This window comes from Cololabis saira, chromosome 24, assembly GCF_033807715.1.
Source record: "Cololabis saira isolate AMF1-May2022 chromosome 24, fColSai1.1, whole genome shotgun sequence".
Lineage (NCBI taxonomy): Eukaryota > Metazoa > Chordata > Actinopteri > Beloniformes > Belonidae > Cololabis > Cololabis saira.
Genome location: NC_084610.1, coordinates 5,839,310 through 5,911,398, shown reverse-complemented (window position 1 = coordinate 5,911,398; position 72,089 = coordinate 5,839,310). Strand labels below are relative to the sequence as shown.

The 72,089-nt window shown below is 42.0% G+C and overlaps 3 protein-coding genes and 1 non-coding gene across 5 annotated transcripts; 1 reads left to right on the top strand and 3 right to left on the bottom strand.

The window, feature by feature from the left end:
- Positions 1 to 22,498: 22,498 nt before the first annotated feature.
- LOC133424851 (cyclin-Y-like protein 1) lies at positions 22,499 to 29,548 on the bottom strand. Its single transcript, XM_061715386.1, has 10 exons — positions 28,767 to 29,548; positions 28,604 to 28,678; positions 28,492 to 28,526; positions 28,306 to 28,409; positions 28,101 to 28,136; positions 26,606 to 26,657; positions 26,411 to 26,530; positions 26,137 to 26,303; positions 25,898 to 26,060; positions 22,499 to 23,184 (listed from the first exon to the last, which is right to left on the bottom strand). The coding sequence occupies exons 1-10, from the start codon at positions 28,924 to 28,926 to the stop codon at positions 23,068 to 23,070; spliced, it is 1,029 nt and encodes a 342-aa protein (XP_061571370.1). The 5' UTR covers positions 28,927 to 29,548; the 3' UTR covers positions 22,499 to 23,067.
- Positions 29,549 to 30,527: 979 nt separating this feature from the next.
- On the bottom strand, positions 30,528 to 30,601 carry trnai-aau (transfer RNA isoleucine (anticodon AAU)). The gene has a single exon. It is a non-coding gene; the product is annotated as a tRNA-Ile (tRNA).
- Positions 30,602 to 35,317: 4,716 nt separating this feature from the next.
- On the top strand, positions 35,318 to 38,642 carry mettl21a (methyltransferase 21A, HSPA lysine). Its single transcript, XM_061715412.1, has 3 exons — positions 35,318 to 35,536; positions 35,617 to 35,728; positions 38,208 to 38,642. Exons 1-3 carry the CDS (start codon positions 35,390 to 35,392, stop codon positions 38,603 to 38,605), a joined length of 657 nt encoding a protein of 218 aa, XP_061571396.1. The 5' UTR covers positions 35,318 to 35,389; the 3' UTR covers positions 38,606 to 38,642.
- Positions 38,643 to 38,649: 7 nt separating this feature from the next.
- Positions 38,650 to 48,074, bottom strand: LOC133424859 (cyclic AMP-responsive element-binding protein 1). 2 transcript variants are annotated; one of them, XM_061715410.1, is made up of 8 exons: positions 47,922 to 48,074; positions 43,106 to 43,199; positions 42,836 to 43,006; positions 42,591 to 42,691; positions 42,307 to 42,446; positions 41,949 to 42,131; positions 40,681 to 40,834; positions 38,650 to 40,591 (listed from the first exon to the last, which is right to left on the bottom strand). In XM_061715410.1, exons 2-8 carry the CDS (start codon positions 43,190 to 43,192, stop codon positions 40,447 to 40,449), a joined length of 981 nt encoding a protein of 326 aa, XP_061571394.1. In that variant the 5' UTR covers positions 43,193 to 43,199; positions 47,922 to 48,074; the 3' UTR covers positions 38,650 to 40,446. The 2 variants fall into 2 exon arrangements, with proteins under 2 accessions (XP_061571394.1, XP_061571395.1); XM_061715411.1 differs by having other exon boundaries at positions 42,836 to 42,982.
- Positions 48,075 to 72,089: the final 24,015 nt, after the last annotated feature.

The following is a 72,089-nucleotide window of genomic DNA, read 5'->3' as shown; positions in this document are numbered from 1 at the left end:
ACTACGATACGTAAAAATTGAAGTTGTATCGCAACATGGTACACAGGCTGGCGGCCATTATCCTGTTTTCTTGAATTCAGCATTGTTCTGATCATAAGGAGCTCTTATATCCTTTTGCAAATCTTGAAAAAGACTAAGAAAAAAAGCTGCATCATTATCAGAGATGTGGTCTAGGCGTTTATCTGCTACAGTCTGGACGGCTGAGTTTGAGTTTTTGCAGTGATCCATTTTACTTATCCTGTGAAGGACAAAATCATATTGATAAGTTTAGAAAACTGTTTTTTTTTTTTTGTGTTTTGATGTATTTGATGTAAGCCCAGTGGATATTTAAAGCTTACAGAAGGCTGTATTTAACTGCTGCTATGTCATTCCTGCAGTATTTCTGCAGGTGTTTTGGTCACTGCTATTATTTGTAATATATTATATTATTTGTAATCAGCACAAATTATCTGTCCCCATATGATAAAATCCACCATCCCCCCTGATTTTTTTTTTTACAACTCGAGTACTGTAAATGCCGGAGCGCTTTTCTTTAGTCCTCAGGACCCACCAGCGTCCATGTTTTAGATTTCTCACGTCCTCAAACACACCTGGCCTGAGTCAGCAGAGCTGATGGTGATCCAATCAGGTGTGTTTGAGAAGAGAAATATCGAACGGGACCCAGTGGATTTGATCTGGACAAAGCTGCAGAAACAAGCTACCTCAATACAAATAAAATTATTTTATCCTTTAAGGAAAAGGTTTCCAAAAATCTTGAGCAAGACATGCAAAGAACAAAACATGACCCAGATCCACAGTTTTCTTTGTTCCTGAGTCAGCGCGGCTGAGGCTGCCAACGTGTAAAGCCCCACTGCACCAGACATGACCGTCACAACATGTCCCATAAAGCACCGCCAGGCCAGCTGATGACCTTTGAGTTGCCTCACATGACATGTGCCGGGGCCGTAACGAGCCGTGAGAGCCAGAGGTTCCTCAGATAAGTCCCAGCGTATCTGGGTTTTACAAAGTAGGAGCAAAATGAAACAGTATGACATCCTCATAGACGCTTTCATGGAATGTGACAAAATTATTGTCCATGAAAGAACATTGTCCAAAAAAAAAGAGGTCTTACAGGTTTGTAGCGATATCATGCATGCCCACGGGGGGTGGGGGGGTTGTGTATTACATGGCTGGGCAGGTTCGTATGTGAGCTGAAAGACAAACAAGGAAAAGTGGAGGTGCAGCAGCATCCACTTCACATTCGTTCCAGATCGTTCCAACCTCAAACCTCGTCAGTCAACAACCAGTTTTAATTACACTACACTATTTTGCTTGTTTTTATTTTAATTTATTTTATATTATTGTGTTAGTTTCCCTTTAAAACTGTTTTTTTCTCTTTGATCAACTAAATCCAACCAAACCATTTCAAGAAATCAACATGAGAAAATGCTCACCCCTCATTGCAATATAGATATTATTACCAATTCTAATTCTAATAATTATTCTTGGCAGTATCATGATATATTGTTTCATAGGGCCCGATTTACTAAGATCCTAAATAAAGAGTACTAAATTGCGTGTGCACTGAAAAAGTTTGCGCGTGCTGTTGTTGTGTGTTTTGCGGGTGATCAACTAAGATTGTGTGCGCAATTGATAACAGGTGCAAACAGCAGTATTTAAATGAGGTGTTGCGCGTCTTACGGTTTGCGGCGCAAACTTTGCGCCATGGAGAGTCTGGATGGAAAGCAGGATATAGTCGCAAGCGCAAAATGAAATTTGACGAGTTGGAGTTAGAGATATTAGTGGAAGAGGAAAATTGTTGTGCCGTATTCAGCACCCCTGCCGTGAAAAGCACCCCCTCGTATATTCAATGATAAGTAGACCAAGAAAAAAAACAACACACTGACACTTCAATATATTTATATATACACACTCACACAAACACATACTTAGGAGTTTATATTATATATATTTACAAATATTATGGAAGACAACACAGTAAGCAGGCTATTAATTAATGACATCAATAACCATTTACCCGATTTTTGTTATCTGTGACTGTGATTGTGGGAAAGTATGACTATTGTGGAATCCATGAATGCATTTAAACATGAATCATTAACACAAAACTGGACTCTAAACAGAACGTGACACGGAATGAGAATATCATTTTTGTCAGACGAGGGGGTGCTTTTCACGGCAGGGGTGCTGAATACGGCACAACACCGGGGTATGACTGCAGAACAAGTATAGGCGCACAATGAGAAACACTTTTTTCTCCATGAAAACACGTGATTTATTTATTATCACAAATAAAAACATTAATGTGCCTCCTGTGGCAACCTTTTGCTGAATAATACTCGATTTAACATTCAAATAAAATATTTCTCCTTTTGCATGTGGAGATTAGCACCTTCCTTTCGAACGTATTAAATACAGACGCAATCACAATCCACGCAAAAACTTTCAGGCTTGGTAAATCTCATTGCGCATGGTAAATGGACCAATTTGCATTTTCCCCTCCCAGTATTTAGCGATTTCTGGCGGGTACGCCCCATATTGATTATTCATCAGGGCAAAAGTACTAACTGAATTGCCTGTGCAATTTTGCTCATTTGAGAGACGCAGTCGTCTTTGCACACTGTTAGTAGATCAGCTGGCACTTTGGTTTGCGGGTGCTGTCAAGTTTGCACACGTTTTTACACACGCAAACCTTTAGTAAATCAGGCCCATAGTGTATTATTATATTAAGTTATGAGATCTCATGGGATGTTAAACTATAGTATTATTATATTGTTATATATTATTGTATGGTGATATAATTTTTTTATATGTTATAATATTATAAAAATTATTATGTTATATTAGGATATTATCATATTATTATATGCTTATTATAGTATTACATATATTTATATTATATCATGCTATATTACATCACTCTATATGATAATTATTATTTGTTTATTTATTTATTTTCAAATTAATATTCTTAATCTATTTATCTACTTTCACTATATGATTTACACACACACACACACACACACACACACACACACACACACACACACACACCTAGATACATATCATTGTAACTTGATGTCGTCTTTTGTCGCTGTTTGTACTGTATGTAAATAAAATAAAAAAAATAAAACATAAAATAAAAAAATAAAAAAAACATGAGAAAATGCTAAAGTGTGAGTTTTGAGGACTAAATGTGAAGCCGTCAGCTCAGACTGTACTCGTCATCTCGTCCACGTCCTTGCACCGCAGACATGTCAGTCTGGACTCCCGGCTGCAGGTCGCGCCGCACATGATAACGAATAATACATAATAATGACGGCGCCTTGTGTTTTTTTTCCCCGAAACGCTTCATCTCCTAATCCAGGAGAAAGCTCTGCTGAGGGGAAGGTGACCCCGTATGGCCCCTGATCAATGATCCAGTCCATTAAACACAGGTGCTTTGGTCTGGAAATCCCCGCGACTCTGGATCATTGTTCAGAGAATATTTTCTGCATGAAGATAAATTCAGTACTGTACTTGATCATAATTCTTAGATGCACAGGAACGGTCGTAAAGGAAAGATGAAGATAAACATTCTTCTTCGGTGCCTGCCTGGGAAAAAGAAAGAAAAAAAAGAGAGGAAACACTCCAGGTGACAGGTTCATCTTTAGTGGGAGCAAATTATGTGTAGGGACAGGGAAGCGCTTGGATGTGCTTAGGGTGGAGGTCTATGAGCGGTGACACTTCTGGGGCTCGCTGCCAAGTGAAACTCAGTTATCTAGAAGCATCTACACCCCTCCCCCAACAGACAGACACTCCTAACCTTTTCTCCGCCCCGAGGGATGAAGAAAGGTGAGAGGAAGGAGGTGAAGAGGGAACTATTAACTTATATTAATAGAAATATCGGCACTTCCTAGGGACATGCGTGTGGACATTTTTTATTTAACAAAAACAAACTAAAAGTTAGGAAACAGCTGAGGGGTTATAGCTGCTTTGCAGTTTCTCAACTGACCACTAGGGGCTCAGTCTCCCGCCCAGGCTGCTCGCTAGAGTTATAATCTACCTTTGAAATGTTTTGTCTTCCATCCACGTCCTGCTTTCATTTCATCCGTATTTTCACACATGACCTCGATTTAAAAAACAACCAATGTCAAAAGATCGACTAAAAATAATGGACAAACACGTGGTAAAAGCCCAGTGGGCCTTGAAACCCCATTTTCTCTCACTTGACATTGTGTCTAACACGAGCAGCTACAGCTTTCTGGACTGACAACAACGTTAAAACGGCAGTTCATACAAGTCCATTTCCAGTTAATATGGCCAGTAAAACGCTATCAATAGAACAAGCAGACTTCCTTAACGTGTGCTGGGTGTGCTCAGGTGTCTCACCTGGACGGCAGCTCGGCCCACAGAGGGTTTGTCGTTTGTGATCTGACATTAGACATTAGAGGCTGACATATTCACTTTATCGTGATATGCTGCCCTTAATATTACCTGTTAAATCTAGAACTATTAAATATACAAAGCCTACACTGCAAAAACTCAAAATCTTACCAGGAATATTTGTCTTGTTTCTAGTTAAAATGTCTCATTTTTAGTAAAAAAAATCTCATTACACTTAAAACAAGAGTCATTACCAGAAAAATAACTTATTTGACAATTTTCACCTGTTTCAAGTAAATTTTCAATTGAAATAAGTAGAAAAATCTGCCAGTGGGACAAGATTTATCTTCTCATTACAAGCAAAAAAGTCTGCAGATTTTTCTACTTATTTTAAGTGATAATCTACTTGAAACAGGTGAAAATTGTTGTTTTTTCCAGTGATGAGTCTTGTTTCAAGTGTAATGAGATTTTTTTTTACTAAAAATGAGACATTTTAACCAGATTTTGAGTTTTTGCAGTGTAAACCTTCTAACCTCCAAATTAGCCACATTATCTATTATTTTTTATACATATATACATTCGTTACAAAGGAAAGTGTTTTGATAATAATCCCTCGTAACACAAAAAGGCTAAATATTCAACAAAGACTGAACTTGAAAACTGATCTTGAATCTGTAACCTAAAAATTTTTTAATTTTAATTTTGATGTTTATATTTAGGTTTATTCAACTCAAAAAAATTTTGGGTTTTTTTTACGTTTATCCTCATACATTTTGGAGGAAATTTCATCAACCTTTTTCTCTTTCAGCATAACTTTTTATTTTTGATGAAAGAAAAAGCTTAATTCCTTAAACCTACAGATTATAACAACTTAAATCAACTTTGAAATCACATGAAATTTTAATCAAAAATTTGGGTCGTGACATCAGCTGTGACGACTACGATACGTAAAAATTGAAGTTGTATCGCAACATGTTACATTATTTATGGACATTATCCTCTGTTTTCTTGAATTCAGCATTGTTCTGATCATAAAGAGCTCTTATATCCTTTTGCAAATCTTGAAAAAACAAACAAAAAAGCCTGCATCATTATCAGAGACGTGTAGGCGTTTATCTCCTACAGTCTGGACGGCTGATGTGAGTTAGCAGCTGCAGGTAGAAGGTGATCAGTGATGTAAACGCCCCCGATAAGCTGCAATCAGGTCTGGGCCAGACAACGGTGGCATAAAGCAACTCAACAGCACCGTTATCGTCACAATCAGCTGCCGGCCTGCCGGGACCAAATTAAAATCGACCCCCCAACTCTCCACTCCGTGCCTTTAAATGATCCTCACTATGCAGCGTTCCCGTTCTGTGGAGCTGGCAGACTTGTTTGAAATGAAAGAAATAGACTTAGAAATAGACTGTAAGTATAACCAGTACTGGAGTTGAGGGGGGATGAGGGGGGGTGGCATCCCCCCCTGAAATAAAAACGGTCCAAATCATCCCCCCTGTAAAACTGCCAAGTGTCATTTCATCAATGAATGTGGTTTTACTGCTATTTCAACATTTAGAGTCATCACCAGAAAAATAACACCAGAAAAATAACTTATTTGACAATTTTCACCTGTTTCAAGTACATTTTTACTTGAAATAAGTAGGAAAATCTGCCAATGGGACAAGATTTATCTTCTTATTATAAGCAAAAAAATCTTGTTCCATTGGCAGATTTTTCTACTTATTTCAAGTGACAATTTACTTGAAAATTGTTGTTTTTTCCAGTGATGAGTCTTGTTTTAAGTGTAATGAGGTTTTTTTTACTAAAATGAGACATTTTAACTAGAAATAAGACAAATATTCATGTCAGGATTTTGAGTTTTTGGAGTGATCCATTTTACTTATCCTGTGAAAGACAGAGTCATATTGATAAGTTCAGAAAACAGTTTTTTATTGTTGTGTTTTGATGTATTTGATGTAAGCCCAGTGGATATTTAAAGCTTACACAAGGCTGCATTTAAATGCTGCTATGTCATTCCTGCAGTATTTCTGCAGGTGTTTTGGTCCGCGCTATTATTTGTAATATATTATATTATTTGTAATCAGCACAAATTATCTGTCCCCATATGATAAAATCCACCATCCCCCCTGATTCTTTTTTACAACTCGAGTACTGAGTATAACCATCCCCAGCAGGACATTTGCTCAGCATCTCCACTGCTGCATGGATGGAGTGCTAAACCTCCTACGCTCCAAACCCTTGAAAAAGCTGCAGTGTGCCTGGAAAATCTAACTTATTGTCCCTCTCCTGCTCATCACCTCATGTGTGCCTGCAAAACTGCAGCAGGATGCTGTATTGTGACTACTCTCATTTAGAGCAAGCTTGAAAAAAGCCTGAGGGAAGCTATCCAACCCCCATTATGTCCAAACACCCAGCTCGTAGCTCACGCCCCGCTGCTGACTTGGCTGTCTTCCAGAGTGCTTTTAGCCCTGCTAATGTAGCTACCTATGTAGGTTAAAGACCCCCTCGTGGTCAACAACCACACCGGTGCCAGGGGAGGCATCTCAAGGTGAACACCGTGTTCACATCATAGACTCCCCCTTCAGAGGCGGCGGCAACAATAAATAGGACATCAACAACAGTGTCGGAGAGACACTTTTCAGCTGTCGCTGATTTATTCTGAGTCAAACAGGACGAAGGAAACATTTAGACTTCAAAAGCTTCACAATTATGAATCAGAATAAGATCTTTTGCTACCCTTTGCAACGAAATGAAAGGGACATTCTGCACGGGGAAAAAGGTGGACCCCTCTACGTTTAATCCCCTCGTCCTGTCTGCTGCGCTTAGGAATTTTCAGACCCTCTTAATTCCCTAAATGAGCAAAGAAATCGATAGGAAGTCTGCGGGCTTTTACTCAGTCTAATTATACACATTTATCACCGATCACAGCCTCGGTTTTGAATCCTGACTGCAGAGGTTCGGTTGTACTGCCAGGCCAAGTGACAGATCAGCTCAATCCAGTTCATCCGTTAAAGAAGAAAAAAAAGAGAAAGAGGAGACTCAGCAGAGTGATATCAGGATATGGGCCAATTTGCAGTGCAGAGGATAAAGATTAGAGAAAATAACCATAAAGCCAGAGGGAAAGAGCATTTGGTAGAGGACGATTGTCTTCTGGCTAATCGCAGAGCGTGTTATTCAGGATTGTGAGGCTGCTCGTCGCACCGTGGACGGGTCTCTACACAACTCTCTATTTCACAATATACATTTTATTCCATATTTGTTTTTTTCTGGATGACACGCAAACTCTCTTTACACAACCTTTACAAAATAAAGCATATTTGTTATATAGCATCTTAATACAAACACAGGACGTATGTCAGATATGCTTATTAGGGTAGAAAGCGAAACAAAACTTCAAACGTCAAATCCACAAATCACCACCATCACCTTGTTTGCAAACACAGTAAACAGAAATGCAGCAAAATCTCAGCTCCTCCTTTGTTCTTCTTCTTTTATTTCACTAGTAATTTGTGCATTGCTGCCACCAAGTGGTGCAGACTGTAGACTAGTGTTGAGTTTGCCAGGTCAGTGGATCCTACCAGGACGGGCACTGTAAAGGAGACGCAGCTGTTCAACGATCAGCCCTGTTACAGTCCAAGCCTCCTAGGTTTTATCCCAGACCTCGTCAAATGAAACCCTCCGAAAAGTCACAACTTTACAACAAGTGCACGGTAGCCCATCTACAGTTTGCTAAAGCTCACTTGAACGAGCCAAAAATCTCCACGGAAATTATTTTTTTAAACAGACCAAATCTGACTGACTAAAGTGGAACTTTTTTGATTCAAATATGAGAGATATGTTGTAGAAAGATATTATTCTTTCCAGCATGACAAACCTTCAGAACCCCCTTCAGTGAAGCAAGGTATTGGTACAATCATTATCAGGGACAGGTTTGTCGCATTTGGGCCAAAAATAAATGCAAGAGTCCCAATCAAGTGTTAAATTCCTTCAGCAACTTTAACACAGGAAAGATTGACCTTATGAGGTGAACACGTTAACATTTTCTACAGCAGATTGGGAACTGTTTCTGTCGCGTGCTGCCCACACCCACGCAGGAGGTGATATGAACTTTGGCAAGCATTAAAAGTTATTCCAGAGTTTTATCCTTGACGATTTGAGTGAGCTGTGTCAATCAATGGGATTTTTTTAATTTATTTTTTAGCAATTTTGTTGAATGTTGCGATATTTTAGTATTTTGGTTAAATGAGGAACACTGTAGCACATGTGAAATGTGGCAGTCCTACGGTGAACTCAGAGGATATACCACTCCTGCAATTTTAAACAGCTAAGCTATTTAATCCCCATAAGTAATAAATGATAGGTAATATTTCCTCCTTTGACCACACAAGAAGGAGGAACCATGCAGTTGATCTTTGGTGCAGTTGATCTAAATCCAGCAGCATCAGGCGGACTGGGGTGTAACTTATCTTTGACACGTGTTCACTGTTGGGATTATTGGTAAACACTTACTCAACGTCACTGTGAGTAACGCCGACATGTTGCTGGTGACTGAGCGGACAGATGAACTGACTGATGGCTGAGATACTGCTGAGATACTGCAGGAGGATGAACACAGATTTAAAAATGATTTCATATATATATATATATATATATATATATATATATATGCACCTTGAGACAGGACGTTATCGGGGGGTCCCAGAAGAAGAGCGGATTTGTCCTTACTGTGACATTAATGAGTTCCATTTTGTATTTTATTGCCCTCTGTATCATGAGTTGCGTCAGAAATTATTTGATAGGTGTAAGAACTTGGATTTGATGTGGGTAAGTGATGCTGAGAGGCTGAAATGGATTTTTGATTATAAAGTATTTGCACTTGCTGACTATTTAGAGAAACGTGGGATAAACGAAGAAAAGTAACATATATGTGAAAATATCCATTCTGGTTTTTGTTGGGGAGAAAGAAATATTAAGTAGTTTTATTTATTTATTTTTTATTTATTTAGTTTTTCCGGTGTACATTGTGCAGCTCCCAATTAAGTGCGTATGATATTGTACATTGATGATTTTCTGTTTCTGGTGTCTTATAATCCTGTAAGGGATGGGTCTTCGGACATGACACAAGAATAAAAATCATTCATTCATTCATTCATTCATTCATTCATTCATTCATTCATTCATATATACACACACACACACACACACACACACACACACACACACACACACACACACACACACACATATATATATATATATATATATATATATATATATATATATATATATATATACACAAATATACATATATTAAATCAATTTTAAATATATGTTGAGTTCAAAGCTTCTGATATGCTAACTAACATCATCTGAATGGATTGGCCTGTTGACGTATTCTCCGGCACTCCTTCAAACACAAGAGCCTCATCATTGCATATCATCAGAGGAAAATCGTGACATCAGGAAAAGTATAATGGACTATCACAAGTCTGGTTTATCTTTGGGTACGATTTCCAGATCCCAGAAGGTCCCATGATTATCCAAATGTAAACTCCATAGAATCACGTATCATAACAATCAGGAAGGAGAGATATTCTGTGCCCCATAGATGAATATAATTTGGTGCAAAATTTGGAAATAAATCCCTCAACAATGACAATAAAAATCCCTGTAAAGATTCTGGTTAAAACCAAGAAGCAAGCATCCGTATCCACAGTAAAATACTTGTACACCAGGATGAGTTAACAAGGCCATGCAGCGAGAGAAAGCTACTGCTCCAAAACCACTTTAAGAAGCTGGATTAGTTAGCAGCAGTTTGAGGTAAAATATTTATAAAAAAAAAATATTTATTCATAATGATATTTGTTATGTTTGGAGATACATATACAAGGCTTGTAGGCCTCAGAACAGCAACTACTTTAAGTTTGGGGGTGGCACCATGATGAGGAATAACTTCTGAACAGACTGAAGCAACATCTCATGAAATCACCTAAGAAGTTAAGAAGAGTGGATCAAAATTCCAGTGAGATCTCGTGAGAAGCTTGGGTTAGGGTTAGGTCTTCTGCAAACATATTCAGTAATCCTGTTTCTTTTGAGAACAACTGTATTTTGCCTGCAAAAGATAGTTTTGGTTTGGTTTAAAATGAATAAGACAGCCTACAATATCCATGCCATACCTAAACAGAAACATATTCGTGGTTCACAGCCACATTATAAACTCCTTGACCTGCATCAAATGTCTTCTATGTCAACACTGGTATGTAAAATGCACAGAAAGAAAACACGCTATTCCCTTTGAATAGCATTTGGTCATAGGGGGAAGGGAAAAAAGATGAAGAAACCTCGAACAGAAACAAAAGAAATAACAGACTGAGAAAGAGAACAAACGATTAAAAACACTGGGCACGTAAGTAACCACAGATGTAACCCTGAACCCAGAAGTGACTGCAAATTGGAGGGAAGAAACAAACAGAAAAGAAAAACATGAATTTAACGTCATGTAGTAACGGCAAAGAAATGCAAGAACACTGCGAGAGAAGAGAGTGGAGGCGAGGTGAATGATGATCTGAGGGCGTCCAGTCTATTAAATCTATTATTGTTATATTATATATATTATCGCAGACATTTGCATTACATTTAGTCATTTACAGATGTGTTTATCCAAAGGGACATTTTTACCAAGGTAGCACTGGCCACCTGCCATAGAGTCGTAGCGAGGCTGCGGCCCTGACTGGGAATGTGTTGGATCAATGTTTGCGGAAACCAACTGGAAACCAGCAAATATTCAACTGGCGGCCCGCGGGCCACTTGCGGCCCGCCAGGAGCTTTTATGTGGCCCCTGGTCATATTTTAAAAAGGGGGGGGGAAGTAGTGTTGTCCTGATCGATCGACTGCCCGATCCGTGGCGGCCGGCGTCACTTGCGGCCGGAATTGACGAAGTAAGCAAAACTAACATGGTTTACATATCGTATTTTGTTAATTAATAAAAGTTTAAGATGCTTGGTAGCCTTTTCAGTTGGTTAATGATTCATTGGACAGTGTTTGTACATGTTAATCTCTGTTTGAGATGATTTTTACTACTTCGGAGTGTTGCACGGTGATAATGTTTGTCACATTATTTGTTATTAACCTCCGTTTATAGAGGACCTGTTTACATCATTAGGCTTCTAGGATTGGCCTGAAATTTTTTTCATTTGAAACTCTAAATGAGGACTTTGCATTTCAGATGGAACTTCTAAGCCTCCTATAATTTAATGTGATTGTTTTGTATTGCTGATATAATGCACACATGTGTCATAAATAAAGGAGCTTATGGTTAATATTTTGGTTGCTTATTTATAACATCAAACTGGCTACTATGGACTGAAATGCTTGTGCGCAATGCTTAATATAATATTCAAATAAGGAAATCTTGGTGGAAAGCGGTGCTTTGTCATTATGGCTTGTTTTATTAAAAGTAGGTCAATATCAACTTCATTAAGTTTGCACAATGCATGGTTTCAAAATGAACTTGCATTCAAAATAATATTTCTTTATCTGAATATTATATTTAACATTCACAATGACTAAATCTGGAGACTTAATATTAATTAAAGCTGCAAGCAGCGATGAACGGGCCCTCGCACTCACGGCCACCGCCCCCTTTAAGCATATCAGAAATGACACCAGCCACGACTTCCTATGTCAAACCATTCAAAAGCTATAGCAGAAAAAAGGGACAACCAATCAGAAGAAGGGGCGGGGCTAATTCAGGCCAATGAAGGTCAAGGACTCCATACAGAGTCCCCTGACACCACCCACGACTCTCTATGTCAAACCATTCAAAAGTTATAGCAGAAAAAAGGGACAACCAATCAGAAGAAGGGGCGGGGCTAATTAAGGCCAACGAAGCCTAAGGACTCATTAGAGATTCCCATGACACCACCCACGACTTCCTATGTCAAACCATTCAAAAGTTACAGCAAAAAAAAACTATTCTAGGGGGTGCTGTTGAGCTGTTAGGCCACGCCCATTAATGCAAACCATGAAATATCAAATTTATCGCCAAGTCTGTCTTGCATGCAAAATTTGGTGACTTTTGGAGAACTATGAAATATGGACCAATCAGATTTCAAAATGGCCGACTTCCTGTTCGGTTTCGGCCATGGCTCCAAGAGACTTTTCTTTAAGTTGTGCCATGATACAGGTGTGTAGCGATTTTCGTGCATGTACGTCAAACCGTATTGTGGGGCTTGAGGCACAAAGTTTTCCGGGGGGCGCTGTTGAGCCATTTTGCCACGCCCATTAATGCAAACCATGAAATATCAAATTTATCGCCAGGCCTGGCTTGCATGCAAAATTTGGTGACTTTTGGGGAACTATCAAATATGGACCAATCAGATGAAGGGTGGCGCGCTTTTTGGCGTCTAGCGTCGCCACGGTAACACTTTTGAAAGAGAAAAGTAATGCGCGTAGTCGCAGGATGGAGACGCACATTTTGATGTATATAACACATCTGGGTTCACGATACGGTTCGGGCCGTATTAATTCTCGAAGGAATGGCATATATTGCTCCAAAATGACGCGATTAATTAAGAATGTTCGAAATGGCCGACTTCCTGTTCGGTTTCGGCCATGGCGCCAAGAGACTTTTCTTTAAGTAAAGACATGATAAATAAGTGTACCGATTTTCGTTCATGTACGTCAAAGCGTATTATGGGGCTTGAGGCGCAACGTTTTTTCTGTCTGAACCAACCAGATGAAGGGTGGGCGCGCTTTTTGGCGTCTAGCGTCGCCACGGTAACGCTTTTGAAAGAGAAAAGTAATGCGTGGTGTCGCAGGATGGAGACGCACATTTTGATGTATAACACACTTGGGTGCACGTTACGGTTCGGGCCGTATTAACTGCCGAAGGAATGGCATAAATTGCGCCAAAGTGACACGATTAATTCAAAATGGCTGACTTCCTGTTCGGTTTCGGCCATGTCGCCAAGAGACTTTTCTTTAAGTTGTGTACTGATACAGGTGTGTAGCGATTTTCGTGCATGTACGTCAAACCGTATTGTGGGGCTTGAGGCACAAAGTTTTCCGGGGGGCGCTGTTGAGCCATTTTGCCACGCCCATTAATGTAAACCATTAAATATCAAATTTTTCGCCAGGCCTGACTTGCATGCAAAATTTGGTGACTTTTTGGGCACGTTTAGGGGGGCAAAAAGGCCCTCCTTTCGTCAGAAGAAAGAAAGAAAGAAAAAAGAAAAATTCCTACAGATACAATAGGGCCTTCGCACTGAAGGTGCTCGGGCCCTAATTAATACATAATTCATATGTAAACTAGACAGATATATTCTCCTGTTCATTCCTGTGCACAAATGTATTATATATATACATAAATCTTTGTCTTTGAGTGCAAAATACATTTTGAAAACCCCCAATTTTTCCGCCTGCGTGTTTTGTGCGTGCACGCAGTGTGTGGCCCTCTCCATATAGTCTTTTTGCAGATGTGGCCCCCGGCCTAATCTAGTTGAAGACCCCTGCCCTAAAACCTCAAAGAGAGTCGCTGACACGCCTATGATCATGAGTAGGGATGGGTCCAGCATGTCTTGTAATACCATTTTGTCCAATTAGAGGTGCACTTCATCATGTCTTACACATAGACTGTAAAGAGCAATGGACGAAGCGTTCAGTCACATGACTCACTGCTTTTTGAAGAGCAGTTTTGAAGGCTTTTTTTTTTTTTGACTCGATGGCAAAAGTCAAACATCACCGCTGCGTTTAACGGAAGCTGGGTTAGTACGAACTAAGCACGGTAGCGTGACGTTTACGGATGAGGAACTGAAAACAGCTAGGCATTGGCTGAGCCAAATGTCAATCAAGCATTTTAGAAATAAACGTATTGCCTCATATAAACTCTCCTGGTGTGGTACAAAAAATGTCGCCCCCCTCAGAGTTGTCATGGATGTGAAATCAAACGAACAAGGCTGAAAGGGTGTACATTTTTTTCTCTCACGTTGGACATTTTAACATGGGAGTCCACGGAAATTCCTTCACTTTTGCAGCCAGTCGAGGAACTGCAACGAATCTCCGTCCCATACGGGCCTCAACCCGGAGGTTGGGCTTGGTCTTCCACCAGAAACTACACCGCCTCCCTGTGTTCAGAGGTGGTATTGCTACATATGGTGGCTTTAAACAGTTGGTTTCACATCTCGTTAGTCTGGACTAGTAACACAGTCACCTAATTAGACAAAGGCAATAAAATTACTTGGACTGGGTCGTGCTATTTTCTAAATACAAGCTTTGAGTTTGAGTTTGAGTTTGTTTATTTCGATCAGCAAAAAAATAAAAAGTCCTTCCAACAAAACAAAAAAGCTTTCATGATACTATTGTTACAGAACAAACCAACACCAGTTTCAGTAGTGATGGCATGTAAAATTTAGAAAAAAAATCAACATGACATCAACATATTGGGCTGGAGAGGCAGAACTTCTCTCCTCCAGCGCTAAAGGCACGAGAGACAGTGAGCAATGGGTCTCCCCTGAGGGGATTATGGGAAATGAAGCATTCTAATGGCCTGGTATGTCCAATGGGATTCAACCTCAGGCAGCGTTAGAAAGTGTCACAACACTGGAGGGACCCGAGACAGTGATGGACGCAAACACACACAGACAGTCCGAGGCACAACGATGCAAACATGAGAGGACAGTGTGGTCACAGTTTCTGGTGAAACGCCAAAGAAATGAGACAAGAGCATATAGGAAAGTCACATTTTACAGGAATATTTATGGTAGACCAAAATTGATGCTCAGAGTTGATGTATTTACAAGAGTTGGTAGACGAGGTGAGGGCCGTGCGTTGGCTACTGGACGAGCTACAGTGGACGAGCTACAGTGGACTTGTTCTGCATGGGCAGGACGAGCCGTTTATATCATGCAGCAGAGCAAAGTGACAGTCAGCTGACGAGATTCCCGATGATGACTTCCGGTGACAGCTCTCTGCCTGGCGCCGGTGCGCCGTTGCCACGGGAGATGTTTATGTAAGCCGTGCCTAATCCCGTTAACGGCTACTTTCGGCTGCTGCGCAGCACAAGTGTTCAGCAATGCTGCAACTGGAGAAAATAAAAGTTGCCCAAGATTGTTTTTCTGAAGGAAATTAAGAGGAAAAAAATGGGAACAGATGATTTCAAATAAGAGACACATGAAATAAAAGCAGCATGAGAGTAAATTACTTGGCATGAAATATCCAAGTCATTGATTTGTTTATAAGAAAAGTAATCATTTGTGGTTTAAGAGTAAAAGATGCAGCCTTCACTGCGTTTCCTCTTGAGTGCAGCTTTGCCACTAAAAATGGATTTAGCTCATCATCGTCCATAAACCTGCAGCGCACTGCATTAGAATATAAAACCACAACCTTTACATCTTCTTTTAGCCTGACCTTCCATTTCAGCAACGTTTCGTGCACGACTTCCACTGTTTTTCTGTGAGAAAGTAGTAGCGAGGGAGAAGCGGAAGCCCAATTATCCCGATTAAAAAGCAGAGAGTCTGAACGAGTCAAACAAAAGAGGATTATGCAGACATGAAAGAGGGACGACTGGGAGACGAACAAAGCCACGGAGAAACGGAGGAGCTCATGTACAGAAAGACTTGGGCGAGTGATGCCATGAAGTGAATGTGCATCCTATGGGCCTGCTGCAGACACATATTGGACATGGCTTCCTCTTTGTCTCCTAAACAACAATAGAAGCAGCTGTTTCCTAGATGTCCAACATCCACAGTGGAGAGTTGATGGAGCAGACACAAGCAGACCCCGAGCACACGCAGCCGCTCTACAAGGCTGAATATTATGAAGTGGAAAGTGAACTCATCCCGGTTGGAAAGTTTTGTTACTAGAAACTGAAACCAGCTAGAAACTGAATAAACAAAGTCGGGACTGTTTCTGGGGGAGTTTTCCGTCGCACGCACTCATCTAGCTGCACCTCGTCTCTGCTCTGCACGAGCAACACCCGAGCAGCAATCTGGACCGTTAACGGCAGTTTTGTTGTACTCAGCACGTCATCATCGCTTTGGTGCTTCTGCTGATCGCAGCACGCAGAGGAACATTAAAACTGATCACCAGGGGGGTTTGGCCCTCCGCTGCATCCCAAACCTGCTCGTCCCTCACACCTCCAGGCCGGTAGGACTGGATCTGATGCCGGAGCGCACCTCCTTTATTTTAAACGCAAAGGTATCAGTAATATTTGTTTCCTGTATTACTGTGCTTGGATTCATTTGCAAACAAAGCGTCCTACATCTGGTTTTCTCATTTTAAGAGCAGAAGTTTCCAATGTTGCAGTTCATCAACTGGCCACTAGGACAAACTCCCAAATCTCACAAATGAAAAGTCCACGTCTCCTAATGATACATACATTTGTTGATTCATATAATTTTACCTGTAGTGGTACGAACAAAATTTACCTTACTGTCATCGTGGATGTGAAGTCTAGCCATGGAGACCAAGAGTGCTTGATTTCTTTTGATAAGGCTGTAAATGTGTTTCAGATGCAAAATTGTATATTTTAACATAGTTTGTCAACAGAGACCGACTTGGTTTTGGCACCAGCCCCCAGTGGTCAGTCCATGAACTGCATGTTTTTCTTCTTCCCAGATGGATTAAACCCAGAAGTTGAACTGTTGGTGACTGGGGCCGACTCCCCCCAGTTAGCAGCGACGGGAGCGAGTAGTGAAAACTTCTCTTCCAGAGTGACCTTAGTGCCAGCAGAGATTGTTAATAGTAAATAGTTAACCACCGCCATTTGCCTCCGAGTTGATTTCGGGGTCCGCACCTGCGTATATGAACCCGACCTTAGGCCCCGTTTCCACGTAACAAAAACGGTGGTGTTTTCATGCGTTTTGGCCGTTCGTTTACACGAAAACAAAGCTCAAAGTCACCAAAAACCATCATTTCTGAAAACTCCAGCCGAAGTGGAGATATGCAAAAACTCTTGTCTTCACGTTTGCTTGTAAACGGAGGGAAACTGACATTTAAGCTTCAGAACGTCACATTATGCCACAGAAACGTCACCACCCTGCAAAAACTCAAAATCTTAACAAGAATATTTGTCTTATTTCTAGTTAAAATGTTTCATTTTTAGTCAAAAAAATCTCATTACACTTAAGTGTAATGAGATTTTTTTGACTAAAAATGAGAAATTTTAACTAGAAATAAGACAAATATTCCTGGTAAGATTTTCAGTTTTTGCAGTGCAGCGTCATGTGTGCGACCTGTGTTTACAATTTGTTTGGCCACGTCAATATTTTCTTGTATTTTACCTGCTTTATATTCTAAAGTCACACTTAAAAGTAACTCCACTTCTCTGTCACTCCAAACGAAAGACTCTCGTTCATCTTGGAAGTAACTGGAAGTTACTCGTGTCATTTGTTGATGTTTTTTTCCAGGATTCTGATTGGCTAGCATGACTTTATCTTCTCGTTACACTGCCCCCTGTAGGTCTGGCTGCTCATAGCACCTTAACAGCTATTTATGCGGGTTCATGTAAATTATGGTATTTTTCAAAACGTAGAGGGGGAAATATCCGCTTTTGTAAATACCCGGCTCTGTGTAAACGTGGCCTTAGAGGCTTACGCCCCTTCACGAGCACATGGACCGGCCTCTCCTCACACAAGGTGGTCTCAATCAAGACCTGCTGTCGTGAACTCCTTTACCTTCCCGGGGAAGTGCCCTTGGATAAAAGCGTCTGCTAAATGGGATGTAACAGATTACTTGTTTCACCTACTTGCCCAATTTGAGTTCCAGTAAACACAGAAATGCTCACAGCCCCCCCAAAAATAACTTTAAAAACACTGGGGGACGTCACAGAGGGCTTATCCATTTCCACAAATACGGTCTATGATTTGCAGTCGAAATGTCTAAAACCAGAACAATATCATACAATTTAGTGTTATTATTCTATCCATGCTAAGAAGGACAGTGCCTGATTGGATTATCTCTTTTCCATGCCATGCAAAGCAAAAGAGCAAAGCCAACAGTTCTCAGTTGCAGCGCAAATGAAAACATGTACACAGATAAGCAGTTGTGTGTTGATGTGAGCGGCTGTAAAACGGACGGTTGGCTCCCAGCAGCCAGCACAGCACGGCCGCTCAGCCGTGTAGAACACGTCGATGCTTCAGACCCGTGTAACGTCACAAACTGCACACACAACGATTCAGAGAGGAACCGTGCGGCCTCCTCACCTTCCCTCCTCCTGCCATTAACAGTGTGGAGAGCAGTTAGCACTTCTCTGGACCCAGCTGACTGTTGGCATCTGCCTACGCTCTGCTGTAGCAGGGACAGATTAGTCGTCCTGGTATTTGTTTCTCTCAGATGCCAGGAGCTGGGGGGGCACGATACGAGATTGAAATCGTGAACCGGGCTCATTAGAGGAGAGGCGGACCAGCAGCAAACGGCGGGTTTAGTGCCAGCTCAGCAGCAGACTCAGTGGGGTGGCGGAGTTGTGATGGAAGCTGTGTCATTAGACGCTGGGAGTTTGGATCAGAGACCGGAGATTGGGCATGCACAGGAAAAAAAATTAAAATATAAACAAGATCACACATATTTTTGTTGTTTGTTGAAAAAAAAAAAAAGATTTAAAAAATGTGCAGGAACACGATCCGCCAACTGATGAGCACTCAAGATCAAAAGTGGCCAAACACGTCCTTTTCCCCTAAGAGAACTGTGATTAATGCTCCCCGTTTCTTAACCATATGCAGGCTTTTAATGATGACGCAAAAGTGCATGTTGTGTCTGTTTAACTTCTCATTAAAAGGCTGCAGGATCATAGCAGCGTCTCCCCAGTCCACTTTAATTAGAAGTGCTACTTGCTTTGTCATTCACCTTCATGGCGGGACGGTGGATTCCACATATCCCTCGGGAGAAGTGTCTGTGGTGAATCCACGCGGGACGAGTCGTCAGTGAACGCTGCAATGCTGTCAAAGGGAAGGAAAACCACATTTCAAACAAGGTTCAGCACTTTTCCACGATTCCTGCAGCTGCACTGCAAGTTAATGATGGAATTCCTCCGATGACCCCAGTTACGGTATTTGGGCCACGTCTGATTCATACAACACATGCCATCACGGCCAACATTTGTACGCAGGGCCCATTAAGTTATAAAACAGGGCCCCGTGTATGTGGTTGTCTCAGTTGGGAGCCAAATAAAACACCTATTCATCACCATTTTGAGCAATTTAGATGGAGCCAACATGGAACCCATGAGATCGCATTTCTCTCGCCCACATAACCGTTGCTGGGGCTGAAGTGCCAAAATGATGCCAACATGGCACAGAGGATTCCCGAGGCCACGACCTCTTTAAAGCCTTTGCACAAGGAAATTCTGTCCATCAAGCTATGACGGAAGACCGTTTGTACGGGCTTAATGGAGCCAGTATTTCAGGAAATGTCCAACTAAATACCCCTAAGAACACAGATGAATGTGTTCTCCAGATCTACAGGACTGTCCTTGAAAATTAGAATATTGTGATTTTCTGTAAGGCAATTACAAAAACGGAAATGTCATACATTTTGGATTCATTACAAATCAACTGAAATATTGCAAGCCTTTTATTATTTTAATATTGCTGATCATGGCTCACTCAAACTCAAATATCCTATCTCAAAAAATTAGAATATTCTGAGAATCTTAATCTTAAACTGTAAGCCATAATCAGCAATATTAAAATAATAAAAGGCTTGCAATATTTCAGTTGATTTGTAATCAATCCAGAATGTATGATATTTTGGTTTTTTTTAATTGCATTACAGAAAATAAAGAACTTTATCACAATATTCTAATTTTCTGAGACAGTCCTGTAAATCGGGGGCTCTATCTCTGGATTAACAGACTGAGGTGATGATTCCCTTTCAGGGTTCATACACATTTTAACCAACAAATTTCCATCTCATTTCCATGACTTGGCAGCAAGTTTCCATGACTATACATGACCTCTAAAACATCAATGTATGAATGAAATATAGGAATAAAACTATAAAAAGTCACCACAGGGGAGATCTAATGCCAATTATGGTTTTATACAAAATAAACATTTGTTTAAACTAACACTGATACATGTTGTATAGTAATCTAATATAACTGTAATAACTAATAATAACCGATCAGCATGATGCGCAAGATGCTCGGCACGTCCCGCGTGAGAACGTGCAAGACTTTTCTATACGAAATATTTATTGATCAATTTTAAATCTACCTTATAGGCTGTTATTACTAAATGTTATCATTAAGTGAGAAAAATAAATTCCATGACTTTTCCAAAACTTTTGGGTTGAACTTGTGTTTCCAAAACTTTTCCAGGCCTTGAAAATGACATTTTCAAATTCCATTACTTTTCCAGGTTTTTTCAAAACGTATGAACCCTGCCCTTTTCTCTTTAGGTGTTCCACGTGGTGTCCCAGTCTCAGTGGATCCCACTCCTCGCCCGTCCTGGATCGGTCTATCCACGGGTGCAAGAGCACAGACGCAAACCCTCGGACTCAGGAAGAACAATGCTGGTCCACTTCTTACTGAGTTTTGTCACATTTTTGAGCAGTACCTTTTCTAACGTACTAGGTTATGCTTTTATCTGCATTCCTGAAGGAAACTATTTGAATACTTTGAAATGAGCAACAGACACGAATACAGCGTGCCGCTGCCAGACACTCAGTCCTCATACCTGCACATTTGCAAAGATGAGCCACATCCTGTGCAGCAGCAGCAGTTTGACATTGTGCAGCTGAATGGTGTCTGATATGAGGAGTGACCTGAGCGCGTGGAGGGTAAACGGAGTGACTCCCCGGTGGGGCCTGCTTGTTCTCTCTAGCCCTCTTTCAGAGTTCAGACAGATCCCATGATGCTCGGAGATTAATGAAGCTGCTCTGGCGCTGTGATCCCAGTACACACACGCAGTCACAAGCACACACACTATTTATCTGAGTGTCAGGGTTTTCATGTGCGTGCACAGCACTGGAATTGTTGCACAGATCAAGCATTTCAAAGGTTAACAGTCCACTCAAGCTGCCCTGCAGTTAAATTGATTTAATAAGCAAAAGTACACGTGGAAGCGTGCAAGACAGAATGATTCAGTTGGAATCAAAATGATCTCATTGGTGAAGCTTGTTTTAAACGATCCAGTCAGGATGCCAGTTTCCATCCCTCACATGGAAGACCCGCTTTATCTTGTGCAGTGCTGGCGATGATATAAGCAAGCTGCAGCAAAGCTGAGAGTCAGGAGGACGATGTCGCATTAACACATGGACCCACAGCATCTCTCACCTGCAGTTGAGGCAGCTGTGCTGCACGGGGCAACACTGCCCCCTTGCGGCCACTGGTGGGTATTGCAATCACACATGATAGTCGTCAAAGAACAAACATCAGCCAACTGGAAAACCCCAGTGACATCACCGTCCTGATTTGGGAGAAGTGTACAGGACTGTTTCAGAAAATGTGAATATTGTGATAAAGTTCTTTATTTTCTGTAATGCAATTAAAAAAAACAAAAATGTCATACATTCTGGATTCATTACAAATCAACTGAAATATTGCAAGCCTTTTATTATTTTAATATTGCTGATTAAGGCTTACAGCTTAAGATTCCCAGAATATTCACATTTTTTGAGATAGGATATGAGTTTTCTTAAGCTGTAAGCCATGATCAGCAATATTAAAATAATAAAAGGCTTGCAATATTTCAGTTGAAATGAATCCAGAATGTATGACATTTTTGTTTTTGTAATTTTCTGAGACAGTCCTGTATATTAATTCATTTTTGATGTGAATAACCTCAAACGCCTACCAGACATGCTAGGCTCTAAAGATCAGAGATGCAGTAGAAGATCATTATTTTCCACATCTTTCTTTTTATCTTTCACTGCATGTCTTAACATTGATGACAATAAGAGGTGGAAATACCCCCACTTTTACTCTTTATTTCGTAAAGTACTTTTTTTGTGTGTAAACATGATTTGATTTGAACACCTGAGCAAGTGCACAACAAGTCAAGTTGTATCATGTCAGAGTTTGAGTCTGTAGTCACCTCCGACACCAGACTGGACCGCGGAGGTGCTAATGTGATCACCGAGCTCCTTCCCTGCAGACGGACAGCATGCTCAAATCCACTGTGAACTTTTGTTGTCCACCTTGAAAGAAAAACACCAGGACAAACGTTCCCACTTGAGCAGCCTCGACTTTAAACAGCAAGTGAAATTTATTTGACATAAATAAAGTCTCATACATTTCACAGCTATAGGAGCCTACATAGTAAGCAAAACATAATCTACTCGTTGTCCGTGTGCAGAACTACGCCACAGGGTAGTTCAAGACAGTTTGTCACGTGAATACAGATGTAGAGACGGCCACAGCTGGATTATATTCCACAAGAGGTTGCATGATGTGGAGAAAAGACGACGGCTGGGTCCTCGACTGGAGTGGCTCCGGGAAGCATCTTCATGCCCGTTTCTCCTCCGACATTCATCACCAAATTACAATGTTTTGAAGATAAAAACATGAAGTTCTTTGTACTGGACACATACTTAATTCATGATATTACAGTGTTATTGGATGCTAAACTGTGTCATTTCATCATATCCAAATTGAACATCTAAACATTTCATAATGAAACCTCACCAGTTGAAGATTTTGATCTACTTTTAAATTGTTTCTAAAAAAAACAAAAGAACGTGACCACCTTCTTGGCTTCTCCAGCCTCAGGACAGCACAGCCTGGGTCTGACGGACGCCCACCAGGTTGTCTGCGCTGACGGATCTCCTCACAGCAGATTTACCCAGGTCCTTGTACCGGTCCTCGCACAGCCTGGATATGGCCTGTAGAGCGGAGCACAGCACCGTTACAGTCCCGTGGTAAAACAAGGAGACAACCTGGCTGGCTGCAGCGTGATGCATACTTGGGCTGGGGATCGATTCAAATGTCAAGAATCGATTCGATTCCGATTCTTAAGATTCAGAATCGATTATCAAGATTTGATTCGATCCGATTCAATTACGATATTGATTTGGGTTAGTGTTATTAAAACAGTTTTTTGACCTGTTGCATGAATTACATGACTGTAGTTGTGCAAAATATTACTACTAGTATTATATTGAGATTAAACAGCAAGTATTGGCAGCTAATGATGCTGTAAGGACCAATCAGCTCCCAGAATGCTGATAGAACTGCTTTCAGAAACATCATGTGGGTCAGAATTATTAAACAGATCCAGGGAGGAAACAGAGACGGATGAAATCGCTTTTATTTTTTCCTACATTTCGTTTTTATTTGTTCCATTTTCGGTCTATTTTGGTTTTTAATTTTTGAGAATTTGGTTTTTAGCATTTTCTACAAATGTAACCCCAAGACAGTATATAAAGTAATGAAATATAGACAATTTATGCAATTATAACTGAACACTAATGTTTTCATACCTTTAAACATATTTAAAGGCAAAAACATGGCACCAGTTATTCTCGTGTCCAACAAAACATTCCTTTTTTGGGGGTAAACAAAAAAATAACCAAAAGTTGTAATGTAATGATGAAAAAATAATACATAAATAAATAAAAGAAAATTAACCCCCCCCCCAAAAAAAAAAAAAATCTTTAGAAATATGAATCGATTTTTAGGAATTAATATGAGAATCGATTTAGAATTGGGAAATCGATTTTTTCAACACAGGCCTAATGCATACATACTGTAGTTCTCTGTTCTGAGTGGTTTTAAGTGTCACAATGAGGATTTCTTACTATGGATGTCATTGTAAGCCCAAGAAAATAAAAAGGGGATGTACGTTTTACTTTTTAAGCCTTAAAGGAGCTTGAGGCCGGATTGTGGCAGGATTTATGAAAAAAATCCGTATACATTTTAAGTTTTCTAGTAATAATGTCAGATGAAGCGTTCCAAACCAAAAAGAATGAGCCCTCTAGTGTATCTCTCCTTTGCCTTGAACAGGCTGTGTGCTGCAAAATGTGCTGCAATTCGGTCCCGAATTTCCCGCGCTGTCCTGTGGATGAGACGTCACATGACACTGCATGCACGTTCTCCCCGTTCTCCCATGCCGGCTTCACTGTTGGCTGCAGTACCCCCAACGGCCGTCGTGGTGAAGGGTGGCGCTAGAGAGTCTCATTTCTTAAAAGGAGCCTCAAGCTCCTTTAATAAACAGCATGTCTGTGTTGCTGAATAACCGAGTCCAAGCTTGGAGAGGTGATTAGATTTAATACATCTGATCACTTGACCATTTACCCTGGATTAAAAGTATCTGGCGTCTTGTGGTCATTTGTAATAATTAGAGGATTTCTGTGATTTTAAGCCAGTGTGAACTGGCTGAGATTAGCAAAAGTAGCATTTACTCTGAAAATCACCGGTCCAATTTCAGCCGGCACCGAGGCCATGACATCATTTTAATCCAGAGTAATTCAGGGATTTGCTGCAAAAAAAAAAAGTCACTTTTTTGCCTTTTTCCTGACATAATTATGACCGCTGCAGTACGTCGTGTCACATTAAGACTTTATCCACCTGTATCTCACACAGCATAGCGGTACACTTTTGGAGGATATGCATAAAGAAATAAATCAACATTAAGCTTCACACCGAGTCCAGAAGAGCCACAATGAGATGATGCTGCATCACACACTAAGAAACACATCTTTCATCAAATTCAAAACAACTGACCACGCTGCTTTAGGCTCCAAATGTACTGTTACCATGGCAACGTAAACACACGGACCAGTTTCGGATTTTTTGTCACTTGTCAAAATCTGGTGTGTCCCCACTGAAATCTAACTGCAGAGGGTCTGATCAGACACTTTAAACTCAATATGCAAAGTTTATGTTAAAGGGGAACTATTATGGATCTAATACCTATTTTAAACAGGCCTTGAATGTCTTAAAAACAAGCTTTTGATTGTTTTTGCTAAATAAATTAGAAATTCAGCCTCTGGGCCATGTCTTTATCTTCCCATTCTCTAACCTCATTATCTATGCAGGATTCTGAGTGGGCGGGGCTATGATAATGAGGCTCTGTGCTGATTGGCTGCCTGAATGACGCAATGCACCGCTACAAAAAAAATGGCGGAAGCTCCGGCCGGCGGAGTTAGTTGTGGGCGTGGTTTCACGCATCGGAGGCCAACCTATGTAAATCGCATTTTGGTTACGTAACGACGGGAGCAGAACCTGAACGGCTCGTAGATCCACATCACACTGGACGGCTCATCCGGGCGGCTGTACAGACACTGTAGAATTTAGTTGCTTTCCTCCTTCTCTGAGTTGGCAGGCTCAGGGGAGACCACTTTATATATGTTAAAACAAGAAAAAACCTGTTTTTCATAATAGGTCCCTTTAAAATAAAACCCTGAGCCTCTACCCTACTCTTTTTCTTTATCAATCTAAAATAATTACAAAGGTATAAGTGCAAAACAAATGCAGTTCTCCCACATCTCTGCAACTCTCAGAAAGCTCTCAGTTTGGTCCAAATGACCCTTTTTCATCTTCAACACCAGAACGGCACAAGTAGCATTCTCTGAAACTGAATCTCAAAATACTCACTTCCAGTTTTTGGGCCCGTTTGTTGCTGAGCGGCTCCAGAGGGAAACTGAGGTTGTTGTCATCAGCCAGCGACCGCAGATCAAAGTAATACTTGGCGTAGACGCTGGCTGGGACGTTGATGTTGAACTGCAGAAGCTCAAGGAAGTGCCGCTCCATCTCGTTCCTGCATCACATAGCAGGTATTGTTGTGAAGATGTTACAAATACCTGAGCTTCCCCAGGACGAGGAGCAACACTCACATGTCCTCCACGGCGATGTCTTTGAGGATCTGGCAGTAGTCCACATTCCACACGGCCTGATCGTCCCAGACCTTGGAGGCCAGCAAGATGGCGCCGAGAACGATGCGCTTCCAGTTAGAAGGACAAATGTCCATCTCAGCGTACGTCAACAGCCGTTCCAGGTAAACCTAACAGCACACGTGCGTCAGTTCAGAGCAGCTATGAGTACAGGACACGTCTGCACGGAGACAGCAGGCCTGAAGGTTTCACGTGTCCAACCAGGCGGCACACTCACCAGCGTGACGATGGCGCACTCAGCAGTGAGCTGCGCGGAGCTGAAGAGCGTCCTTATGAAGCGGTAGATGAGTTTGTGCTCCGGGTCCACCACTGAATAGTCCTCTGGGATCTTGTCTCTCTGTTGGGAGGAGACTCATCGTCACTGCTTCATCAGCACATGAAACACCAGCGCAGCATGTAGCCAAACACTCACCGACAGAGGGTGCTTCTTCTCATCGAATATCTCCAACGAGCGGTTGGAATCTCTGCAGAACACAAGAGGGCAAACGTTAGTGGACCTTACCACAATACACTGAAGTGTGCTCACTTATCAACAGGCATTTAATACCGTTTAATATCATCACCTGTGGTCCATTTTCTCGCTTTTGTTTTAAATTGGAAGATAAAAACCGATCTATGCATCAAAAATCCATATTGAAAGATCCTAATAAATAAAAATCATCTGACTGTAGTGTCTAAGTATTAGAAAAGTCAAACTTCAGAAGGGGGAGAACATTTTTTTTTTAACCTTTATTTAACCAGGAAAAGAAACTCATTGAGATTAAAATCTCTTTTGCAAGGGTGTCCTGGCCAAGAGGCAGCACAAGATTTCAGATATTAAAATTTACAGAGGTGTGATGTGAAATATTAAAATCAAATGAAACAAAAAATGGAAATCATTTAAAACAGTTACAAATCAGAGATGCTGTCTCAAGTGCACTCATTCTGGACTTAAAATCACTCAATGGAGTAAGTTCTGTTATTTTTAGATCCTTTTGAATTTCAATTTTGTTCCATGTATAAGGGGCAGAGTATGTTATTGCTCTTTTTCCTTGCTCTATGCGCACACATGGAACAGAAAGCAATAAAAAATAATAAAATAAAAATAATAACAATAAAAAAAGCCGACTGGGCAACAGTACTACCCAGAATTCAGCTTGTGGAGTTTTTTTGCACCATTCTTCCTTACAATGCTGCTTTAGTTCATTCGAAGTTTGTGGGAGTTTGCTTACGCACACCTCTTTTAAAAAGGTCCCACCAAGGCATTTTAATTGGGTTGAGGTCCAGACTTTGGCCAGACCCATTTTCTTGCCAGTGTGGTTTTCCCCCTCTTAACCACAGCCGTCTGACACCCTCACGTTCATCTCTAGAAGGCCCTCGTTTACAGACTTCATGCTCGACCTGCTGAACAACCTTGACTGCAGTTCTTTAGAGTGGTGGAAGAGACATTTATACTGAACGTTTGCCTTTGTGTTTTTTATCAAACGCAGAATTGGGCATTAAGGTCCAACAGCTCTACTCTGGACAACATTGGTCCATGAAATCTCGTAGTTTATTTAGAGACAGTTCTGCAAACTTCAGTCTATTGCCCATGTTCTTTTTAGACAGACGAGGCTTTCCTCTGGCAAACTTTTCAAAAGATCTAATTTTGCTGTCAAGGACATTCCCATGAAACACGTCACAGATACCTATAAAGTCTGAGTTGGAGCTCATCTTCCATAATACTAAAACCTAACATTTACCCGTTTTTCCATGTCTCTCTACACACACACACACTACAATTCTGATTAAAAAGCCACTTTTAGGATTAAAAGTAGAGATGCTAACTTTTTTACATTAGGGCATCTCTGAAGACCACACTACTAAACAACCAAACAAGGCATCCTACAAGAGCTGTCACCCAGGACATCTTTTTAAACTTTTCTTACCTGTTTTTTATGTGATAGTATATGGCCAATGCAACGCTGAAAGAGACAGAAGATCAACACAAAAACATTTAATGCTTGTCTTTATGCAGGCAACAGATTCTTTGATCTTGCATTTTCATATTTTGAGTAGATTTTATAGTTAAAACCGTCACAATAATGAAGTGTAGTATGAGGAAATGGAGAAGACTGAGGCGAAATCTCTTACCATTTGATGGTGCTCTTGAGGTTTGGTTGACTGACTGTGCTGTCGTCAATGAAGATGGTGGAGCAGGAACTGTACTTTTTGGTCAGCGGCCCCGGGGACGTGTGCTGTAAAAACAGTACTGCTGCTTACTACAAATTTTATTCAACAACAAAGTGCTCATCAAATGCAAAGTGGCCTGTCACTTACGTGGTTCAAATAGTTGCTTTTCCTTTTCTCGCGCACTGTAAAAAGAAATGTATGAGGAATGCAGAAATAAAGCAAATCAACATGCCAACATCCTTGATGGAGAAGCGCTCACCATCCGTCTGGGATTTGTTCAGGAAGAGGGTGCTGGCTCTGGGGTGGTCCGATGGATTTTCCTCCTGGGCCAGTTCTAAAGGAGAGCAAGCAAAAACCACAGCATGAGACAACGCGCCAACATTCCCCAGACACTCAGCAAGATCAAATCGATCTTTCCGCACCATCAGGGAGCTCCCTGTCGCTGATGTGCTGCAGGTAGGTGCCGGTGTCCTCGCTCACGTCCTCGGTGGTGGTGATGAGACACTCGTCCAGCTCCACCTGCCTCCTGGTGATCTTGGGGCTCTCTGACGGAGAGATGCAGCAGGACACGGATCCTCCCATGCTGTGACCTACAGTGACCTGCTACTCCCACAGCTGCTCCATACAACTATGGAGCCTTTAGACTGGCTGCAGGGCCAAAGCTCACCCTAAACCTCAGATAGGCAGAGTTTCACAATACCATTGTACCTTAAATTAGTTTGATAATAACAGTAAACATGCATTTGAGTGATTCAACTTATTATTTAATGTGTGTATAATACATTTAAAAGCTGAATGGGCTCCAGGTGGAGTGAGTGAATGTGTGTGAGACTAAGACACTCCCAGGGCGGGTGCCCAGCATAACACCGGCACACTTTTACACCAATTCCAGGTGAATACTTTCGGAATTAAGTGATATCAAGTCATTTTTTACGGTTTGGGACCGAAGCAGACGAAGTCACCAGCTCCTCTCTCCTCCTCCATTGCTAGCATCCGCGCCTCAATCCATTCCTGGCTTCTCCTGCACAAATCCCTCCATCGTGGCTGCAGATAAACACTCACAAGCCACAAGTCAGTCTCTCCTACCGGGGTAAAATATCACCAGGTGAATAAGACCCCGGGCGCTGTCGATGGAACCGCAGGGTGTCGGCTGTTAAGCAGAGAGCCAGCGTTAGCTTTCATCTCGTCGCATTTACAACAGGGACGACTCTGGAACGCTTCCGGCTCGGGCTTTTCAAAATAAAAGGAGAGCTTACAGGTCAGAAGGCGAGGCAAGGCAAGTTTATTTGTAGAGCACAATTCAACACAAAGTGATTCAAAGTGCTTTACATCAACATTAAAAGCGGCAAGATGCAATTAAACAGTAAATAACAAATAAAATGATAATAAAAGAGTTAAAATAATAAAAAGCACAAGTTGTTAAAAAGGAAGGGCAGTAGAGTACAGCAGGTAAGTATTTAAAGGGGACCTATTATGGCATCTAATACCTATTTTAAACAGGTCTTGAATGTCGTAAAAACAAGTTTTTGATTGTTTTTGCTAAATAAATTAGAAATTCCGTCTCTAAGTCATGTCTTTATCTTCCCCGTTTCTAACCTCCATCTCTATGAGGGATTCTGAGCGGGCGGGGAGGCTATGATAATGATGCACTGTGATAATTGGCTGCCTGATGCGATGACGCGATGACGCGAATGACCGCTACGAAAAAATGGTGGAAGCTCCGGCCGGCGGAGTTAGTTGTGGGCGTGGTTTCACGCATCGCTCCCGTCGTTACGTAAAGACGGGAGCAGTATCTTATCGGCTCGTAGATCCACATCACACTGGACGGCTCATCCGGGCAGCTGTACAGACACTGCAGAATTTGGTTGCTTTCCTCCTTCTCTGAGTTGGCAGGCTGAGGGGAGACCACTTTATATATGTTAAAGCAAGAGAAAATGTGTTTTTGATAATAGGTCCCCTTTAAATCTGAACAAAGTTCATCACAGTCGATTGATTGAGATTGATCGGGTCATTCTAAAGCCATTATTCTTGAAGTTTTTGTACTCATTGTGATGAAGAGCCATTGTCACTCATACGATTTGAACGGTTGTCCTGACAACATTTTACCAATTTTTGTCGTAGTCAGAACGATATCCTCCAGACCCAAACCCACCTGTTACTGCACTCCCCAAAACAGCTCAGAGTGGCCCGTACGGGGATCGAACCCGCGACCTTGGCGTTATTAGCACCACGCTCTAACCAACTGAGCTAACCGGCCACATCTGCAGGATAATACATGTCATCTTAAATGACTCACTGCCAATACATTCACCAGCTGTGAAGCACAGTGGTGGAGGAATGGTGGTTGGGGAATTAAATACCCCAGAAGATTCTGACTTGTCTTTATAGATATAGCCCCTCGAACTGTCTGTTTAAGGTATACTGCTTAAGAAATGTTTTTAATATGAAGAAATTGATAATTGACTCATTCAGCCTCTGAACCATGTCTTTATCGTCACATTCTCTAACCTCATTACCTATGAGGGATTCTGAGTGGGTGGGGCTATGATAATAAGGCACTGTGCTGATTGGCTGCCTGATGCGATGACGCGAATGACGCGATACACCGCTACGAAAAAATGGTGGAAGCTCCGGCCGGCGGAGTTACCGTGTCCTAACACTGTGTCCTAACTGCATGCGATGCGAGTGAGCATCAGCGACAAAATCAATTCCATTGCTTTATTTTCTATTGGACTGTCCTAACCGGCCCTAGCGACGCAGCGCGGCGCAGCCATGCGCCGCGCCGTTTTGAACTGGCCGTTTCCTGCCGCTCGCATTGAAAGCCGGTTGAAACGCTGTAGGAAACAGTCACGGATGAGGAACGGCTGATCCAGTTAGTTGAAATGAGAAGTTATCTCTATGATTCCTCCTCATTTCACTACAAAAACCTCAATAAAGTGGCAGCTGCTGGAGGGAGATGGACAGAGAGCGTCCGATGTCACGCAGTGTTACGATAGTCGGACGCTCTCATGCAGTTACACGGTTTTATAGTTGTGGGCGTGGTTTGCATTTTGGTTACGTAACAAAAATGCGCAAATCTGAATGGCTCGTAGATCCACATCAGACTGGACGGCTCATCCGGGCGGCTGTACAGACACTGCAGAATTTGGTTGCTTTCCTCCTTCTCTGAGTTGGCAGGCTGAGGGGAGACCACTTTATATATGTTAAAGGAAGAGAAAACGTGTTTTTCATAATAGGTCCCCTTTAAACGAAACTTCGAAAATTTCTGATCCCTTTTAAAGTAAGGTGCACTTGATTGTTTTTTCTTTTTTTTTTATTGGTGTTTAAGGTGTAAAAGTGTTCACAGAGTACCCTACCGCAGTGTTCGGCATGGGGCCGGGATTAAAAGGGAATGGCTGGTACGTGTAGCTCATTCACTCGATGAAGACATGGGTGGCCGTCCTTTTATCTGCAACTGGTAAAAAATACAGACATAAAACCAGAGCATCATCAAACAATGGAACACCCGCCTGCTGTGATCATAGTCCACTGCACTGGGAAAGGGGCTAGGTCTTTTCAAGCCATATTATTCAGCTATGTTAACTTTGTCATGGGTAGTTTAAGCTCTGAGTCTTCTCTTCCAGTTGTGCTGAGAAATACTCAAGTTTTGCGGCTTCAATTTACCAAACAGCGCTCTCTGGTGGCCAACTGAAGCCATAGCAATATCAAGAGAGCGACTGAAGCACTGGCCGTTTCAATCTCAGCAATAAGAGATCAGGGAAAAAAGACTGTGTGGAGTACAACTAAGTTCTCTGTCAAAAGGAGTAGGAAATGTGTTTTTAAAAACCCGGTATACACTCACCCACACCTCCTTCTTCTGGCTCAAACCCAGACATTAGAAGCTGGCACTGTCTACAAACACACATCATCACATGAATGTGTGCAATATGGAGTGTAGCCTTTTGATTTGGGATTTCAGTTTAGCAAATCTTTAGCCATTATCAGTTCCTCGTCAGTCATCACTTGGTTGTGAAGCTTTGTGCGAGCACACTGGTGATGTGGCTGAACTGAAATAGAGACAGAAATGTATTTCATATTCAGACAGACCTCGCGACCCCTTGTTGGAGCTAAGTGGGCACGTGCAAAACAAAGGAAATGTATTGGGAGAAAAAAAAGGTCATACCTTTGCTGGACTCTATACACAAACATAAACAATTGTGGATAGACCACATGAAGGACGGAGGTTTCCATCATCACTGACATCAGCTAACGATACAGCATATATTTTATAACCTCCTCTGAAGAACCTGAAGTTGACGTACCTCGAGTCGTAAAAAAATATCCACCAAATATACAGAGTGGAAATGGACACAGTGGATTCGTATTTTTCTCTGTATTTTGATCACATTGATACTACTATTCCCGCTGTCATTTATCAGACGCTTTTATGCAGAGCGACTTACATCTGAGAGAACACAAGCAAGGAATCACATAGGAAGGTCCAGCTGGATCAGTGCTGGTCAGACTGCGGAGAGTCCAGTTGGACACAGGTGCTGCCATGCCAGTGCTTGAGGATTTTTTTTCCCCACCCAACACAACAGTCCCTTTCTTCAGTAGAACTAGGTCTTAAATTCAACATCACACTATCATCTTGGCATACATGCATGCAGCTTTCTCAGTGCTGAGTCCTGTAAAGAGCTGCACAAATCTAACTAATTCTGATGAGCAGAGAAGTTAAGTAAATGCACAGTTGGTTGAAGACCAGACGTGCTGCTGCATTCTGGATCATCTGCAGAGGTTTCACTGAGCATGCAGGAAGGCCGACCAACAAGGAATTACAGTAGTCAATGCGTGAGATGAGCAGAGCCTGAACCAAGAGCTGTGTCATATGTTCGAATCGGCAAGACCGGGAAACCGAGGCAACATGGTCCTCAAAGGTCAGCTGGCTGTCTAAAATGACACCAAGATTCCTAGCAGAAGACGTGGACACAAGTGTCGTAACTGCACGCTTATCTGAGGAGGTAAGGAATGGCTGGCTGGACAGACAATAAGCTCAGTCTTGGACAGATTTGGCTGAAGGTGGCGGTCCTTCATCCATGCAGAGATATCAGTCCCACCCACGTCACCAGCACATTGAATTATGGCAGACGTTTCAGGTCTCTGAATGCTCGGACTAACAGACTTAACAATTGTTTTGTTCAAAGGCTATAATAACAGTGCTTAACACCGCAAATACCTTTATCTATAAATCTCCATCTGTGTTATAGTAATGACATGCAAGGAACATGCACTCACCACCACCTTTTTCTTATAATCAACAAATGTGCTGCTGAATTTCAACGTCTGCTTATTTGCCTGTCTTTGCTCAGGGTCTCTGCAATCTACTGTTTTTTTGGTTTTGTCTCCTTAAACTGCTACGGTGTCTGTGTGTGTAGTCTTATCGTTTTAAATGTGTCTTTTTATTCTTTATTATTTATTGGTTTGTTATTCTGCACTTTAAGGGTTTGTACTGCCAATTTCGTTGTACTGGTACAATGACAATAAAGACAATTAATCCCAATTCTAAAAGCAGGGGGCAATACACCATAAATACTGACAGAAAAAAAATATAGGTAAAGCATGAACAAATTGGACAGTGGGCTTGAAGAAAGTGTATTGATACTTAAAACAGTTTAACTATGGTGACCTGATTTGTAATTATAATAGTGAAAAAGCAGATCTGCATGCTCAAGCCACACCACCACAAAATAGTGGTTCATTATTCAGGAGAGTATATCATTTTCCAACACTTTAGAACTAGATTGACACCACACGCTATCTATTATGTCAAGTAAAGTTCATAAACGTTTCTGAACATGTAGTGATGAGTGTTGGCCAGCATCACCTGCTATGACCTGTCCTCCTCCCCTCCTGCACCACCACGGCGGCGGAACCTCACTTTCACTGTCTGGCGACACTGTGTTGGTTATATGTCTGCTCTTAGCAGCATCAGTTGCTTTTCTTTTTCTTTTCCCTGTTTTACTGCACCGCCTTTATCGTTTTTTGGCCGGTGTTCTGCCATTTTTTCCTGCTTTGCCAAAAAAAGCTACCTAATGGGTTTCTACCTTTGTAGAGCTACAATTTTACTGTGTTTTACTCCCTAAACCACTTATTTTCCCCCCAATTGGTCCTTGTCGCTTGCCAGGCCGTCATTGTGAATAAGAATGTGTTCTTAATGACCTGCCTGGTTAATTAAAGGCGAATCACTGAATGAATATCAAATAAAGCGATAAAACTGGGTTTTTCTTTTTCTCTTTATCGCATAATGTTCACAAAGTGTAATGCAATTCAGTGTAGTGTATTTTGAAGGATCAAATACTCAACAACATCCCATATTATCAATTTTACATGGCAATCAAACTTTGAAAATCGATTGTGCGCATGCGCAGCACCACAAAGTAGCATTTCTCGGCAGGTAGCAAGGATTGGCAGAACACCTGGCCCATTACTGACCCATACCTGTCAAGTCTCCCGTTTTGGCCGGGAAACTACAATATTTTACCTCTCTTTCCCGTCGTCCTCCCGTATTAGTATTTCCCCTTAAATTTCCCGTTTTATAATATCATAATTTTTAAACCGCATACTGAATTGTCACTAGCCTCGCAAGAACTGCCACCTGCTGCAGCCTGGGTCGCAGACCTCGCGAGATTAGTAGCAACAACGGGAGCAAACTCGGAACAACAAATCAGAGATGGATGGATGTGAAGAGAGAGAAGATATTTCTGCTAAAAAAAGAGAAGACTTCGTGTAAATATTTCTAAAATGGGAACCCGAATTTACTTTCCTAGAGAGGAGCAGAATGGGGCTCAGTTACCCGCTCGGAAAGATTTGTAACTGCGTTTTTAGTGTCGCACGGGGGAAGAACCGATGTCAGCGCTGTGTAATAACAGAGTCGTTTTGTTTGAAATCCACTAGATGGCAGTAATGAGCCGTTAAATCCACCTTAAAGTACAAGAAGAAGAGCTACACAAACCAGGGGCTTTGGTCCAATAAAGTATGTACTACTAACCTGTACATCCACTGAAACATGGCTCTGGTTCCCTACACCGGCAGCTCGGTCCCGGGTCTGTCCAGGCTGCACGGTTCTACAGCGCGGCTCCGCTTCGCGGGCCGGGACCTGAGCCTGCAGCAGGACTGGGAGAAGAGCGGGGTGGCGGCGGTGGTGTGGGACGCGGTGAGAGGGAGACACACCTGTATTATTATCATCCTCATGTGGAAACATCAAATCAAACGTGTATGGTGTTTGTTTTGCAGGCAGTTGTCCTGTGCATGTATCTGGAGCTGGGGAAAGTGGAGTTGGAGGGGAAGCGGGTGATTGAGCTGGGAGCTGGGACTGGACTGGCGGGCATCGTCGCTGTGCTGCTGGGTGAGCTCCCGTCTCTACCACCACAGGTGTTGTGCCAAAAAGTGATTGCCTGCCAGAATCTGATTTCTGGCCGCGGGAGCGCGCACAGCAGCCCGTTGAGCGATGGTGCTAAAACGTCAGATTTTCAGATCATGAAGCTCAAGAATGAGATCAAGTCATATTTAGGCAGAAACAACTTTTCATTAACTGTATTTGGCCTTCAATCAATTTTTGGCAAGTGAAAATGCCTATTTTGTGTTGTAATGGTCCTTTAAAAAAGTTAAAAGCAATCCTGTGAGCTCTAGTGTTTATATTATGAAGCTCAAGAATGAGATCAAATCATATTTAGGTAGAAACAACCTTTCACTAACTGTATTTGGCCGTCAATCAATTATTGGCAGGTAAAAAGACCCATTTTCAGGGGAGGAATCAGATTCTGGCAGGCAATCACTTTTTGGCATGACACTGGTATCTACCACCGGTTTATAAACCTTGGAATCTTCAAAAACAGATCCTCCACATCGTGTCTACGGCAGGAAAATGCTTAAAGGCTGATTTATATTATATCTATGCCGTCGATTTAATGCAGAACCATAATTTAGGCTTTAGTCTTTGAGCGAGTACAGAGCCGATCCTAGCTTTTTGGAGGCCCCGAGCCAGATGTGCTCAGGGGCCCTACTTGGAGAGAGAAGTCTCTAATTAAGGAGTTTAAACTTTTTAAGATGATTCGTGGTAATATATGAATATGTTACCCTTTAAGAAGAAAACAGACTTGATCTTTAAATAGAAAATGCATGCAAATTTTAGAGCCATAAAATACATAGAAAACATGATAGAAAAAAAATAACTTAAAACAATGCACTTTACATAAAAGCCTGTTTTTAAAAAGGTAGGTTTTTAGTTGGCGTTTAAAAGAGCTCACAGACTCAATAGATCTAAAAGTTGCAGGCAGAGCATTCCAAAATTTCGCGGCCATAACCTTGAAAGCTCGGTCACCACGAGTCTTAATGCGGGTGCAAGGGATCGCCAGTAAGTTCTGCATATTTGATCTCAGCGGGCGAGCAGGTGAATACAGTGAATACAGCTCCAGTAGGTCGTGTAGGAGCAGCACAAGGCAGACACCATTTAAAATGACCCATTTCCTCATTTATCCCTAAATATGCTGAAAGAGAAAGCCTTTCACTTTTTCACTCCTGCGTCCTCTTTGTCAGATTTCAAAGATGTCAACAGGTATTTGTCAACATCTGGACTCAAGGACAAATGCTCTCATTTTCTGATGGTCACAGTTTTTGATGTCATCAAAAGTCATCACCATGCTGTAACACGAAGGAAAGTGAATAAAACTCCTAATGATTGATTTCATGTAAACTCTGTGGTCTACTTGTGAATAAAAAAGATACAGAGCAAATTTAATGCAACCTATTTATTTTCTCCTGTAGAATTTCAATGGTATAAAAAACAAAAAAAAAACAACTAAAATGGCATGAATGGCAACACAATTCAACGCAACTTAAAATTATGTTTAACTTGTCTTATTATTTCATTTTATACAATAACTTAAAAAGTCATGTCAAGGGTTGTAGTTAAACGTTTATGCAAATAGGAAACTCTGGAAGAAATTATGGATTTGTTTCCATTTGTCATTCCGGCCTTGACGGGTCGACATCTCCGCTTTCTTACGACTGCTGCCGTAACTTTTTATTTTTTGCAAAATTAATTTCAACATTCATGTTGGGCTGTTTGAAAGCGATCCAGCAGCCGTCGTGAGGTCGTAATATTACCATAATGCTGGAAGCTGGTCATCTGTGGAATTTCTGTTTTTAAGTCAGTATGCAATAGTGGCATTTTATACAGTTTACAAAAATGGTTATAGTGTCCGAAACAGGGTTCATACACATTTTAACCAACAAATTTCCATGACTTTTCCATGACTTGGCAGCAAGTTTCCATGACTATACATGACCTAAAACATCAATGTATGAATGAAATATAGGAATAAAACTATGTAAAAAGTCACCACAGTGGAGATCTAATGACAATTATGGTTTTATACTAAATAAACATTTGTTTAAACTAACACTGATATACACTGTACCAGCACTATGTTGTAGTATATGTTGTATAGTAATCTAATATAACTGTAATAATAACTGATCTGCATGATGCGGAAGATGCTAGGCAAGTCAGCGTGAGAACCATAATACATCCATGGTGAGAACGCGCAAGACTTTTCTATACGAAATAAAGATACATTTTAAATCTACCTTTTATAGGCTGTTATTACTAAATGTTATCATTAAGTGAGAAAAATAAATTCCATGACTTTTCCAAAACTTTTGGGGTGAACTTATGTTTCCAAAACTTTTCCAGGCCTTGAAAATGACATTTTCAAATTCCATGACTTTTCCAGGTTTTTTCAAAATGTATGAACCCTGCCGAAAGTAAATTTTGGTCGTTAGATTACTTTGATTGACCAGCATCACCATGGCTCCTCCTCTAGGAGCCCACGTGACCATCACGGACAGAGAACCAGCGCTGGAGCTGCTCTCGGCCAACGTGAGGACCAACCTGCCCCAGCACCTCCACGAGTCGGTGGTGGTGTCCGAGCTGACCTGGGGGGAGCGGCTGGACCGCTACCCGTCCGGAGGCTTCCACCTGGTCCTGGGAGCCGACATCGTCTACCTGGAGGACACGTTCCCGGCTCTGCTGCGGACGCTCGGCCACCTGAGCTCCGACTCCACCGTGGTCCTGCTGGCCTGCAGGATCCGCTACGAGCGGGACACGGACTTTCTGAGCATGCTCAGGCAGCAGTTCAGCGTAGAGGAGGTTTACTACGAGGAGCAAAGGGACATCCATGTTTACAAGGCATGCAAACTTCCACCTCACAGGGATTTATGACAAACACCACCCCCTTTCTAAATAAAATGTTTCAAAATCAGAAATTACCAGAAACACATTTATTAACAGCTGCCAAAAAATTTCATATATGAATAGCTCTAACACAATGCACTGTATAATACAAGTTGATGCTGACATTTAGAAATTTGAGTAAAAAAAACAAAAAACAAACAAAAGGAACATGGAAAAAAAAAAAAGCTGACTATTTTATGACTATACATAATACCTAAAGGAGTACAATATGGCGTTCCATTACCATGAAAATATTCATCTTGTTCACACGTTATTTGTTCGCACTCTACAACTGTTTTTTTTGCAGAGTGTAAGCAAAGTATACAGGGTGAAATGTGATATTAACAGAAAAATCCTTGTTTATGCTTTTGTCTCGTCGGGTTAGAGCTGCAGCAGCAGGTTCTGCCCGATCCTGCTGCGAGCGGGAATTGTCCTTTTAAAACGTTCTAGGATTGTTTATGCAAAGAAAGTGCAAATGCCACTTTTGTTTTCCTACTGGACAGAGTTCAGAGACAAACTTGGAGTTGCTAAACAAAGATCCTGGCGTCATTAAAACTTAATTGCTCTTTAAATGAAACGGATTTAAATCGTTCCGGTCGCAGAAGGATGGAGGCGTTGACGACACGTAGCTACACCCACCGCGGCTCCAAACACGCTTTAGAAGTATGCAGGTATATTTCTTTCACTGCAAAACAATTAAGGCTCACTTTTTCTTTAAAAAAAAAGTGAATATTGTTAAAAAGTGTATTTTTAAAATCGACTACACAAATAGGAACTTTTTGTTTTTAAATGCTACTTTTAACAATAAAAGTACTGCAGTTTAACCGTTTTTGTGTCCTGTCAAACATAAGCCTTACTTACATTAGATTTTCAAAACTTATATTAAGGGAGGAATTTTTCTTTTTAAATTTTTTGTAGCAGAAAACAACGTGACTTCATGGAAGACAACCCTCCATAAAGGAGACATTTGCTCTTTTCATAACTTTAGGTTTAAAAAAAATAAAATACAAAAAAAGTCAGTGAGCCATGACTTGATAATTGTGTCTTTGCAGCTGAAAAATCCAAAGACTCAAGGATCAAACATTTTCTGAATTCAGTGCCGTCCAACCTCGAGTCTTTACCGTATTTTAAAAGCTGCTTTTAACATAAAATCCATTTTACAACCCAATTTGAGGGATGACAGTCTGTTCACGTCAAGGCAGAGAAAATTTATGTGTGTAAAAAAAAAAACAACAAAGTATGTGGCATTATGGAAACATATACTCTGATATATATTAAACAAAATACAGATCAAAGATAAAAATGTCCGAGCCCAACTACAGTTCAAAGCGAATATAAGTAACAGATGTTAATGCAAGGCGCGGGTTACAAGTACAAACGTTGCACACGAAGGTAAACTCTCCAAATGATCCAAGAAAAGTAGCTCCATCATGGGTGTGACTGGAGTTCCACTGCTGGTGATGCGGCCCAGTTCCACCAGGCACCAGTGACTGGAATGCTTCCCGATGTGACGTTGAAAAGAAAAACAACAACAAAAAACAGCCGCTTCTCCTCCGCCCCGTCAACACAAAGACCCTGTAGCCGTAGTTTCCTTTGGCGTTCACTTGGAACGCTGCCTCGCCCTTTTAGGGGAAACCTCTGGGGAAGAGCCTTTCAAACCGCTGAAACTGGGATGTGTTTGTTTGAAACTCCTGAAAGTCGCTTCAGATTTGGATCAGTTTTTAATTAAAAAAACAAACAAAAAAAGAAGCGCAAGTGTAGAAACGGAGGAGCGGCTTCCAGACGCATGGCTCTGTGCTGAGTCTGTACACGGGGAGCAGTAAAGGTTTCTACTCAGATTTGTGGCAGTACAAGTCTTTGAGGGCTTTCAGTTCCTCGATGAGGGTTTTGTTCTGGTTCTCCAGTACGGCGACGCGATTCTCCAGACATTTGACGTACTCCTTTTTCTTCCTGCGACACTCTCGAGCTGCCTCCCTGTGTCACATACAGAACAGTCGAAAACTTAAAAGTCTGATCGTCTAAACTTGTTCCCACCAACTGATGTCTGTCCAGGAAACACGTACCTGTTTTTCATCAGTCTGACCTCCCTTTTCCGTGTGACTTCCTCCGTGGCTCCTCCCGTTCCCATCGCGGGCGAAGTGGCCATGACTACCCCGGGAGTGATGGCGCTGGTTGGGGCTGTGCGGATCTGATAGGCCTGGACGTCTCCAGAAGCAGCTGACACGCAAAGATGGAGATGGTATCATTAAAGAGTAGGGGTGTAACGATACACTAATCTAACGATACGTTACGATACACGATATTGAGGTCACGATAACGATACGATATTATAGCAGTATTTTTTTTAACAACCTTGAATGAGGAACATATGACTGGAAAAAATAGTTTTTTATTTGAAAGACACAAAATACAAAACAATACTGTGCATTTGCCCTATTGTTACAGTTTATAATGCTTTATAACTGTTTAAGTTTTAAAGAGAAAGCCAGGCCAACCATTTTCCACAAACTGAACTAAAAGTAAATGTCAGGTTTGCATTATGCATCTTCAGTTTCATACAAGTACAAATATTTTGCCACTGAATAGTTTCTCTCATGTATGATTTGACTTTTTTCTTTTCCAGTAATTTAACTAAAATTAAATAAATAAATACATACAATTTTACATCATAAAACAGATTGATTCATGCTCACTTTATAAGTGTAAGAGGAGATTTATTTTTGTTAAGAAGGTTATTTTGGTAATTCAGGGTTCATTATTTTATAAATATATTCTTTATATTCTGATGTAAATCAGGGACTATAATGACACTAGTCAGTTTATCTGTAGTGATTAGTCTGTTTTAGATTGGGCGGAGTGATACGCCACAGTACGGCACTAGGTGCTGTGTTGAAGTTCTAAAATCCTACACTGTTGAGGGACATTAAAGTACACTGGAACTCAGCAGAAGTTGTCCCCGTGTTTATCCTACTCACCACCCCAAAAAGGTTTAATTTAATAAGGTATGGCTTAACTCTACACCAGCCTTAAAAGTTCAGAGCTCAAAACCCTGCAAGAGTCCCGTGATCGGGACCAAAACGGTCCTAGTTTCTTCTGAGCGGAGTCAGATTTTGGTCCGCGGGTCGAGGCGGTCGGCACAAATACGCTGCGCGTTACTAGTCAACACAATATAGGCCATTAATATTAATAATCCAATATCACGTATCGTGACGTTTTTGTATTGTGAAATTTTGTGGCACGATATATTGTTACACCCCTATTAAAGAGTAAGAAAACTCTGGATAAACTCACACGACACGCCCCCTAAAGCCCACGGTAAACGCTGCCTCACCTTGTACGACCACTTGGTTGCTCGGTACGAGGATCTGCTGGCCGTCGCTGGTCTGGGCGTACTGCAGGATGGTGGCACCGGGCTGGGCCGCGGCGGCGCTGGCCATAGTGAGCGTCTGCAGGCCTTGCACGCCATCTGTACCGTTGTTGGCCAGCTGGATGGCCCCCCCCTGGGTGATGGCAACTGCATCAACAAAAAAAACCCTGTTAGAGCAAATATCGCATAGACCACTGTTTTTGATCAAGTACTATAAAGAAGTAAGTAGTCTCCAGATACAATAAAACCTAAATTTAAAGCAAGATTTCTTCATGAGAACTTCTGGTGTAAAAAGCTAGACTGATGCTGCACAGCTACTCACTGTACTGGCCACTGCTGGTCTGATAGATGGGAGTTGGCATCGTTACGGTCGTGATGGCTGGGGCCGAGTCGTCTTCTGACTTCTCTTCCTCAATTCGAGGCACGGCAGGAGCGTCTGACGATAGGTCGTTCAAAATTTTCCTGCAAAATGTGTCAAAATGACTAATTTATATTAAAAAGTACAAGCACTTTTTTTGAAAGAGGTTTTATGTTTAACATTTTTATTTGAAAGTGTTCATGATAATAAAGGGAACAAAGATGTTTAGAGTGACGGGTGAAACGCACCTATAAGAAGGCCGTCTGGACAGAATCTCTCTCCTCTTCTGAGAATCTGTGACACTATCTACAGATTCCTGAGAGTCCTCGCTCTCAGCAACAGTTGAAATCTGCAAGTGAAGCAACAACAGAGAGCTTACAAATCACAGACCAACTCAGAAAACATCTGATTTATCTTGAACAAGAGCCAACAGAGCTCAGTTTGCAGGGTGATGCACATTATCTTAAATGAATGTTTAATTCCTCCTCCTCACCTGAACCGTCTGGACTTGAGGGGACTGGATAACAGAAGGCTGAGCAGCTTGTATCACCCCGTGCACTTGAACCGTCTGACCGTTGGGCAGCTGCACCAGCGTGACCGTGGGACTACTGGACGACACCTGGCCTGCTGCTATGGATGCCTGTAACCATGACAACATAGTGTCCTAAAGTTTGTGTACAGTGTTAAGAGACAGTCCTCAGCAACCAGCCCCACAACCTACCCTGCAGTATTTTTAAATGTAACACAAAAAGATGTGAATTACCTGCGTCAGGGTGATCTGCTGAGCCTCAGATTCAGAGACAGCCGTTTCACCGCTTTGCTGTGCGTCTGTGCCAGCCTCCATAGTCATTTAAAATCTGAAATTAAAAACAAAATGAGTGAAATGGCCATTTGGAGCTGAAATGTCATGCTTGATGCAGGGCGGCTTTTCAACACTGGAGAAGGCCAGCGGTTCTTTGAACTAATGACGGTTACATAATCTGTTGTTACCCTGGAAACACCTGAACCTGACGCAGGTTTGAGACGCTGAGAAAGATGACGAGGTACCAAAACAGGCACGGCAGGTTAGTGTAGGTAAATGGTTTGATTTGAGAGGTGGACCACCACCAAACCCTAACCTTTCGGAGTCACCCCATTTGAGAAGACATGGAAACATTGTTGACAGAAAAACAAGAGTTTGTTGATGGGGAAACATAAATTCCAAGAAAAGAACACGCAAAGTCACAAATATTTTAGCTTCATTTGAACAAACTGAAATCATCTGGTGCTTTTTCCCCCCAAAGTAGCTGAAACATCATTTAATTTCCATCTTCTGCATTTCTACTGAGTAGATTTGGCTGAAATGTGTTGCTTCCTGCCAAAGTGTGCAGACGTCAGGGCTATCAAATTGAATTGTGCTCATATTTCACACATCTACAAGGTAGTGGATGTTTCTATCTGTGTTTTCAGGATGTAAACCCTGGGAGATGCATAAATGGGATTCTGCCCTTTATTTCCTCAATCGTGTGTTTCCTCTGAGATGGAAACACACGAGAATGTGCACGTCAGCCCACAAACATTACACCAGTATACTCCACCAGCCCGCTGTTATAATATGACTTGGTGTGCCGAGGCTTCGGAGGGCTTGACAGGTAATCTATTTTCTATTTTTCAAAGGCGTATCCAGGCTAACTTTGGTGACACCTGACCTGAAGCCCGTCCAGGGGGACGGGCCACATGACTGGTTCTGAAAGTGCTGCGTGATTTGGCACGCCATTAGAAATATATGACAGTGAAACGTGACAGAGGTTTCACTGCACTGACTGCAACTCTGGTTTGTGATAAACAGAACCTAAATGTTTCTTGTTTGAGAATATTTAGATTGCATTTCAGTATTAAAATGAATAAAAGTGTTTCCCCAAGTTGACACAAGCACATTCCCTGTCCTCACCCTTGGGACCATGGTAATATCAAAAAGTTAAGGTTTAAATATACACTACATTAATATTCTTGCACCATATATTTACAGATATTATGGGAAGTAGATTTATTCAATTCAGTGTAAAAAATATAGACAAAACCAACTATTTATTTTAATCCTTTGAACAATTAAATTATGTTTTTGTCCAGTAGATGGTTTCGTAAAACAAAGCCTCAAGATTTCCCCTTGAGTGAGGCAATTAGTGGTGATAAACTTGAATTACTCTGAATCACTCAAAGTGATCCACTTCACTTTAGTCACCCAAGTCACAAAAGATTATTTTAAAATCCCACACTGTGTTTCCATAGAGTCCCCTAACTAACCATGTGTATTTGCTGCAGCAGCAGCCGGAGGACTCTTGGGTCCTCGTTGATGAAGAGCTCGGACTTGGTTTCAGGAACCGCCCGTCCAAGAACAAATTTGATGAAAAGCTTCAACGCTTCATGAAACCTCATCTCCCCATCACTACACTGACAGCTCCAGGAGAACCCTACCAATGCCGTTTGTTTTTTTCTTATTGAAATGTCTGGTTCCTGTGGTCAGAAGTGAAGAAAAATACCTCAAATAAACCCTTTAGATCAGAGGAAAAGTTCCTGCGGTGGAAATACAGCTTGTGGAGAGGATGAACTCTCTGCTGAACTCTCAACACTCACGAGTCTCAAAGTAATCAATCCTGGTGCAATAATAATAATAATAATAATCACAATCATATGCTGTAACAATGCACCTTTCATTAACCATGACTACCTCATACTGCTGCACCTTTCACTTTTTTAAAAATTGTATATATGTTAATAAGAGCTGTCATTTGTCTACTGTACAGTGAGGGAAAATAACCGAGTCAAATTACCTGATTTGGCCAATAAACCTGATTTTGATTCGGATGTACAACTAACCCAAGGAACCAAATAAATAATAATAAACTGTAATCAAAGAAAATATTAACTTCATATAATGTTCAATTTAATGGATGCTTGATCACATGATTTATTATAAAATAATACACTAGCAAGGACTGCTTCATACATGCATGACACATTTGTGAAGGTGCGCGCAGCAAAGCCGCGTATGGCAAGCCGTTTTAATATTTAACAGCTAGACTGGATATGTGTTGCAGATATCTACAATTACATTCTTCCTATCCACAATTGTCATTTCAGATATCCACAACGTCATTCTACCTAGGACAAATGACGTCACTTTTGCCATTCATGTGTATGGGGTTACTAATTACAGATATCTATAATTCAGTTGCAGATATCCGCAATGTGAATTACAGATATCTGCAACTGAATTACGACTAGCTGTAATTCCAGTTTCAGGTATCTACAATTTAATTCTGACTAGTCATAATTCCAGTTCAAGATATCTTTAAAGGGGATCTATTATGAAAAACACGTTTTTTCTTGCTTTAACATATATAAAGTGGTCTCCCCTCAGCCTGCCAACTCAGAGAAGGAGGAAAGCAACCAGATTACTGCAGTGTCTGTACAGCCGCCCGGATGAGCCGTCCAGTGTGATGTGGCTTCTATGAACCGTTCAGATTCTGCTCCCTTTCGTTACGTAACCAAAATGCGATTTGACTAGTCAGAACGAAGTTGTAGATATCTTGAACTGGAATTACGGATAGTCATAATTTAACTGTAGATATCTATAATCAAGTTATAGATATCTTGAAATTAATTTTAATCAGAGATATCTTTAACTTTCATTCTGCCTAGTCAAAATGTAATTACAGATATCTTGAATTAGTTTTAACTAATCGATCAGGATCAGAATCAGCTTTAATGGCCAAGTTTGAACATTGCCCGACAAGGAATTTGACTCCGGTTATTTCAATCACTGTACCCAGATTTAAAAATAGCAAACAGTAAATAAACAAATGTGGCAGTTATTAACATATATACAATTTAAAAACTGAAAGGTGCAGCAGTATGAGGTAGACATGGTAATGAAAAGTGACGTTACAGATAGGGTCGCCACCCGTCCCTTGAAATACGGAATCGTTACTTAATCGGGAATTAAAAGTTGTGTTCCGTATTGAACCAATACTGTACGGACATATATTATACTCTTATTTATTGATGTCATAATATACAGGTTTCCCACTACATTCAAAGTGAGGTATTTTAAGCCTTTATTTGTTATAATTTTGATGATTATGTCTCACAGTTTATAAAAACCCCAAATAAAAAATCTAAAAAAATTATAATATTTTATGAAATCAATAAACAACTCAATCATCAAAATTATAACAAATAAATGCTTAACATATCTTGCTTTGTATGTAATAAGACTAGGTAATACACTAGTTTCACCTTTTAAGTTGAATTATTGAAAGAAATTAACTTTTACACCACATTCTTCACCTGTATCTATATTATACACCTGGGCTGATGTAGGAGGCTATTTCAGCTGCTAGTATGGTTGGCTGTCTGTACAGTCATGCAAGTTCAATTCTATTAAAAAACTTTAAAATATTATTTATTTATTTTATTTTTACATTTTATATCAAAGCATTTTGTTTTTTCATATAGAATAAATACATTTCTATGCAGTTTAGGAAGTTTTGGGGATGTCCCTTTTTTTGGCGCCTGCGCTGCTGAAATCTGGGCGTTCCTTATTTCTATTTCTGAAAGTAGTATCTTGAATAACGATTCTGACTAGTCGCAATGACATTCTGACTAGTCAAAATGCAGTTGTAGATATCTGCAATGTTCATTCTGGATAGTCAAACTTAGCCATTAAATGTTACAACGGCTCGCCATAAGGCTGATTTATGGTTCCGCGTTACACCAACGCAGAGCCTACGGCGTTGTACGCGGCAACGTGCGCCGTACGGTGCGCGTCGCCGCGTAACCTACGCCATAGGCTCTGCGTCGCTTTAACGCGGAACCATAAATCAGGCTCTACGCAGCGCAGCAGCATTACTGGCTGCAGGAGGGTGTGGTCTCTAATTCACCCACAACACTGGCACATTTAGACCTACAAACTCCTTCAGAGCAGATAATAAACACTCACCATAACATTATATTTTCCCCCGTTTGCATCTACCAATAAACCCGCAGACTTCAGATAAACCCCTTTAACAGGCTGCGCCCACAGTTAGCACGGGTGCTAACATGCTAACTAATATCCATGTGCTTAATGACAGAACCGTCAGGGAGGCTTTTATTTATTATATATCGGATGATTAACCAGCTCCATTCACGTTCTACTCAATTCCCTCTATTTTTCCTTTAAAAACCCGCCTGTCGGTGTGAGTGTGGGTGTGCAGCAGAGCTGAGCCGAGCGGCTGCTAGTTTGAATCCTTTATGGAGGGAAATGTCTTTCAAACACTGTTTTCTCTTCCAACTACTTGATTTGAGTGCGTGTCCGTCTAAACGGGGCTGGTGTAACTAACCCCCGCACGTGTGAGCTGCTGTGAGCCGAGCGGCTGCAGTTCGGCAGTAAAGTCCCACATTAAGACCAGGAGTCTGCAGGACTGACTCACTTTGAGCCTCTGCAACAGCCGCCATGATCTCTTTGTTGGCTGTGCGGGAATAAAAGGGCGAGCGTTACGGCCGCAGCCAGCCGGCCGCCTATCTGTAGAGCAAACATCGGATGCGTATCCTCTTACCGACACAGACTCGCTTCGTCACTCCCGGGTCTACGGAGCTCCACTTTTATTCGGGCCGACACGTAAGAGACCGCGTCAGGCTACACCTCCGTCGCGTCACCGAGAACAACAACACGGAGAGGAGGACGAGGGAGACGACGACAGCGAGGAGAGCCGCTCCGCCGAGAGGAGCCGAGCACAGCCGAGGGGAGCCGAGAGGAGCCGAAGGGAGCCGAGCACGGCCGGAAAAGGACGAGAATGGACGGAAAAACCCGAGGACTCGGGGGAGACGGCGGAGATTACCGAGGAACCCGGCCATGTGCGCGAACTGAGCATGCGCAGCTCCACATGCTCCGACTGTTATTTTTATTATTATTATTATTATTGCTATATTATTATTACTACTATTATTATTATCATCATCGTCATTATTATTAATATTATTACTATTACGATTATTATTATTACTATTATTATTATTTTGTGTAGATTTATGATACTTCATTTGTTCTTTTTGTATATTCTATTCTGTTAAAAGGTGGGCAAGATAAGCTTTATGCTTCAAGCCCAGAACTTGTCGGTATAAAATAATAATATAAAATAAAATAATCACAATTTTGACCAGGGAAAAACCTGTGTTATCTTGTTGTTGATTTTTATGTTTGTGATTGACCGAAATAAATATTAACTAACTAACTGCGGGGAGTATAATAAATACCACTATACAAAAATGTACATCATATAATCAGTACTCAAGTTGAGGGGGGATGAGGGGGGATGGCATCCCCCCTTGAAATAAAAACGGTCCAAATCATCCCCCCTGTAAAACTGCCCCTTTCCATCCCTTATGTAATTTCATCAATGAATGTGGTTTTACTGCTATTTCAATATTTAGAGTCATCAACAGAAAAATAACACCAGAAAAATGTGACAATTTTCACCTGTTTCAGGTAAATTTTCACTTGAAATGAGTAGGAAAATCTGCCAGTGGGACAAGATTTATCTTCTTATTACAAGCAAAATAATCTTGTTGCACTGGCAGATTTTTCTACTTATTTCAAGTGAAAATCTACTCGAAACAGGTGAAAATTGTTGTTTTTTCCAGTGATGAGTCTTGTTTTAAGTGTAATGAGATTTTCTTTTACTAAAATGAGACATTTTAACTAGAAATAAGACAAATATTCTTGTTAAGATTTTGAGTTTTTGCAGTGATCCATTTAACTTATCCTGTGAAGGACAGAGTCATATTGATAAGTTCAGAAAACTGTTTTTTATTGTTGTGTTTTGATGTAAGCCCAGTATTTCTGCAGGTGTTTGGGTCACTGCTATTATTTGTAATATATTATATTAATTGTAATCAGCACAAATTATCTGTCCCCATATGATAAAATCCACCATCCCCCCTGATTTTTTTTTACAACTCGAGTACTGCATATAATAATAATAATAATAATAATAATAATAATAATAATAATAATAATATTAAAAATAATACATCTTTATTACGGACTCAGAAGGTCCACACACATCCAACATACACAACCACACAACCATTACATACTTTAAAAAAAACAAAAAACACTTCATCACTGTACGGAAAAAAGGTGCAAGCTATAATGCCAGTGCTTTGGAAGCCTGGATGTGAACCGATAGCCCATCATAGGGCTGGTTAAGGCCATAATGATGCTATTTTCTGTCATATCCAGTCGACACATAAAATTAAACATTAGCTTTCGTAACAGTGCCTAGCATGTTGGTACATTAGAGGACACAAATAACTGGCTGGCACTGTGCCACCTAGGAACACGGAGCAGCAACCTCATGGCATCATTATATGCCACTGACTCTAAGCTTCTGCATACTTTTCACTCTGTAAGAAGACCAGAGATGAGCTGTATATAACAGGGTGATATAAGCCCCAAACAGAGCACATTTAACATTTGTACAACACATAAAACATTTCCTCAACAAAGTATTGGCCTGTGCATATATTTTACTGCATTGACGGCGGATGTCACTGTCATCCATAAGATCATTTGAGAAGACATGTCCAAGATATTTCAATTCCTTAGTCATATCTAAAGAACACGAGGTGGAAGGCAGGAAAAAACAACTTCTTGTCCTCTCTAGATCTCACGACCATGACCTTGCTTTTTTTGGCGTTATAGTTAATATCAAATTTCCTGCCATACTGTGTGATTATTCTTCCTAACAGTTGTTGTAACCCAGCAGTATATGGACAGAGTACAACAAGGTCATCAGCGTACATGAGATGATTAACATGATTTCCCACAATACAGCCTGTTTTACATTGATTTAACTGTCTTGAAAGGTCATCCATATATACATTAAAAAGAATAGGAGATAAAATTCCTCCTTGACGGACCCCATTGCCCACATGATAACAAGAAATAAGGCAATAAAAGTTATATAATATGTAAAGTAATATTTTGATTGCATTAATTTTCCTTCCCGGATGTATTTTGGAATTTAAATTTTGATGAATGTAATCATATTAATATTTTGATTTGATTTATTTTATTTTTGTACATGTAAAAAAAACAACATTTCATGAGAAGTTTAAGAAAACAAAACAACAAAAAAAAGAATTTCATCCTTTAAAACTTGTTATCTTGATTTACATGTGCCAAAAAAGGAGTAGGAAGAAGTATAAACGTATGTAGTCCTACCCCCATTCACTAATCATTTAACCTGTATTTATAAATATTCACACACTGTACTCACACTGCTAAATAACAGTATTATATACTGTAATTATACTCACATACATACATTACATACACATAGTTGAATATTTCTGTATGTATAATATATATGTATGTATGTATAAGTATGTGTGTGAGTAAATATATATATATATATAGTTACATTTATAAATATATTTAGGAAAAATATATAAACATTATATATATAAATAGATTTGTCACTGTATCAGGACACAATGAAATTACAGCTGCCCAGTCGTATTAAAAAAAAAAGACAAACAGACTAACATACAGTCACATGACGAAGCCCCACATTGAACAACACTAAGACAATGAGGTAGGAAGACACAAGATACAGACCTTACAGAGAGCAGGATAAAGTGTTAAGTGACAGTATTGCACTATTAATAGGTTATAAATAAGTTTGAATATCAATATAAATAATAGAATTAAACTAATCACATCAATATTCTTATCAAATAATATTATATACATATAAATAATAAAGCAGGTTTTATCACTTTTTGGACACAACAAAAAAACTAGTCTGAGTTTGATTTTTTTTCACCATGAAATGATACAGTAAAAATATGCATTGACATGTTAAACTACTAAAGTCCCACTTTTACATGTAAATATTAGCAATTGTATTTGTAGCAAGGCTAGTGCTACGGGGGTCGACCGACAGGACAGAGGACACAGGGTTTAGTGCAGGAACTCTTTATTTTCTTCTTTCACCCAACACACACGTGCCGTCACCTTCAGCAGCTTCCTCCAGCAGCCCTCTTGCAGCCACTTCTTATGAAGGCAGGCAGGGTGGAGAGGTTGATCTCAGGCCGGGGACCATCCGGCCTAGCCAACTCCCCCCTCCCCCGGAGCGGGAGAGGAAGCCAGGAACCGCCATCCGAACCTCCGGGCCTTCCAGGAGACCGGTCGGGAGGTCGCCCTCGGCGTCGGGCCAACCACCGAGAGGGCCGCTCTCGGGACTGGGCCCAGGGTGGCCTCGGGCCAGACGGCATCCGTGGCCCTGGCGCGCCCAGGACCAAAGTTTCAAAGTTTATTCAGACGGGACAATGCATATTCATGAACACTATATTAAGCAGTGTAAATACACCGGGTTTAGCAGAAATGCTAGTTTCCACCCGCAGTCCCCACAAAGTTGGTGACGTCCCCCTCCCCGATGCAGCACTGCTCCAGCAGCTGGTCTGCCTCCGGAGCTGGCGCGTCCAGGACCGCTTCGGCGACCTCCGCCACCGACGCCTCCGCCTCGGCGACCTCCGCCACCGACGCCTCCGCCACCGACGCCTCCGCCTCGGCGACCTCCACGACCTCCGCCACCGACGCTTCGGCGACCTCCGCCACCGACGTCTCCGCCTCGGCGACCTCCGCCTCTAGGACTGCCGTGACGAATCTCAGGCGTAGCGCCGGGGTGGGTCGCGCTGCGGGTCCCGCCGTCGCTGGGGCCGCCTCAGGAGCCGTCACTTGGCGGCCTGCAGCCTCCGCCTCACGGCCTGTCGGCTGCTGCACCACCAGCGGCTCCAGTGCTGCGGTCTGCTCCCCGCATCCCTCCTCCATCCTGTCGGGCCCCACGTTGGGCGCCAGTGTAGCAAGCTCGTTGCCACTGGGGCCGACCGACAGGACAGAGGACACAGGGTTTAGTGCAGGAACTCCTTTATTCAATCACACCGCCCCACGTGCACCAGCAGAACCTTCTCCCAGAAGACCTCTTGCTGGTGTGCAGCCTCTTCTTATGAAGCCAGGCAGGGTGGAGAGGCTGATTGGGCACAGGTGTGCCCAATCGGCTGAGTGGCTGCTCCTCCACCCTGTCACAGTATTGAATTCTTGTTTTTACTAATCATTCTTAAATGATTTCTGGTTGTATGTATGTTTATGTATAGGCATCGACCACAACTAAAATATAGATTCTTTGTGAATTCATGTTTTATATGCAGACAGCTACATATGAAAACAACAGCTACAACAACCCTTAACATTGCAAACATCAATATGTGTTGGGTTTAAACCGAGCATCTAAGGTCTAAAGTATGTTTTTGCTGTTATTTATAAAGTCCCAGTCCACAGACAGAGCAATAGCCACAAAAGTTGAGAAGTCTGAGAAAACCTGCTTAAAAATCACCAAAAAAAAGCTCAACAGCTAAACACCAGACCTCCCAGCTCCTACACCAGTTTAAATGGCAGCATGTATGGGTCATGGAGATGGAAAAAATGACCGTCCAAAGAATTCAAAGGTAGGTGATGAACAGTTTAAACTGGCTTTCAAAATAAAAACAACTAATCAGAAAACATGAGTCCAAGCAACGCAAATCATGTTTGCTTGCAAACATCAAGTGTATTTGTATTTTATTTGTGAAAGTCAGCTGCTGGAAGTAACTAGGAAATAAAAACCAGGTGGAAATAAGACAAAAAAAAACACAGCAATCCCTCCAACCTTTAATCAAAAAAGAATAGGTTCAAAACAAAGCTGTATCTTTGTATACAATACAAAGAAAGATCCACCACAAAGTCATTTGCAAGCAGAATCAAATGAGTCACTGTCTTAGCCGATGACGTTATCTTATCTGACTGAAGAGGATGATGCACACGTGTCCCAGAACACCTACAAAGCCAGCGTGAATGATCCGATAGGAATCTGTCATGGATCATGTTCAGACCTTCCTTTTAACGCTGGTCACTTGTAATCGGATTTTATAATTCCAGGTCTGAACAGGGGGCTGAGTGGTTTATCTGCTCTGGAAACGATGGCTCTTCTGGTTTGAAAAGAATAAATGCACTTGAGACTTGTTTCAGATCCAGGTTAAACATGAATTTATGAAAACTGTCAGACTGATCCCAACAGCCCAAATTGTATTCACCTACTGGGAATGAAGCCTCTCAAACTGCTCGGGAACTCTTTCCTTTCTTTAACATAATGCCTTCCCTTAGGTAGTTTTACACACAGAGACAGAGTCACATCTCAACATCTTTTCTTTTTTCACTTTCAGGATGAGCAGATCTGCAGGGTTTGTGGTAAAATGAAGCATAGGGTAAATTCATGTAGCGCATTTGACACGTGCACCAGGATGTGATTAAGTAAAGATGCTGCAGTGCCTCAGCAGACAGATCCTTACTGCAGCACAAAAGTATAACTGTGCAAGTTCATCATGACGCCAAAGGTCTTCCTTATAATTGCACAAAAATCTTTGACTTTTTAAAATATTTATAATCAAATACATTTGAAAGACATTAAATGTTATTAGTGACAAAACTCCTAGATGCAGCTTGTGTTGATATTAATTTATTTGACAACTTCCTTTATAATTAGATTCACTATAAATTGATTAATGTTCAATTTACATGAAATATGAGGAACGTTTTCTCAATAATTCATGGGTTGCACTACTCTTTTCGACCATGTGGTGGCAGCAGAATCCTTCCCAGTTTCTCCCCCAGAAAGGCAGCCAGCAGTGATTATGTTGCATTTAGCCATTTGCCACTTTAATCCCAGGCTAACATGATCACTTTTCTGTGACTCTGTCTTTAACTGAATGCAAGTTGTGTTCCTAAGGTGAGTTTAACGAGAAAACAGTGAGCGCATTGCTTATTAGACCATTAAGAGGCGTCATGATTCCCATTACATTTGTTTTTCTCTGGTCATTGACTGGAGCTGTAAAAACAGGACTCGTTAACTTTGGTGGTGCGAGCGGTGGCCGCTGCAGGGACCAAATGGGCCCAAAGCTGCGGCAGCTGGTCAAAATCCTGCGGGGAAAATGAGACTTCAGACCAATTTATGGCCATCATCTTTATGTGCGAGGTCATTTCAGGGGCCTCTTAATACACACAAGCACACACACGGATGTCAAACATACCCATCTTCACCCGTCGGGTGATTGACTGCACCAGAGGTGCAAGCACATGCGCTGCAGCCAATCTTCTGTCCTTGCCATAAAAACTAGCTGAAAGGTATCAGCCAGCTGAAGTCTGCAGCTGATAGTGAAACACAGAGTCACCAATTCATTATTAAAAGCTCTCATAGCAAATATAATAAACATTCGTCTCAAGGCGGCCTGTATATCTGCTCCCGTGTCCATGTCACAGACTTGATTGGACATTGATTTCCCTTAATAATGACCACCAGCTAGAATAACCTTAACAAACCATAATTAGCCTGCACCAGAGGAGGGGTTTCATTACTTATCAATGAAGGCGCATTTGCAAGTTGTGTAGCTGGATAATATTTGCTGTTTTTCTGTGAAAATTGTTCTGCAATTTATGCCTGTAGCGCATGTTTGTCAATTTCCTATTACTTTGAACAGTTGCAAACAGCAGAAGCCCATTTCCATGACAGATTTATTCTAAGAAAGCATATGTATTGCAGAGATTTGGTGCGATAAGCTCTTTGCATGTTTATCTGTGACACCTGCTGTGTTTGAATTATAGTCACAGAATACTGCAGCAGCCGTGGACAGAAACTACATTGCTGATTGTTTTTTTTTTTCAAACACCAGTTTGTTGGTTATATAATTTTTGAAACAAATTCAAAATCAAAACACGAGGTGTGTTTCTATTACTATTGCAAATTGCCCAAATTGTAATTGCAAATAGAAAAATCGTGGGATGGAAAGATGTCAATTTAGCAGAGACTCCAGGCTGGCATGAAGGGGCTTTTCTGGTGATTTAAAAGAGGAATATTCGGCAAAACTGCAGTAGAACCTGTTCTTTTGCATTTACAGATCATGATGCAAAAGAACGTTTTGAGTGGTGTTTTCTGGGTGCAAATCGCATTTTTGTTTCTTCAAAAAGAGGTGAAATTTTACCTTTTTCCAATAGTTACTTTGAAAAACATCTAACCAATCATGTCTGACCAGTCAGGATGTCGTTATATTGAACTTTCAGTGTGGCGTATGCTTGAATAACTGAATGAACTGCAAACAGCTGTTTACAAACTGATTTTTTACCAGCTCCCAGCTCCATGAGGCTCCTGATCAATTCATTCTCTGAAATGACTCCTCTGCTTCTTCAAGTTTAGAGCTCCTGTAGCTGTCAAAGCAGCTCTTCAAACTTCAGCTTGAGCTCCTGAACCCAATAATTTATCTTTTTTTTGGGCGATGTACAGATGTATTTAAGTTTTTTTCTCACAACATAAATATGACTCGATCATCACTTCATGTCGACTATCTTTTTCAAGTTTTTTTTTTCCAGAATCATAATATTCAGTTTGCAAATTCAAGTTACGCTCGACGTAACAGGGAAAACATGTCTGAACCTTTAGTGTGCAAAGCACTTAAGACAAATCAATAATATTTCCGGACTTTACAAGAAGAACCAAGGTAGTTCTTTAACGATGGATTGATCTTCCCTCTGTCTTTTGAACAAATGAACAACAGGATCTCGCTCCAAACTGTGGAGAAGATGGAGCTTCAGACTGGAAACGCTTGACCCCGTCTCTCAAGCAATTGGGGTTAATACATCACAGGAAGTTGGTCCGTAGGGTGGAGGTCAACATGTCTCTGGTCTGGAGGGGAACCACAGTCTTCAGCCAGCCTTCCCTCAATTAAAGCAGATACTATTAAATACAAGAGACAAACAGAACAGGAGCCCAAAGTCTTTTTTTTTTCAAAACGTAGGGACAGAAGATAGACACGAGATAGACGCTTCCTATAGAACTGATCAAATATTCCTTCATACGAAACTGAAAGTGACATTTAGCTGTTTTATTCTGCCCCCGAAGCAAAAGCAAAGCCAAGCGATCCCGGTGTCGTTCCTCCCTCATCACGGCCCGTCTTCTGATCTTGATTAAAGTAGTAAATTCAGAATTGAACCCTCGGTGGCACTGAGTTCTGGCTGTAACACCCACAAATAGCAGAATAAAAGATGCCGCAGACGTCCAATATGGCGTAGGAGGAGGAAGGGGGAGCTTAATCTTCAGAAATGAAGTAAAGACCTGACTTCAAACCGCAGCCCGTTCCTCTCTCCTTAAACCCAGCTGTCAAAGCCTCAGGCTTAACACAAGTCTCCCAAACCCCCATCGACACCCAGCCCCGCGTGTCACTTTCCCCTGCTTCTTTTGTGCATGCTTCCCTCTCTTTCTCCCACTCCATTTGTACCTCTTCCCCTCTATGTGTGTTTTTTTAATCACACCGTTATATGAAAAATCACGACCCCCGTCCGAATCACAGCCCGGGGCGATAACATGCACGCCCCGTGTCAGGCACGTCCTTTTGCCGCACGGCACCGCAATATTGAGCAAATTAACATCCCGCCTGATATATTCTGTCAACATTGTTGTCGGATTTTAAATGCTCCCCTCAATCAAACCGCCTTGAAATATCATACCTGCCACTCAAGCAGGGCATTGTGGGAGGGACGGGGTCACGTTCGCACGCGGGGGCGCGGGTCATGCGGCGCGGTCCGGAGAGAGCCCCCGTATGAATACAGAGGTGAGAACATGCAGCACATTTGAATTTTGGTGACCTTATATGCCTGCTTTTCATTGTAGCTTTGAATTACCTGAATTGCATATGAACCAGTGCACCTGGCTGCGGTTGCCATGGACACTGGGCCCCGCAGTCTGTCTCTTTGTGTCACAGAGACGTAAGCCGGGGTTCTCAAATCTGAAGATGTGAGTTTCAGAGATAGGCGGTAAATATCGCTGCCGCTGAGGTGCAGTATCAAGCTGCAGGCTGTAAGGCGTGAAAAGTTATCTAACGCAGAGATTGTGCTGACCCGGACCCCCTCGCTAATCTGGCTGTAGGCACCGGCGTGTACCGGCCGATCTCTTTTTTTTTTTTTTTTTTTTTTTTTTTTTTACCTTGTCTGCACACATATTATTGAATTATACCATGACGGTAAAAACCAAAAGTGTATATATGTGCATTATTACTATATGTAATATATACATATATATACGCACACATATGCGTACACATACATAAACATACACATACAAACCCAGTGTTTTTTTTTTTTTTTTTTTTTTTTTTTGGGGGGGGAGGGGGTGGGGGGGGGGTGACGACATCCGCTGCCAATCCAGGAAGCAGGAACACACGGAGACACACGTCAAGCACTGGAAATCTGCAACAAAAAAACCACAAACAAAGCACGAAACCGGCACGGAGCCAACCAAAACACGAACAGCAATCGACCTAAATCTTGAGATCTGATCGCAGTCTGAGCTAAGCTATCGCTACCGCTACCTAGACCCAAAAACTAGAGAGCCAGCATGCAGGTGAACAAGCCAGTGTGTATGTCTATGTGTGTGTGTGTGTATGTATATGATCATGCGTGTGTGTGTGTGTGTGTGTGTGTGTGTGTGTGTGTGTGTGTGTGTGTGTGTGTGTGTGTGTGTGTGTGTGTGTGCATGTGACTAAATGACTATATGTGTGTATGTGTGTGTGTGTGTGTGTGTGTGTGTGTGTGTGTAATAAACCAAACAAAGCTCCACCTGAAGTGTATCTATAGTGGGGGAGGGGGGGGAGCGACCCCGCCACCCGCGAGACCAGAGGCCGACAAGGAAGAGCCCGGAACCCAGGCCACCGGCAAACCCCACAGAGGGGAGAAGTAGGAGGGAGGCAACCCACCGCCTGCGAGGCCCCCCCCCCCGCCCGGCGGCGGCCGAGGGGGCCCGCGGGCGGGGCCCCCACGGCGCGGAAAGAAGCAGCCAGGGATCCCGCGGCGGCGGACCGCGACCCAGGCAATCCCCGGCCACCCGGTCCGGGCCGGACACGCGGCCGGGAGGCCCTCACCCTTCAGGCCAACGACCCCCACCCGGCAGGGGGCCAGCCTGCCCGGAGAGACAGAGCCGCCCCGGCCGCCGACGCGGGCAGGCGCACCCGTCCCCCACGAAAGTGGCCCTCCAAGACCAGAGGGGCGCCCCGCCGTAGAGGCAGCGGGGGGGACCGGAGACGGGCCCGGAGAGAGGGAACCCCCCAACAAGGCGACACCCGCGCAGGCCCGACAACGGAGGGCCCCAGACCCAGGCATCCCATTCATTCATCCATTCACCTATCCGATACCTATACTAATAATAATATAATATACTATACATAATAATAATAATAATAATACTAATAATAATAATAATAATAATAATAATAACCATCTTTGTATAATATAATATTGATAAATATTCAATCTCAATCAATCCGCCAAGGTGTCGGCTCCTCCTTCTCCCTCTATCTCTCGCTCCTGCAAAGATTTTTCAGGCCCCCCCCCCCCCCTCGCTTCCCCTCTCCTCATCCATCCCCTTTTTTCGCTTAAAGGTTAGATATTTTCAAGTCTAATCACATGCCCACAAGCAGATTAAAAGAGTAACCTCTCAGTGTAATTATCTGACCAAGTGAAAAGCAGAGCGAACTTCAAGCATCAGCACTCTCTCACATTTCGGTATCCTTTAAACTCGGAGGAGGTATTTCTGGGAAGTCTAAAGATTCGTTGCTGAGAAACAACATGCTTAAATGTAAATCTGCATGTCATTTTTTTTTAGTTATCATTGTTTTTCTCTGTTTAAGATCTGCAGTGACAGCTGGCTTCAGAAAATAAATGATTCCTTTCAGTGCGACGACATAGCCCTGAGGTGCCAAACAGAACCGAGCCAGAAGAAACAGAACCACAGCAACGGCGTTGGGAGAAAAACTCAAAAACACAAAAAAGGAGTTACAGTCTTCGACAAAACGAAAGTAAACTCCCCTGAAAAAACCATCAGAGCAAAAGAAAGCAACAAACAAGAACACACACAAACAAACCAACTGTGTCAAAGCCACAACAACCAAGACACAAGCATAACATTAGAGAAAAATTCTCAGAGAAAACCAAATAGGTGTCGAAAAAGCTGTCAAAGTCTTGGGATTTTGATTTCTGAGCTTTAGTCTGATTCTTGGATTGGATTTAGCTGAACTTCCTGTTTTATTTTGAAGGTGTTTCCCCTGTGGCTCATTTCACACAGCAGGTTGTGTAGAAACTCTTGAGTATGTTAAACTTCAGTGAACTCAGTGAAACACAAAGCGAGGTACTTAACTGCGAGCAAGAGGGCTCAGTTGTTTTTCATTTAGCTTCATTTAGACTAGCGGGGTACTGTGACATCACAGACCCACACATCTGAGTAGTTTTCTTGCTTCAGCATCTTCACCTCCATTCCCATCATGCTGCATTCACTGAAACACTGATCTCATAAAAAGGCACACCCCACAGAGGAGGGGTGGAGTTAATATACTCCATCCCTTAAAAACAGCTATTTTTAACAGAGCTGAGAAAACGCTATTGTGGAATGTTTTTGGTATTTGTTTTTTTTTTAATATATATATCTTTTTATTTCACAATCATTTTCACAATTCACATTTTCACATTCACAATTTCTATTTTACCTACATTCCTACCCTCCCCATAATTGCCCTGGGGAAAAAAAAAAAAAAAAAAAATACATTAAGGGAGATCAAAATTAAATAAATATAAAAAATATAAGAAAATGTAAATTTAAAAAAAAAGAAATAAAAAAATGGCAGCAACAGCGATATCAAACTATATATATCTATACAAACATACATACATATAAGGCACAAGTCGAAAATAGAGATACTCATTGGTCCCCCTTGGAAAAGTTCTCCAGTTTTGAAAATAATGGAGACCAAAAAACAATCATTCAGACCAAATTGTAGCAGTTTTGGAAAAAAAAACATAAGATTTTTTTATTTAAATTTTTTAATTTTTTTTATTTAAGGAGAAAAAGTTGCCTCAATGTGGGGATAGATGGCATTATCACAGCCACCAGGACACAAAGCTGCTGCAGTTACAACTCATACTAAATAACAAAATCCTATTAGCTCTTTATTTTCTCTGTCAAAATGCAAAACAATGTGACCAACAATTACAGTTAATGTATATAGATGTATAGTTTCTAGGAAGCCTTTTGGTTTTTCAAAGTAATGCAAAGGAACTTTTGCAATTTCAGCTCAGCTCCCCCTGATGATGAGGAGGTTACGTTTCTTTCACCACTTGGTCACTCTCGTTTTTCTCTGCCTTGCTTTTGCCATTGTGGCTTTCTTGGGTCACTTTCCAACAGCAGCTCTGTGAGCTAACTTTATCTAAAAGCCATTGTTGACAGTAGTTGTTAATGTGTGATGTGATGTTGTAAATCCATACGCAGGTAATGCAAGAGACGACCGGGGCAGGAGTCTGCAGTTAGCCCATAGTTGTCAATGAAATGATTTAAAACTGGTGTTTTTAAATACTCCTTGGTGTAATATAAGCCAGCACCTAGTTACTTTACGTAAACCAAGAAGATCCACACCAACCCGCTGTGATGCCACCGCAAGGTTTGGGAAGCTGAACACGCCCACCTCATGTCAATCACTGTGAATCACCATTTCATGTTATGCTGCTAGTTGATATTACGTTACTTTCAGTCTGATCAAATCTGTTCAAACAACGTCAATTCAAGGGCAGCTACTGAAACTACACCCAAAATGAGCGCTGCTAGAGCTGAAACGAGGACTAGCAGAGCTTCGCTGGAGACCAAAACTGCGGTTCTGAACCAGGCTATAAACATGTTTAGTTCTGCTGCAAACCTGGATATTTTAGACATAAACTGAACACGTCGGTGGAGACTGAACCTGCTTCGTGAGCTTAAAGTTGGAACGTTGGCGCTTGATTCAACACGTAGTTGAAGCGCTGCAAGAATTGGACGAGCATCTGACTAACTGATCCAGGTCTTCTGTTTGAAGTGATACCAGAATGGTGTGTTTCCGCTTCCATTCAACATGAACCAGCATTAAAACAATCAATATGAGACATATTTGATGTCTGACTTTTAAGTGCAAAGGGACATTTACTCCACTCCTGTTGCCTCTTTTCTTTCAGTGAGCCAGCTGGAAGGTGAGCCAGTGGTAAAGGGAAGCTGGCAAACACACACACATATACAAATGAGTGTCCAGGTCCTTGAGAGTGTGTGTGTGTGTGTGTTTATGATTTTGTGTGGACCTGCTGCAGCGCCCCTTCCCGTCATAACATGTCATTCTGGACACTATTACTCCCAGCAGAGGCCGGGACTGCGGCTCAGTGACACGAAGCGTAAGGTCATCTGTCAAACAGAGGAGGCAAGTGTGTGTCTGTCAGTGCTCACGCACAACCAGGGTGTGCGTCTCGCCCATGTTATACGTCATATTTCTTGTATAATGTGGTGGGGGTTTTTTGTGTGTGTTTTTACAACTTGGATATATATTGAGGATTGCGTTGAGAAGGACACATAAAGGCGGCAGGAAGCTGTCACTCATCCAGACCAACCTTACCTTGCGAGCCCCGCTCTCATCCCTCACCTACTCGTGCTGCAGAGTTCAAAGGCTGCCATGGCAACCGGTGTCCCAACGGAAAGACAACGCGCTCTGCCCCGGAGCCGCTGGAGCAGGCGGGTTTGGCGGGCGGGGAGGATTCAGTGGCCTTTGACCCAGCAAGGTTTTACCAAAGCAGAAGAAGAAGAGGGGGAGGTTAGCGGAGCAGAGCGGCGCTGGGTTTGCAGATTCACTTGATCCTTGCTGAGGGTTGGTCGGGGGCCGGGGGTGGGCCGGCCTTGCAGCTTCTGAGCTCACAGGCTCCAGCCAGCCGCCTCCTGGGCTTCACAGGGCCCTGGCCCAGAGAGATAGCCGCCTTCTAATCCTGAGCCCATCTCACCTTGTGTCCACCGTGTTTCTCAGATAGCGGACCTTTTTTTTTGTGTCAGATCTTTGCAGCTGTCACTGTTGTCGCACGTGCGGACGTGGATGTCAGCGCTGCAAGGGCTCGTGTTTGGTTAGTGTGTAGCAGAGGCACGGGCCAACTCACACAAAAACACATGTGAAAAGTGCTTTTCTTTGTCCCTCCAGAGGTATTTTAGTGGATATTCTTGTGATGTGCTGCTCTCATGTGGTCAAAATTGGTATTTCTACATAGCCAATTTTGTCATAAAATACATTGAAATGCGATTATTGATCTTAGGGTTGGTAATTGTCCATATTTCTAGTCTTTTAGATTTTGGATGTCTAATCTAAGGCCACGTTTACACATAGCCGGGTATTTACAAAAACGGATATTTCCCCCTCTACGTTTTGAAAAATGCCATCATTTACACAAACCCACATAAATACGCTGTTAAGGGTGCTATGAGCAGCCAAACCTACAGGGGGCAGTGTAACGAGAAGATAAAGTCATGCTAGCCAATCAGAATCCTGGAAAAAAACATCAACAAATGACACGAGTAACTTCCAGTTACTTCCAAGATGAACGAGAGTCTTTGGTTTGGAGTGCCAGAGAAGTGGAGTTACTTTTAAGTGTAACTTTAGAATATAAAACAGGAAAAATACAAGAAAATATTGACGGTGGCCAAACAAATTGTAAACACAGGTCGCACACATGACGCTGCACTGCAAAAACTCAAAATCTTACCAGGAATATTTGTCTTATTTCTAGTTAAAATGTCTCATTTTTAGTCAAGAAATCTAATTACACTTAAAACAAGAGTCATCACCAGATAAATAACTTGTTATTTGATAATTTTCACCTGTTTCAAGTACATTTTCACTTTTTTCCAGTGATGAGTCTTGTTTTAAGTGTAATGAGATTTGTTTGACTAAAAATGAAACATTTTAACTAGAAATAAGACAAATATTCTTGTAAAGATTTTGAGTTTTTGCAGTGTGGTGACATTTCTGTGGCATAATGCAGTGATTCTTAACCATAGGGCCGCGGCCCACACTTGGGCCGCGAGCGCCATCTAGTGGGCCGCAAAAAAAATTCAGTTTTGTACGTGTGGGCCGCGGGGGCCGCGGGACTGCATAGCAACTCCCGACCAAATGAGCTACACAGCTAGCTGTACGTGTTATAGTAAGAGAAATGGTGTGTATTTACAGAGTAAATCCTTCATTTTGCACAGAGTAGGTTTAGATCCGCCAGGATCAGGGATCGATTACTTGGGTCTGCGCCCAGAGCGAGCGAGCGCGGCGTGATCATTTATCCTGACGCGTCCCCGCGGCCGGGGAGGTCGGTGCCTCTCGGGCTTGCGGGCTCCGTCGTTACTGCTGAAGGATTGTACATGTAGATGCAGGGCTGACGTGTCTGCTGGACTGGACTGTTCGGGCTTTCTCAAAAGCATTGGAAATGGAAAGACTCGGCTGCTCAGCAGCCGAGTCTGCTGATCTCAGCTGATCAGGCTCGGATGAAACCCGACGCGCTGAGTCCTCTGACAACTGATTAATGTAATATCTTAAATAAAGTACAATCAAACTTTTTTTTTTCCTGCTCTATTTTTAAATATGCACACTTGTATGCTTGTGTGTGTGTTGTTGTAAGGCGGCGCTCCGTGTGTGTTGACGGTGCCTTTCCACACGGCGCGCTGTGTGTGTGTTTTAAAAACAGAAATGACACACACAAAACTGAGGGTGCCTCTTTCCACACTGCGCCCGTATGGTCGTCAAAATACGGTAATTAGCTTGACTGTATATACAGAGATGAGAAGCGTAACAGGTGTAAAGGAAAGTTCAACCCAGAATGGACAGATTAATTCTGGTTCAGTCTTCCCACTGGGACAAAACCAGTACGTTCAGAGACCGTGGCGTTCAAAGTGCGAAAGTGAAACGCCACTGAAACAAAACACAAAGTTTTTCATCAAACATATCCACTCAAGTCTGAACTGAAGTCACAGAAAAATAAACTGACCATCTTAAAACATCCTGCCCATATTGCTGTGAAGCAACTTTCTCCACAATGAACAGAATTAAAACTAAATATCGTTCCAGGCTCACCAATGTTTATATTAATTTATTATAAAAATGTGTTGAGACAATTAACAAAGAAAAGGGGAAATTTCAACTGCTGGTAGAGAAATAAAATAAGATAGCATTTGAAAAATAAAATAAAATTTATTTTATTTTTAAGAGAAAAAAATATGTGTAATTCAAGTTACACATGTTAAGTGGCAAATATGTACTTTTTTTTAATATAACAGTCAAATGCAGATGTTGATACAACTATGAGGCTACTTGAATATATATATATATATATATATATATATATATATATATATATATATATATATATATATATATATATATATATATATATATATATATATCTATATCGCTTGAGTACATTTTCTCTAAATGGACCTCTTAAAGTTTTAGTTGAATACCCCTCCTATAACGTGTTAATATTTAATGGGCCCCGGGCCACTCTGTACTGAAAAAATTGGGCCCCAAGTCAGAAAGGTTAAGAACCCCTGGCATAATGTGACGTTCTGAAGCCTAAATGTCCGTTTCCCTCCGTTTACAAGCAAACGTGAAGACGGAGTTTATGCAAATCTATGGCCAGAGTTTTCAGAAATGATCGTTTTTGGTGACTTTGAGCTTCGTTTTTTGTGTAAACGAACAGCCAAAACGCTTTTGCTACATGTAAACGGGGCCTAAGACTTCTTACTTGATATTTGAGTGCAGATTTAAATGTAAAAAAATAAATGAGTATCCATTCCAGAATGTTAAAAGTTTCCTCTGGTCAAGGTTCTTGTTCTCCTTTGGAGGAAAACAAATAAGTAATTACTAAAGATGTCATCATTTCAGTAAGGTCACGAGAGTAAAGTCTTGGTTTTGCTTGTTTTTGCAGACCACAGGTCGATAAAAGGCTCTTCAGGACATTTCTGTTCCGGAGAGCATAATTCTGTTTTTGTCACAAAGCATCACTTGCCAGATGCACCATGGGGTGCCAAGTGCAGAAGATTTGCCCCATCGGTTTTCCATCGCTCATTCGCACGCCGTGATCTCAATGTCACCATGTCAGCTCGTAGGTCAATTAACCTCGTCAATCGCCTCTGCGTAGCATTTGTATTCAGTGCACCGCAGGAACCTTAACAGCATCTGCTTCCTATTCAAGTCAAAAGTGGAGAGCTGATAAAACAACACAAACTGGACCAGCTTGTATTGTTTATTGTGATATAAAGTCTATTCATATGTATGTGTGTGTTTAAGTTCCTATATTTGATCAAAGCTGCTTTTGGCTTGAAAAAAGTCGGCGGCTCTGTTTTTCCACATAGAAATGATGGAAACTTGGGTAAAAAAAACAAACAGTGTGCTTTCTCATAGGCTCAGATTCAGTAACAAGCTGAAGTATAATTCAAAATGTCAATCACGATATCACATACCCAGCAAGTGTTGCTGTTTTTACTTTTAATTTGAAGACTTCGACATCTTTCTGCAGCAGAATAGAAAACTTTTACCCCCATCTGACAAAACATTTCACTTCTGGATGGTTTCTATCTTTGAAATCACAGATTCTGCCAAGATTCATTTTTACACTGACTTTCCAAATTGGTCATTTTGGCACATTCAGGCTTATTCCATTTGATATATATGTCACTATATGAATTAATTAGTTTAAATTAAAGTGTAAATGTTTTGTTTGCGTGGGTTGACCTTCATGTGCCCGATGCACTCCCACGGGGTGCAGTTGCTCAGCTGTGGGTGTTTGCACGAGGCCATATCACAGGAACGGCTGGACACATTTCAGTGACTGACAACAGTGTGGAACCTTCATGGCAGATAGAAACAACATGGAGTTAACAAGTCAAACTCACTCAGTACGTTTACATGCAGCAGTTCAATCGGATTTCTGATCGTATAAGACATCAGACTTTTAAACTGCATGTAAACACCTCAATCCGATCTACTTCGGACCTATTTCGGACCTATATCGGACATTTAATGATCGGATAGCAACACCTAGATAATTCGTTCACAGTCGGAATGTTAACTCCATGTATACGGAGACTTTGGATATTGCAGTTTGCGCATGCTGGATAATTTCCTCTGGGGCTTCACCCAGAAGTGAAGGGAGACGGCGCGTGTTAAATAGTTGTTTAAACACCAACATGAAGATCACGAAAGAGATGGCAGAAGCTTCATCAGGACACCGGAGCAGATCAAAATAAAGTGGAAAAATATACGGAAGGCGTAACATTGGCGCCAAACAAAACAACCGTCAACCGGAAGTGGCTCTTTGTTGAAATGGTTACCATGGTTACCATGGTTACAGCGCCACATAGCGTCACGGAGTCAGACATGCTCTGGACATTTATCCCATTCTCTGAACAGCATGTAAACTCAGACAAGTGATTGGGTCTTCTGGATGTTTATCTGATACCATCAGAAATCCGGTATTATCCAATCAGATCAAAGAAAGGCATTTTTGTGACTTTTTGGTGCATAAACCAAACCCAAAGTGCACTAAAACAGCCAAAGAGTTGACTTTTACATATTGCCAGAGCACAGATTTGTGAAGTGTTGGTTTTAAAGCCATATCGTGACATTTTCCTAACCCTAACAAAGCAGATTTAGTACATGAACCAACAACAGCAACAGAGCAGGAAACGTAAAAAAGTGCACGAAACAAGCTGAGGAGCAGACTGCACATGGTCCAAGCACTGGGTTTCAGGCAAATCAAGATATTTCCTAAACTTAGCAGCACAGGTTTGATGCCTAATCAAAACTAAACAAAAAGAACTATAAATGCAAATTCAAAACAAAAAAAGCTATGGTCTCACGTGGAACTCAAAAGAGACTTGTATTGCAGCATCTGAATTGAATTAAGGTGAAAAAAAGGTGTTAAACGAGGGTCTCCAACATATACTGTTGATAAAAAAGTTGATGCACTCAGCTCTGCCAACCACTGGAATTAACGGCTCCCTCTACCATCCCCATGAAGGACCTGCTTTTGTGATCGCTCAGTCCTTTGACAAACATCCTTGCATCTTGCTGAAGTGTTTGCTTTGCATCAGATATTGGGGGTGGGGTGGGGGTGTGTGGGTGTATCACAGCTCAGACACAAAAGGACTCCTTATTCATCTGTGGGAGGTTCAGAAACTGTCAGAAAGAGCGAGAAAGTACTGATCTGTCATTTGAAGGACACTTAACTCTTGCAACTTGACAAATGCTTCTCTGTGTTGCGTTTCTGAGGTGAAAACTGACACCGTCTTGTTCAGCATATTCTCCATGCCTCGTTTCGGAGGGACTGCCACAGGAGACTTCATTCTCATTCTGCAAAGCATACAAGGTTGAAACCAGCTTGGCACAAATACAGCATCTGTTTAAGATGCTTCTGCTTCAGTTTTATTAAGAACTAAACCAAACTTAACGGATCCTTTGCTGCGGTTTCAGCCCTGTTGCGTGATTCCTTTGCACCTTTTTGTTAAATAATAAATAAGATTTTGACTTTAGAGTACACTTGGATGTCTTTTGGAAGGCAAGAAACTCAAAGTGGAAAATATTTGTGCAGAAAAGAAGAGCAGCTTGCGTGTTTCTGCATGTGCGCGTGCAGCCGTGCACAGGGGGATAGGAGAGGACAGTCAGGAGAAGGGTTATTTACTGTGCGGCCCAGGCGACCTGTCCGTCCTCACGTCCAGCCCCAGCAGATTAAGATGCAGCCGCTGGCAGCTGCCAGAGCAGCCTGAGATTGATGGGGAACATGGGGGCCGCAGAGGCCCGGCAGAATTCTGAACAGGGCCCGTGGGCCGGAGCCAGCCCCGCTGCTGGCAGGCGACAGCGTCTCTGTCCTCTTCTTTCTTGTCACCTCTGTTTCTTCTCTGACTTTACTGTACTGTTCATACTCTTCCTGTCACTTTTCCCCTCGCCCTTCGTCTGTTACCCTGTGGCCCCGCTAACCCCCCCCGCCACCACCCAGAGACGCTGAACCAGCAGCTTCCGCAGATTTGTATGTCACAAAACTGCAGGTGTGTCAGCAATGCGTGTGCACACGAGGGGGGGCTGAGAGTGAGGGGGCTGAATATGCTCTCAATAAATTATTCCTCCGTCGAAGATGGGCAGCAGGAAAGTTACCAGGTAGAGATGGCTGCAAAGTGTGTTTACGAGCTCCGACGTGCATCAGTTCCATCTTCCTAACTGTCTCCAAACTTTAAACCACATTAAAAATAAACCCATAAAAACACATCATCATCTGCATATGTGTTTGCTGTCACTGGTGGATCTTGATGCAAAAGAGAAGCCATGAGAATGGAAGATGGATGCTTTTTGTGTGTGTGTGTGCGCGTGTGCGTGTGTGTGTGCTGAACAAACTGCACTGGCAGGGTTTTTGTTGGAGTCCCCAGGGCAGAAGACGCATGAGTCAGCGGCCAGTAGGATTTATAGCCAATTGATTAAATTAGCATTTGTTCTGCTTCTGGGACAGCATCTTGTCAGTACAAACATACACTCCAACACACACACACGCGCACACACACACACACACACACTCCTACGCAGGCAGGCAAACAAACATGCACCTGTACACCCATTGCAAGTTAAGGAACTCGAAGGAAAGGAAACCAGGCGGTGAGGGGAAAGAAAAAAAAAATATCCACAGAGAGGCGATAGGCAATTAGCAATGATGTCAATAAGTCAATGTGATTAACATCCGGATCACTGGGATGTAAATACTCAGAGAAGCCCTCGCTGCACTCCTACACGACTCCTTCCTGAGCGGCTCCTTCATGCGATGCAGCCGGTGAGCAAGGGGGTCGCGCGCACCGCGCCTGCTGACAAGCCTTTTTTATGACATTCATCAAAGCCATCTGCCATTTTCCGCTCAATTAATTTGTTATGGGAAGTGGGATCAATTAAGTGCGCACCGTAATGGCTTTATATCCTTGTTTCCCTTTTATAGCCCAATATTTTCTGTGCTCCACTCTGGCATGAAAAGGCACAATCGATATCCCAGGCTATTTTCCCCTTCCGTGGACTAATTTGTTTTTGCCACTTTCTTCTTGGCATGATAAACTGGCTGTAATGAGGGGTTAGTGCGAGGGGGGGATGGGGGGGGAGGCTGAGCCTCATCCAGGCCGGGGAGCGACGTGGACAGAGCAAAGGAGCTCCCAAGTCCAATCTAACAAAGACCTCATGTGGAAGTCGTGAGTGACGCTTCCCTCACTTAACTAAAGATGTGGCAGTATCAAGAGGGATTGACCTCCGGCCCGTTATCACCCGACACGCCGGCCGCGCGTGGAGACGGTGAGTGGCTTAGGCACGGGGTGAAGACGGTGATGATAAGGACGATGTCGGGAGAGTTAGTTTGACAGTGATGAGTGACACGGAGTGGGCTTGCAGCGCCATTAGTACGAGTGTCACGAGCCCCGACCCGCTCACCCTGACCCCTGCAACGTATCGATCCCCTCCCAGTTAAGCCTGCTGATGGGCTTGATGATATGATGAAGAAGCGAGGAAGCGATGAGGGTGTAGTTAAGTGTGTGCATGTGCATGACTTCAGAGCTGGTTGAGGGGCCCTCATTACTCCTGAAGCTGGGCCTGACGACATTGCCATATTGATTTTGACATCATCTGGTTGGGATGTGCTTTGGAAGCCGTGACTTAAACCGAGGCGACCCAAGTGTCACCTTGTTTGTGTCAGCAGGCTCCCAGGGCCGAGGTTACCACGGTGCTGCACGGCTGTCTCTTATTTAACATGTCGTAAAACCGGAGTACGCCCCCCTGACCCAGGAGATGCAGGAGCACCTTCAGTAGCGACTAGGAATGGGTGATATTTTACCGTTCACGATAAACCGTCAAAAAAATTCCCCACGGTAAGAATTTGTCATCTCACGGTAAAAACGATAAATTCCCATTGGTGACGTTTTTGTGTAAAGCTGATTTATGGTTCTGGGTTAAATCCACGCACAACGTACGTGTGAGGGAAGGAAGGAAGGAAGGAAGGAAGGAAGGAAGGAAGGAAGGAAGGAAGGGAGGAAGGGAGGAAGGAAGAAGGGAAGGAAGGAAGGAAGGAAGGAAGGAAGGAAGGAAGGAAGGAAGGAAGGAAGGAAGGAAGGAAGGAAGGAAGGAAGGAAGGAAGGAAGGAAGGGAGGAAGGAAGAAGGGAAGGAAGGAAGGGAGGAAGGGAGGAAGGAAGGAAGGAAGGGAGGAAGGGAGGAAGGGAGGAAGGAAGAAGGGAAGGAAGGAAGGAAGGGAGGAAGGAAGAAGGGAAGGAAGGAAGGAAGGAAGGAAGGAAGGAAGGGAGGAAGGAAGAAGGGAAGGAGGGAAGGAAGGAAGGAAGGAAGGAAGGAAGGGAGGAAGGAAGGAAGGAAGGAAGGAAGGAAGGAAGGAAGGAAGGAAGGAAGGAAGGATGGAAGGGAGGATGGAAGGAAGGAAGGGAGGAGGGAAGGATGGAAGGAAGGAAGGAAGGAAGGAAGGAAGGAAGGAAGGAAGGAAGGAAGGAAGGAAGGAAGGAAGGAAGGAAGGAAGGAAGGATGGAAGGAAGGAAGGAAGGAAGGAAGGAAGGAAGGAAGGAAGGAAGGAAGGAAGGAAGGAAGGAAGGAAGGAAGGAAGGAAGGAAGGATGGAAGGGAGGATGGAAGGGAGGAAGGGAGGAAGGAAGGAAGGATGGAAGGAAGGAAGGAAGGAAGGAAGGAAGGAAGGAAGGAAGGAAGGAAGGAAGGAAGGAAGGAGGGAGGGGAGGAAGGGAGGGAGGGAGGGAGGAAGGAAGGAAATGAAAGAAAGAAAGAAAGAAAGAAAGAAAGAAAGAAAGAAAGAAAGAAAGAAAGAAAGAAAGAAAGAAAGAAAGAAAGAAAGGAGGATAAATTCCCGTTGATACGTGTTTGTGTAACAAACATGGCGGATCTGAGTCATTCCAGTTTTGCAGTACAGGTGTAATTCATTCAATTGGTTTTTATTAATTCAATGTGATTGGTGTAGTTTAGTAGTATTCAGTATTCTTTTAGAGCAGTGATTTGGGGGCTCCAAAGACTGAATGTGGTGATAGATTTATAGTTAAAAAGGTGGAGTTGAATTGGTATTTTTTTTATCGTCATTTTTATCGTTATTGGGATAAATGCCAGAAATTATCGTGATACATTTTTTTAGTCCATACCGCCCATCCCTAGTAGCGACGCCTTACATTGTTGGGAACGAATTTTGGTCCACTCATTTTCATCTTACGAATAATATAATATTTTTTTTTTTCAATTTTAACGAACAGCAACCCCCCCCCAAAAAAACGGACGTTATTTTTATAGAGAAGGACTGTTCTCCTGATGGCTCCAAACAGGCCAAACCTCTACAATCTTTCCCCTACTTGCACGGTCATGACCATTCATTATTCAACATTCTGTGGAGATTTACCTTTTATTTCTTCTGCATTTCTCTTAACATTGAGTCTGGCTTTGTCTTGAAGCTGCTTGATCGTCCACTCCTGAAAATTGGCAGCTTCCTCGAATGTTTCACATTGATGAATAATCTTTCTCACAATGGATGTTGGAATCCAAATAGTTAGGAAATGGCCTTACAACCCTTTATAAATTGATGTGAAACGACTGTTGCTGATGTCTTTCCTTCTTGGCTTGTATTGAAACACACTTGAATCTACCAGAGCAGCAAAGATGTGTAGAGGTGTTTTACGCTGGATAATGATCAAGGGTCAATCAACAGCACTGAGCTGTAACTCTCTTAGATCCAGTACTGGAGTTGAGGGGGGATGAGG

Bases quoted from the DNA above. Each gene is read 5' to 3' on its own strand.
- LOC133424851 (XM_061715386.1), bottom strand. From the start codon at position 28,926: ATGGGAGGATCCGTGTCCTGCTGCATCTCTCCGTCAGAGAGCCCCAAG. The intron at 26,304-26,410 runs GTGAGTGTGCCG...GTGTGCTGTTAG, and splicing joins AGTGCGCCATCGTCACGCTG to GTTTACCTGGAACGGCTGTT. The intron at 23,185-25,897 runs GTGAGTATTTTG...TCCGCTCTACAG, and splicing joins AACGGGCCCAAAAACTGGAA to GCCATATCCAGGCTGTGCGA.
- LOC133424859 (XM_061715410.1), bottom strand. From the start codon at position 43,192: ATGACTATGGAGGCTGGCACAGACGCACAGCAAAGCGGTGAAACGGCT. The intron at 42,447-42,590 runs GTGCGTTTCACC...CACATTTTGCAG, and splicing joins TCCAGACGGCCTTCTTATAG to GAAAATTTTGAACGACCTAT. The intron at 42,132-42,306 runs GTGAGTAGCTGT...TTGTTGATGCAG, and splicing joins GACCAGCAGTGGCCAGTACA to TTGCCATCACCCAGGGGGGG.
- mettl21a (XM_061715412.1), top strand. From the start codon at position 35,390: ATGGCTCTGGTTCCCTACACCGGCAGCTCGGTCCCGGGTCTGTCCAGG. The intron at 35,537-35,616 runs GTGAGAGGGAGA...TTTGTTTTGCAG, and splicing joins CGGCGGTGGTGTGGGACGCG to GCAGTTGTCCTGTGCATGTA. The intron at 35,729-38,207 runs GTGAGCTCCCGT...CTCCTCCTCTAG, and splicing joins CATCGTCGCTGTGCTGCTGG to GAGCCCACGTGACCATCACG.